Raw genomic sequence first — 67528 nt, forward strand, 5'->3', positions numbered from 1 at the left:
GTTTATTTTATGATATTATCTGATATATACTACTTTCTATTTTGAGTTGGCTGATGATATCTACTCAGTACCTGTGTTTTGTACTGACCCCTACTTGTATGTTTTTCTCTTTGTTATTTGTGGAGTACAGCAAATGTACCGTCGTCTTCAACTCAACCGCAACTCTAGCCAGTCTTCATTACACTGGATTTCAGGGTGAGCTAACGCTTCTAGCTTGGACTAGATCTTCTTCTTCGTGTCTTGATGCCTTGAGTTCCGGCATGGACTAGCTTTTTATTTATTCTAAGCTTTCTAGATACTTTTAGAATTAGTAATTTGAGGATAGATGTTCTTGTGATGATGACTTCCAAATTTTGGGAATAATAAGTAGTGAGTTTTTAGAAGTTATTAAATCGATTTTCATGAATGAGTTTAAGTCTTCCGCATTATATTATGTTATTTATGGTTGAAATGTTGGGGTTTAGATTTGTTGGTTCGCTCACATAGTAGGATAAGTGTGGGTGCCACTCGCGACCCGTTTTGGGTCATGACAAACTTGGTATCAGAGCATTAGGTTTGTTGGTCTCATCACACAAGAACGAGTCTAGTAGAGTCTTACGGAACGGTAGGGGTGACGCCTTTACTTTTCTTTGAGAGGCTATAAGACTTTAGAAAAATTCCATTCTTTCTTTCTTTCGTGCTATTACTTGGATCCAATTAATATCTAGGTGATACAAATTGATATCTGACCATCTTCACTCTATTTCGCAGATGGTTACAACTAGAGCAACAACTACGCCAACACCAGCACCGGCAGGACAAGGTGCGTCTGAGCCAGCCACTGGGGCTGTAGCTCGAAGAGGAGCAGTGACAAGGGGTCGTGGTAGAGGTCGTGGGAGGACGTCCTCTAGAGGAAGAGGACAAGCACCTGTCCCATCTAGTACTAGGGCGGTGACTCCTCCACCGACTGAGGAAGTAGTAAGAGAGGGTGAGGAAGGGGAAAGTGAGCAAGTGCAGAATGAGGAATTACCACCCCAACCTACCCCATCGATGATTAATCAGGTTCTTACTTATCTAAGCGAGTTAACTGATCAAGGTCAGACACCTCCAGTGTTTTCTGCACCAGAACCTCAGGTTCCGGAAGTACGACAGACCGCTGCTGAGGCTCCCCGCATGGATGCCTCATTGGAAATAGGCACGTTTCCTCGTTTGACTACAGGGCCTATAATGACAAGCGATCAGCATGAACTTTTCAGTAAGTTCTTGAAATTGAAACCTCCAGTCTTCAAGGGTGCTGAATCTGAGGATGCCTACGATTTTCTGGTTGATTGTCATGAGTTACTACATAAAATGGGCATAGTGGAATGATTTGGCGTTGAGTTTGTAACCTATCAGTTTCAGGGAAATGCCAAAATGTGGTGGCGGTCACATGTGGAGTGTCAACCCGCACAAGCACCACCTATGACTTGGACGTCATTCTCTAGATTATTTATGGAGAAGTATATCCCCCGGACCTTGAGGGATACGAGGAGAGATGAGTTCATGAGCCTAGAGCAAGGCAAGATGTTAGTGACTGCGTATGAGGCTAAGTTCCGTGCATTATCCAGGTATGCCACCCAGCTTTGCTTCAGTCCATAAGAGCGGATTCGCCATTTTATGAAGGGGTTGAGGTCATATTTGTGGATTTCAGCCTTACAGGTAGTGGCTACAGCGAAATCCTTTCAGGAAGTGGTAGACTTTGTGGTAGAGGTGGAGGGAGTGAAGCCAGATGACTTCACCATGGCATCGACATCTAAAAGGTTTCGTAAGGGATGTGAGTTTAATGGTTCTTACTCCAAAGGGCAAGGTTCAGGAGGTTATCCAGCCCGACCTACTCAGTCTTCACTACAGACTGTAGCTGGGGGTCCACGCAGACCGGTCAACACTTCTCTGAGTTTGGAAGTTATCCCCAGACTTCGTCGTTCTCACAGAGACCTATGCTTGAACCCAGAGAATGTTATGGATGTGGAGAGACTGGACATATTAGAAAGAATTGTCCAAAACCGAGTTACAGACCCCCAATAATCAGAGGTAGAGGTGGTCATGGAAGAGGTCGCTACTCTGGAGGACGTGGTGGCCGAGGTAATGGTGGTCACCAAAACGGCCGGGGTGACGGACAAACTGGAAATACTGCAGCGCAACATGGTAGGGGCAGCAGACAGACCAGTAATAGGGCCTATTGTTATGCTTTCCCTGGGAGATCTGAAGCGGAGACATCTGATGCTGTCATCACAGGTAATCTTTTGGTTTGTGATTGCATGGCTTTTGTATTATTTGATCCTGGATCCACATTTTCATATGTATCTTCCTCATTTGCTACTGGTCTTAATTTACATTGTGAATTGCTTGACATGCCTATTCGTGTTTCTACTCCGGTGGGTGAGTCTGTGATAGTTAAAAAGGTGTATAGGTCCTACCCTGTGACTTTTATGGGGAGCAATACTCATGTAGACTTGGTTATCTTAGAAATGGTTGACTTCGATGTAATTCTGGGTATGACTTGGCTGTCTCCAAATTTTGCAATCTTAGATTGTAATGCTAAAACTGTAACGTTGGCCAAGCCTGGGACAGATCCGTTAGTGTGGGAGGGTGACTACACTTCCACTCCAGTTCGTATCATCTCCTTCCTTCGTGCTAAAAGAATGGTTAGAAAGGGTTGTTTAGCATTCTTGTCACACCTCAGGGATAATACTACCCAAGTACCTTCAATTGAGTTGGTTCCGGTGGTCCGTGAGTTTCTGGATGTGTTTCCTGCAGACCTTCCTGGTATGCCACTAGATAGAGATATTGACTTTTGCATTGATCTGGAGCCGGGTACTCGCCCCATTTCCATACCTCCTTATAGAATGGCTCCAGCAGAGTTAAGGGAGTTAAAGGCCCAACTTCAAGAGTTGTTAAGTAAAGGTTTCATTAGACCAAGTGCATCCCCTTGGGGTGCTCCGGTGTTATTTGTAAAGAAGAAGGATGGGAGTTTTCAGATGTGCATAGACTACGGGCAGTTGAACAAGGTAACAATTAAGAACAAGTATCCCATTCCTCGCATTGATGACTTGTTCGATCATTTACAAGGTGCTGTGTCTTCTCTAAGATTGACTTGAGATCCGGGTATCATCAATTGAAAATACGGGCAACAGATGTGCCAAAGACTGCTTTTCAAACCAGGTATGGGCATTACGAATTTGTAGTAATGTCTTTTGGTCTTATGAATGCCCCTGCTGCTTTCATGAGCTTGATGAACGGGATTTTTAAGCCATATCTGGATCTCTTTGTGATCGTGTTTATTGATGACATACTGATATACTCCAAGAGTAAGAAGGAACATGAGGAGCATTTGAGAATTGTGTTGGAAGTGTTAAGGGAGAAAAAGCTTTATGCCAAATTCTCCAAGTGTGAGTTTTGGCTAGATTCAGTGTCCTTCTTGGGGCACGTGGTTTCTAAGGATGGGGTGATGGTGGATCCTTCTAAGATTGAAACAGTGAGAAATTGGGTAAGACCTACTAATGTGTCAGAAAGCAGGGAGCATGGGTAGTTTAGCCCACTTACAAGTTTCTAGATGCCCATTGTCTAGAGAGGTTCAGACTCTAGCTAACGACTTTATGAGGTTATAAGTAAATGAGAAGGGAGGATTTTTGGCCAGTGTGGAGGCGAGATCTTCTTTTCTTGACAAGATCAAGGGGAAACAGTTTGATGATGAGAAACTAATCCGAATTCGGGATATGGTGTTGCGAGGAGAGGCTAAAGAAGCAATAATGGATGAGGAAGGTGTTTTGAGAATTAAGGGAAGGGTATGTGTGCCCCGGGTGGATGATTTGATCCACACTATTCTTACAGAGGCTCATAGTTTCGGATATTCTATACATCCTGGTGCAACCAAGATGTACCGTGACCTAAAGCAACACTTTTGGTGGAGTAGAATGAAACGCGACATTGTTGATTTTGTCGCCAAATGTCCAAATTGTCAGCAAGTAAAATATGAACACCAGAGGCCCGGAGGAACACTTCAGAGAATGCCCATTCCTGAATGGAAGTGGGAGAGAATTGCAATGGACTTCGTGGTTGGTCTTCCAAAGACATTGGGGAAGTTTGACTCTATTTGGGTAATTGTGGACAGATTAACTAAGTCTTCTCACTTCATCCCGGTCAAGGTGACCTACAATGCAGAGAAGTTAGCCAGACTCTACATCTCAGAAATTGTTCGATTGCATGGAGTTCCACTTTCCATCATATCAAATAGAGGTACGCAGTTTACTTCTAAGTTTTGGAGAACATTACATGTTGAATTAGGTACTAGGTTGGACCTTAGTACTGCATTTCACCCTCAGACCGATGGTCAGTCTGAGCGAACAATTCAGGTATTGGAAGATATGCTTCGTGCATGTGTGATAGAAATTGGGGGTCATTGAGATAACTTCTTACCCTAGGCGGAGTTTTCATACAATAATAGCTATCACTCAAGTATTGATATGGCTCCTTTCGAAGCATTGTATGGGAGGAGATGTAGGTCTCCCATTGGTTGGTTTGATGCATTTGAGGTTAGACCATGGGGTACTAATCTTTTGAGGGATTCATTAGAGAAGGTGAAATCTATTCAAGAAAAGCTTTTAGCGGCTCAAAGCAGGCAAAAGGAATATGCAGATCAAAAGGTTAGAGACTTGAAGTTCATGGAGGGTGAGCAAGTCTTGCTGAAGGTTTCGCCCATGAAAGGGGTGATGCGGTTTGGAAAAAGAGGTAAGCTAAGCCCAAGGTATATTGGACCATTTGAAGTACTTAAGCGAGTAGGGGAGGTGGCTTATGAATTAGCCTTGCCCCCAAGACTGTCAGGAGTGCATCCGGTATTTCATGTGTCTATGTTGAAAAGATACCATGGGGATGGAAACTACATCATTTGTTGGGATTCGGTTCTTCTTGATAAGAATTTGACTTATGAGGACGAGCCTGTTGCCATTCTAGATAAAGAAATTCGCAAGTTGAGATCAAGGGAGATTGCATCGATCAAAGTTCAATGGAAGAATCGACCAGTTGAACAGTCCACTTGGGAGAAGGAGGCTGATATGCGAGAAAGATACCCACACCTGTTTACAGATTCAGGTACTCCTTTTCGCCCTTGTTTTTCTTCTTGTGATCGTTCGGGAACGAACGATGGGTAAATTGGTATCTATTGTAACGACCTGTTAGTCATTTTGAGCAGTAGAGTTTATTTCTGGTAATTGCAGTCTGAGTCGACGGATCCCACGACGGACCTTCATGGACACGACGGACCGTCGAGGGTGTGTCGTTCCAAAACACTTAGAATTCTGAAAAATTGGGTGCTGAGAATAACTCTCTGAACTTCGCGAGGACATGGCAGGACGGATCGTCGTGGGCACGACAGACCGTCACAGGCCCTTTAGTAAAATTCAGTATCTAAACTCTGTGATGACTCAGCAGGACGGACCGTCGTAGGCACGACGGCCCGTCACAGACTACGTAACTCTGATTGGGTCGGATTTCTGTTAAAAGTTTTAAGGGGCGTTTTGGACTATTCCTGCTTATAATTATAAAGTTAGGGGTCTAATGTTAATAATTCAATTACTTGGGGGTTAAAGGCGATAACCTTGGATTAATTAGTGGGTTACTTTTACCATCTTTTATACTTAATTATATGCTAATTAGGGTAAAAGAAAAAGGGTTGGAATAAGAAAAATAGAAAGAACAGAGAGAGGGAGAAACAATCGATCGAGAGAGAGAGGAACGAAGAGGACAACAGAGCTTTGGGAAATTAGCTTGTTTGATCGCAATTCTTCGGTGGAGGTAGGTTATGGTTTATGCTATCCGTAGTAAACTCTTAATAGCGAATGATATGTATTGGGTAGTGTTGTAAACCCTTCTATATGCTTAATTGTATGCTTGCATGAATGTGATTATATAATTGTGATAAAGTAAGCATGATGAAGCTATTGAATCCTAAATCTTGAAAAACCCTAATCTACTTTGTTAATGATGATGCCTTGGTATAAAAGAAGGCTTGATGAACGAAAGTAGTGAGTATATGGGGATCGGGTGTCACGAACCGACACGTAGTATTAATGGACCGAGTGTCACGAACCGACACGTAGTATTAGGGGATCAGGTGTCACGAACCGACACGCAGTATTAGGGGATCGGGTGTCACAAACCGACACTTAGTATTAATGGACCGGGTGTCACGAACCGACACGTAGTATTACGGGATCGGAGTGTCATGTTCTAACATAAGAGAAATAAAGAGAATGGATCTTGAATTATCTTAATATACTCAAATTTAATGAACCTAATTCCCAAATGAGTATGATGGGAGGCGCGAGTCCTCATTGATGTGCTTGGTGTTGTGACCAAGGGTTATGGTAATTGTAAATGCCGCATGTTGAGTATTGTAGTTTGTTTTATGATATTATCTGATATATACTGTTTTCTATTTTGAGTTGGCCGATGATATCTACTCAGTACCTGTGTTTTGTACTGACCCCTACTTGTATGTTTTTCGCTTTGTTATTTGTGGAGTACAGCAAACGTACCGTCGTCTTCAACTCAACCGCAACTCTAGCCAGTCTTCATTACACCGGATTTCAGGGTGAGCTAACGCTTGTAGCTTGGACTGGATCTTCTTCTTCATGTCTTGATGCCTTGAGTTCCGGCATGGACTAGCTTTTTATTTATTCTAAGCTTTCTAGATACTTTTAGAATTAGTAATTTGAGGATAGATGTTCTTGTGATGATGACTTCCAGATTTTGGGAATAATAAGTAGTGTGTTTTTAGAAGTTATTAAATCGATTTTCATGAATGAGTTTAAATCTTCCGCATTATATTATGTTATTTATGGTTGAAATGTTGGGGTTTAGATTTGTTGGTTCGCTCACATAGTAGGATAAGTGTGGGTGCCACTCGCAACCCATTTTGGGTCGTGACTTTTTTTGAAAAAACTTGATCTTTAAAAACTTCAACTTAACATGAAAAAATAATTATATACCTCTTCGTTTCCATCCTCTTCGACAATTACTCGGTCTTCAGTGTCTTTTTCAATATCTCCACAAGTAGACGAACATTCTACATTTTCGTTCTGAATTGAATTAGATGAAGATTTGACACACTGATTGGGTCCTGCAAATGTTTTGATTGTCTCTCTTCCCACTCTTTAGCAGCGGATCCTACATTATCCGCTATTTCTCGACTAACAAATAGATTAGAGGATGAAAAATCACCAAAAATTTGTTGATTAAGTAGGATACCTCTTGTAACCTCTTGATTCATCCATTATAGATGGAACCCTAACCGATATTGAAAAATACAAACAATAATTTTATAATTTTACACATGCAATAAAATCAGAAAAGCAATCTAAAAAATAGGATAAAGATTAGGGATACCTCAATCAAAGAATTTCTTGCTGATCAAATTTCTGAAAAAAATAATTAAAATTTACAAAAGAGAGATATGGGCAACTGAAATCTTGGGGAAAATCTGAAAAGATAAATATGAGAGAGATAAATTTTTTTAAGAAAAAAAACTTGAGAGAGAAATCTAAATAGATAAAGATGGGTGTGAGAATTCTTTTTTAAAAAAAAAAAATTGGATAAAGAATTAAGAATCTGAAAAGATAGGTAAGAGAGAGACAATTCTCTTTCAAAATAGGAGAAAACTAATGGGAAACATGTCAATAGGAGATAAAGTAGGGAAAAAATAGGATACACAAAGTTTTTAAAAATAATGATATTTTTGAAATTTTAACTAATATTTATAAAGTATGGATACTTTAACTAATTATGTTCTTTATTTTGACTAGTTCACTAATTTTTCCTTATTTATTTTTAAAAATATTGTATTTTGTTATTTTGAGCCTAAGCCCACGTCATTTTACTATTATTATATTGCTAGAGGTTTATGATTGGTACAACTCGTTATGGAGCGAAGACCTAAAACGAAATGGGTTCGAATACCGGTCCAGACGGACAAAAATCAAATTTGAATCCAACTCTCTCTCTTCTGTCTTACTTTATCGCTTCTTTGCATGTTATTAATTGTCTTTAGTCTTAGTGTTGAAAGTTCAAATCCCCACAAATGTCGTTATGTTTTAACTTTTGAAACTAATTAATTGACCCTAACTAGACTTGAAAGTAATAAAATTTTCCAAGTCAAAATTTTCACTCAGATAGTAGGGTGATGTTTCTAAATGTTTTCAAATAATTTTTTAATTTAAAATTAAGTTCAAATTATTTTAAGCCAAATAAATTATTTGTTGGATAATCACAATTAAGCGAGTATTTTAGGTGCCGTAAGAATCTTTCTAAAATATTAATGAGATCCCCGAATGCCTTAAAAATTTTCAATCGATTTTCTATTTTAATCTTTTGAAAACAAAGGTTTATTGATTTTTCCTAAAATTAAGTGACGACTCTAACAAGTCAAAAACTCAATATTTTTTCGAAATAAAACAATCCTAACCCTATCAATCACGATTTAGGTCAAACTAACCCAACGGATCTAACTCGTATTGACGGCTCTACACGAGAAACAAGACGTCCTGGAAGAAAATGGAGAGGCGTGGAGGTTCTATCATTGTCAATTTAGTATTGCAACTTGATAAAAAAAATTATTTCATGCTTATACAAAAAAAATTTATCACAATTTAGCTTCAAAAAAAAAAATACCAAATGAAGCAACAATACTATATTTCTTGTGGCAAAATAAGTTGAGGGGTCCAAATAAAAAATCGCACAAGTTTATCAAAAAGGGTGGAGCTTTAAAGGTAAGTTCATATATATTTATTTACTTATTTTCTTAGCATGCATACATGGGTAGGTCCAGATTTTCATCTTTAATTTTTTATATACGGGGCTAAGTCCTATGAATCTGCGAGGCGTAATTTCATGTATATTCCATTTTATAGTCTTATTACTAATAAAATAATTAAAGTAAACCTTTCAATGACTTATGATTTTTATTTAAGACAAGTATTAATAATCAGTAATAAAGAAAAAAATATTATAATTACTATTTGAGAAATATCATTACACCAATAGTAAAAATATGATTTAAAGCAAAAAACTTTTAAATGATAAACTAAAAGCGTCTGATGTACGTTTTTACACCTAGGACTTATTTTTATGCTTGAGACTTACGCCTCAAATTTTAGGACTTACGCCTTATGAATCTACATCTTTCATTTACGCCGTAAAATGTATTTGGTACGCTCCACCCTTATATTCACCCCAAAAATATTTTTCAAAATACTGTTTTAGAAGACGCATAAAAATGCTAGTTATCCGAGTTGTTGGTGAGGAATTTCATTTCTTAGGATATGCGGCCCCTTAAAGTTATCCGCATATTTCATTTAAATACCTCAATTAAGCTAGTACCTATTGAACACTTAAATCTTAACAAATCTATACCTATTTTACACAAAATCATAATTAATAAAAGCACAAACATGCGTGCATCTCAAACGCATATACATGAAAAATAGACCAATACAATATTGACACGTGGCAATTGAATCAAAAAAATTATAAACTCTATTCAAATAATTCCAAAAGAATTTTTAGAAAACAAAATATTATGTTAAAGTTGACCCACCCCCACCCCATCTTCCACCCTCCTTCTTTCTTTCTTTTTTTTTTCCGGCAAACATATTTTCTTTGTTACTACGCCTCAGCCACCAGTAAACATTGCCTCAACCCTTCTTCTTCTCCGTCGGATCTTGCTTTCCTTTCTACTGGGTTGCTGCACTTCAACCACATGTAAACCATTTCCTTTCTCGAATTTTATCCTTTTCATCGGTGTTGATATTATATCATTGATCCCTATCTAAGTTAACCCCTCATTCACCTATCATTCTAATAGTGTTAATTAAGATTTAAAATCTTTCGTCTATTGTCTAATAATCATTTATTACACTTACAAGAAAGAAAAAATCAGCCTCGCTGAAATATTTTTTCAACAAAAATAATAAAATTTCGTCGAGTTATTTGAAAAAAAAAAAGAAATCAATATCATAAAAGAATTGGAGAATTGGAGAGGTTAAGAGAGAAAGGTAGAGGGGGTGGGGGTGGGTAAAGAATGAATAGTTGCAGGGAAGATGGGGGAGAAGACAGAAATGTTCCTTTGTTTTTTAATTGATTAATTATTATTAGTATTTATTAATTAGGGTGTAAGTTAAAAAGAAAAAGAAAAAATATATTTTTAAATTCCTTCACGCGCTTTAAGAGTGTGAAATACACTCTTTTTGACATGTCAATTTTTTGTGTCGTAGATAACTTTAGTCTTTTTATAAAGTCTGATTCAAATACATTTTTTTAATGATGAGTAAATATTCAATAATATTCCAATGTATTATATAGTTTCAGATACATGCCAAAAAGTATAATTCATATACATCTTTTTAATATAATATCTTTAGATAAGTAACACTGAAATTTTGATCATATAAGTTATTTAAAAAAATCATTATATTTTAGTAAAATGGGTAACTCAAAAATAGTAAGTGATTAGACGCATAATTTACCCATAAAATTTAGCAATTTTATTTTAAGTACATAATTACATGTATTTGCTTTGAATGTATGTGAAATACATGTATCTGCTTTGAAAGTATATGAGATATATGTATCTGGATGCGCCAAATACATCTCTCTAGCTAACTGAATATGCTACGAACTGTAATTTTAAAAACACAAGAAAAGGCACATAAAGATAATAAACTAGTGAAATTAATAGTATTGCTCGTAATTTTTGGATACATATATTAACTATGAACTACACTAATGCTACTCTTCACCTAGAAACTACAAGATTCAAAGCTCTCGATTATTTAATTATATTCATCATAATCCAAGTTTTTCAAAATGATAAAATATATATATAGTGTAAAATTACATAATCTTATAGTTTTAATATGAAATTACAATTTATCCCTAATAAGTTTCTAATTATATTAATTCCTTAAAAATTTTAAAAACCAGATATACTCGGATACATTAATACTTGCTCAGATATATTATATTGATATACAACTCAGATACATTAAAAATATAAGAAATTTTGGAGATTTCTAAAAATAATAGGGAATAATGAAAATAAGTGAAATAAAAGGTGTGTAATTCTATATATATATATATATTAAGGAAATAAAGAAGACATTTCTTTGACAATTTTATTCTTAGGGGTCGTTTGATACAAAAATCAATAATGTAGGGATTAGTAATGTAGGAATTAGTAATGCAGAGATTGGTAATGCAATGATTATTTTTATCAAGTGTTTGATTCATTGTTTCTTACCTAATTTTGTGTGTGGTTTAAATGTTTACAAAAAAAATTCTTTCCAATTATACCCTAGAGTTATTATGAAATTTTTTATTTCATGTAATTGAGTCAAGGTAGATAATTAACGGAGAGTATTATTTTTTATAACATTTTTAACTAGCTAGAAGAATAAAAATTTTACTGTCATGTTCACTATTTTCTCAATTAAATTGTTTGAGAGTAAATAATTTTATCTTAATAAATTGGAGTTAATATCTCAAAAGGTCACACAACTATAATGATCTATAGAGAAAATTTATTGAACTTTGTTTTGTACCAATAATTTTTTTTTAAAAAAAACTCTTTATCATAAAATAAAGGGAAAAGAGTTTGATATACCCCTCTTTGCCATTTGGAGCTAATACACCTCTCGTTATGAAAGTGACTCATATATGCCCTTACCGTTATACAAAGGGCTCACATATACCCCTGCTGTTAAAAAATGAGCTCACATATACTCTTCATTTAAAGGAAGTTAAAAAGTTAGTTTTACATTTATATTTTTGTCTTTTAATTTATAAAAAAAATTATTTATAGGTATATATGATTATTCTAGCAAAGTTCAAGGTATATTTTAACTATATATATATATATATATGACCGAGTCTTTCTGGCACCTGTGAACATCTTTTCTTAATGTATTAAAGAGGGTCTCTCTAACTGGTGAAAAGTGGTGGGTGTCGGATGGACGATATGGATTTTTTCGAGATAGTTAACCACTTTTTTCACCGTGAGAGGATGGATGTAATTCAGCTCGAACGAAGTGAGAGGGATGAAAAGGAAGCTCGACCTACAGGGAGAGGGAGGTCATTCAGAACCCGCTGGCTCCAGAACGGTCTCTAGATAAGAAGCAGAACGCGCCATCACCTACAGCCCTTTCCTCTGCCGGGGACTTCCACGAAATGAAAACGGGCGGCATCGTCGTATGCTCCACTTTTGTTACCCTGGTTTATATCCCGGAGTACTCCTATGGCCGATCTGTCACCCAACCTACTTAAACAACCTAAAGGCTTGGCCTCGTCCCGTTTATATATATATATATATATATATATATATATATATATATACACACACACACACTCTTGTTTTAGATTACTTGTGTCATGTTTAATGAACTTTCGTTTAAGAGGCATTATTTAACTTATGAATAGTTTTTAAATTCATACATCAACATTAGCATATTAGTCGGATTATAATATTTTATATTAATAATAAATAGATTAAAAAACTCATATTTTAGAAACAAAAAATTATATCTAAATAATAAAATTTGTAAGCTAATTTATTTAAATAAATTTACTAGTATAAATATAAAATGTAAAATATAAAATAAAAAAAATAAATTCCTTTTCTTGAGCTCCCGAATCATCAATTGGACAAATTTTCTTTGACTTTTGAAGACTTGCCTACAGAAAACAGCGAATTACTTTCTGTTAGGCTCAGGAACTCTACTTTCTATTACTTTCTATTGATTTTTTTTCCTGAAAGTAGCGCAAGGCGAGCCGAGGCTGTTGGACCACCAGATTGTTGGACTGGCACCACAGACGAGAAGCTTTTACGTATTACGGAAGAGCAACTCAATCGAATCGCTGAGGAAAGAAATTGTCACGACCCAAATCCGGGCCGCGACTGGCACCCACACTTACCCTCCTATGTGAGTCTCTTTCTTTTACCCTAATTAGCATATAATTAAGAATAAAAGATGGCAATAATAACCGACTAATTAACTTAAGGTTACCTCTTTTAACCCCCAAGTAATTAGACTTATTAACATTAACCCACTAACTTTATAATTAAAGCAGGAATAGTCAAAAACGTCCCTTAAAACGTATCAAGAAATCCGACCCAGGCTGGGATTACGCAGGCTGTGACGGCCCGTCGCGCCTGCGACGGTCCGTCCTGCTGCCCCGTCACAGAGTTCAGAGACTCAATTTCTCTGAAGAGTCTGTGACGGTCCGTCCTGCCATTCCGTTACGAAGTTCAGAGAGTCGATTTTCAGTACCCAATTTCAGATTTTCTAAGTGTTTTGAAACGAGACCCTGCGACTGTCCGTCGTGCCCATGACGGTCCGTCGTGGGGTCCGTCGCCTCAGCCTGTTTTTCCAGAAATAAAATCTGCTGTTCAAAATGACTAAGCAGGTCGTTACAGAAACGCCCTAGCCGAAATTTGGAACGGATAATATTAAAAGAATTTGAGGGGGTATTTTGGTCTTTACCCAGAATAATCCCATGATATTGGAGCTAATACCACTAAATGGAAGGTATTAGTTATACACTCTCTAATACCATGTAGGATGCATAACTAATTCCTATATTGATAATATATAGACCCAAAATTCCTATCAAACATAGTATTAAATAATACCACACATAATACTTGGACTATTTCTCCTAATACTTCCTACCAAACGATAAGGGCTTTATGTGGTTATGTTCTTTTATGAATCCTTGAATTTATAGGATGACCATATGCACATATGATCAGTTTCTTCTTTCCCTCTACTTCAATGAACCTTCAACACATTATATATCTTTATTTCGTGTCCATCAAACTTCTCTAAAGTTTTCATATGAACTATGCTAATTGCTACCCATGTTGTTATCATAGTTGTTGGAAAAAATAACTTTTGGGTCTAGTACATTCATAAGGGGTGCTAGCTAATACTCCACATCCTTAGTTAATCCAACTATTAACTCTAATTATATCTATAACTACATGAGTGTTGAAATTAGAGCTGTCTAGAAAGAGAAAAATTGCAAGTCTTCTTCCAACTACAATTTACTTCAGTATAGTACTAGGATTTTTGAGAAAAAAATATATCGTTTTAAGCGCATCTTATAAAATATATACATCTTTCGTTATTTTTCATTTAATATTTGACATTCAAATTGAAGTTTTGATTAAATTTAATTTTGCAAGTGTAGAATTTATTTGAAGAAGAAATGTTTTTTAATATAGTATTTTTGTACTTAAATCTGAGACGTTTGATTATGAAACTGTTTGATTGAATATACATATTAATCCTTAATAATGAGTGGTACCCAATGGGATGTGAGTCCTTAACAATGAGTGGTAACAAATCAAAGGCATGCTAATTAGTTTATCTAAAATAGTTGAATTTTGGTACGAATATCAAACACTAACAAAAAAAAATTACTTATTTCATTTTCATTTTATGTGAAGTTCTTTTTTTATACGCTAAAAACATTGATGTTTATTATATTTGAAAATCATTAACTCTAAACAATTGTTTTATTACTTAATTGCAAGCTCATGAGAACAATATATCCGCACACAATTTTGTTTACATCAATCTAATGAATAAACATTATGATTGTCTTGCATAATGTTTATCACAATTGACATAGTTAATCAGTACACTTTTTACCTCACTTTTTATTCAGACTAGATGATGTAATTCATGTGTTAATAAATTTTTTTAATAATATAATTAACAAAATACTATGACATATTTAAGATTATATTAAAAAAAATTAATTTTATTCTCGATATTCAAATTTGAGACATTTGATTATGAAACTATTTAATAAAACATTACACATTAATCCTTAATAGTGAGTGATACCCAATATAGTGATGTGAGTCATTAATAATGAGTGGTACTAAATTAATGGCATTATGCCTTTGCCTCCCCCTTTAACTATCATGAGGGGACAATTTTCTCAAAGGCCTTGGAACAAATGAAGTTGGCCAATGGCTCTTGAGAATTTGGATAGATGCTAGTTTGGTGGATATGATTGGCATAATCAAAGCCATTTTCTAAAAACTATTTCTAGGTTGTTTTTAGTTTGATGTTTGTATCAAAGAAAATATATGGTTTTCTCACTCATGAATTGAAGTTATTTAAGAAATTTTAATAATTTAGTTGATTGATTATCTGAACTTTTATTTAGTTGGTGAGAGTTTGACTTCTTATCTTATACTATCTTCTCCCATTTTTCCTTCCCCTACCTTTTTTTAAAAAAAAAAATTAAGTTTTTTTCCTAATAAGTATTTTAAATTTAATTTTATATTATTCTCTAGCCATATAACAAATGATGTACCATCTTATTAATTTTCAGCATTCTAAATTTTCATCAAATTATTATATGTTTCTAAATTTTCGATATATTATTTCCTATGTTTTTATATGTTTGGCTTGATTTGGAATAGAGAAGTCAAACTAACTGTTATTTGATGTGAATTAGTAATAGAGTATTTATAAAATTTGTATTATAAGTTGCCATAGTTAATAATTAGAAAAGCATTGAAAATATTATAATAATAAGATTTTTTTAAAAATATTTTAAATAATATACTATTATTCTTCCTATCTTGATGGCAAGTGGTTGATGTCTTTCAATTGTCTAATAATTGACATGACCTTAGAAAATCCAAGCACCCCAAAGTTTAAACATTTTATCATGCAAATAGATTGGTGAAAATCAATGCTATAGATGTATGTATTGACCCTCCAATAATTTGAAGAAAGAATACTATTCTACCCCACATTGGACTTGTCAACAGTATTCAAAGATATTTTTTCTCAAAAATAGTCAATTTATAAAATTAAAATAGAATTAATTTATTTTCAAAAAATTAAATAATTTGAAAAATAAATAATATTAACTATATTGATTTTTTTTTAAAAGGGCAAGTAAAAGAAATATAACAACTAATTTCAAAACGGTGAGCATTAAAAAGTTTTCATTAGGAAAAGATATAAATGTTTCACTTTAATTAATCAAATAAAGAAAGGTTGAATCCTTGAATTTCTTGCCTTAAATATATACCTTGAAGCAGTGGGGACTTAAAAATAGTAACATACTTTAATTATTAATTGAATAAACATAATTCAAAATTTATAAAGACATAAAGATTGAACTCAAATATGTGATAGAAGCTGAATATATAAGAAAATCCACACACTGTCTTGTATTTTTTATTTATTTGCTTAATCATTTATTTTGTTTGTCGTCTTTAAAAAATGATTTATTGTGATTTTTTTTGAATTGATTAATCTAAATTGATAATATATATGTCATCAATATATAATAAACAACTTAATTACGTCTTGAATTAATACAACATAATTTACTTTACAATTAGTCTTATGTTTTGCAAAATAAATAACTATAAAAAAGAATATAATTATCATTACATAATATAGTAACATAGATGTGATGTCATCATACACATGCAAAAAAAGTTAAAAATCAAACATCAGTTAAATGAAACGTTAAAATCATGTATCAAAAACTTTATCCCTATTATCAATAGTTTATTCACTCCAAATTCTGAAATGTTTTCTATATTTCTTCCTAAATAAAAAATTATATACCAAAGTTTTTATATTATTTAATTCCGTGTTTCGTGTGCTGACAAAATCCGCAACCTAACAAGCCGTTGAGCTATTAATTTAAGGTTAAATATGTCTATAAATAATTGTATTTGTATTTGTTTTATTTAATATTTTGATTCCCTTGTTTTATGAGTATTTCTAATAGACAATTCACCTTGATTTAATTTAATTTTTTTTGTAAACGTTATTGTCAAGTATATTTATGTGAGTTTAATTATGTAGAGTTGGACGAAATACGTGAGAAATACACATATTTAAAATGTAATAAATGTGATGGTCTTTATTTTGAGAATATAATTTATTTGCAAAACAAACGACCCCTAACATATTGCACAAAATTGAAATACTATTTTTTAAAAAATTTATCATACAAAGGCAAATGTTCGTAATTGACTTTCTAAAAATTGAGAAAACCAGTCCAAAAATCTGTTTTCTAAAATGAATTACTCAAATATATATTTTTTAAAAAGATTACCTTCACCAAAAAAATTATTTTAATTAAAAAATAATAATTTTTATTTTAATTATAATAGAAATCACTCATTCTTGATCAATATATTTGAGTTTGAATTGAAGATAAGATATTCTTGAGCATTTTATTCTTACTATGTGATTTTCAATGAAAATTTAAATTTAATTAAATTTTGTCTTAAATATCTTATATCTAATCTGAGAAAAAAAAGTATACTCTATTAGCTATTTTGAAAAATATTTTATGCCACAGCTTATATATTTTATGAATAAGCACATGTGTTAATTCCTAATAATACATAAATACTTTTTTATAAAAAGTTAATATTGATACGATGTATATATATAGTGGGGGGGTTTTTCTCATGTATAATATTGTATTGTGTAGTATAATTATATTATTAATGAATAATATTATTTAATAATAGAGAGCTTTACTATTCTATTCATGTCTTGAGCCCCAAATAAGACTGGTGGGAGTCATACCAAATTTGTATTTATTTAATAAAACAACAGAATTGTTATCATTATATTATATTTAATTAAAAGGGAGCTAGCAACATCAGCAGATATTATGTTTTTCATATGAGAGTGATACCTAGCCTATAGGAAATATTATATTATTGTGCATAATTACTTGAGTTTCGTGACTTCCGAATGATTGAGTTCTATTCTGTGATGACTCAATACGTGCATAAATTTGTTCAATTCGAGTGTATTAAAATAATGTTATAAAATATATTAAGAGAGTGATATTTATATTAATTATGTTTATTATAATAATTATGTAAAAATTATTTCTTATATATGGTTTGATTTGATAGTTTTATTTTTTAAATAGATAATATATATATATATATATATATATATATATAGTGACCTGATTCTGTCATTAGGGAAAAATCAGTAAAGAATGAATTGGGGCCAAAAAACTTTTTGGTAGTAATTTGGAATTCTTAGTTTAGTCCAGATTTGGATGAGATCTGAGTCAATGAGGTCTAGGGAAATCTAATAAAGAATGAGATGTCTAATTATGAATTTGATTACATGAATGGATAGTCAAGACGATAAGGAACTCGTACCACTATACAGAATCGAATTTGATCGAGTAGAACTCCCAAAATGATCTTAGTGTGAACTGTTACATTCTTTCTCCCTTGAGGCCGCTGGAGCGAGATTTTGGGCGCTAGAGCAGGGCCGTTGTGGCGGGATGGATCCGCCGTGGCAGGCCATACGTGACTTAAAGTCATTAATAAATCCCTAAACGGTCTTATTTGGCACTTCTCGATTTTTAGAGCTAAGGAGGCGATTCCAGACGATTTCTTGACAAGCACTCTTAAGGCTAAAGGTAAGATTTTAACTCTCCGAATTTATTTTTCGATCCGTGGAACCTATTTTCTTGGCTTAGTATCAACGGAGAAGGGTTTTGATATGATAATTATGGTGAAAAGAACCCTAATATGGAAATGGGGACCAAGAGATTGGTTTAGAATTATAGGGTTTGTTATAATTTGGATAATTAGACCTTTGATTGTTGATCCTTGCGTATATTAATTGTTTGTAGACCTAGAACAAACGAAAAAAATTCAAAATAGGAAGATTCAAGTGCCTCGGGGGATTCAAGTTTGGATTCGAGGTATGTGATGGTTGTGTGATATATATATATATATATATATATATATATATATATATATATATATATATGTTCTTGCTTCATTATGATGCATCTATATGTATGCGAATGTTGCATTATTGATCACATTAATTGTAAAAGAGTATGAACAAATAACTATATATCATGAAATCATGATGTAAATGTCTGATCTTGATGATATACTTGTGATTGTGATTTTGGTATGTGTTTGGGGATCGAATTTCCATGTTTCGGCAAGCTAACTGGGATCGATTGTCACATTTTCGCATGAAAATGAGATTGTATTGACACATTTCTGGCAAGCTAATTGGCTTCGGTTGCCACGTTACGTCATAAAAATAGGATCAAATTATCAAATTCTGACAAACTAACTTTGGATTGGGTACCGTGTTCCAGTGCACTAACAGTTTCGGTTGTAGGTAATCTTGATTTTAATATCAATTTTACATTTACGGGATGTCCAGTCAAAATTTGTCCAGAAATTCAAAAAATCTATAATATTTTTTAAATTTTAAAATACATTAATTTTTTTCTCTTTTAATTAAGAGGAATCAAAGTTAAAATGGTAAAAATATTCATAAAGATAAAATGAAATAAGTAAAATATCATTCTGATCAAATTTTCTGACCAAAAGGTTTTTTTTCATATTTTAAATGTGTGAACCAAACAACCCTATCTAGTTGTACATTACAAGTAATTAATTGTACGAGAAAAATATTTTTTGCAAAATGCATTTTAACTTTAAATATTTGATTGATTAAACTATTTTAAAAGTATTTTCTCGCAAAAAATTAAATAAGTTTCTTACAAATGAGAAAATGATTTTCCTAATAAAAATAGGTCAAACAAATTACTTTAAATTACATTTTACTTAATTGTTATCTCTTTACGTACTCCATACTCCCCCTCCCCCACCTCCACCCGATCATCCCACTATTTAGGTAAAGGTAGAAGCACGACCAAGTATCTTTTACTCAAATAATAAGAAGTTCGACAACGTATCTTAAGACTCCGTTATTAGTACTTCAAGATGACATCCTAAATTTCAAAAATCCCATAAAGTTAAAATCTTGATTTTGCTTCTGTCATTACGTACTCTCCAGGATCCATAAAATTAAAATTTTAATTCAACTTACACACTAAATACTCTTCACATCATACTCCGTCCATCAACAATACTTATTTACTATACTAAAAATAGATGTCTAACAATATTTGTTCACTTTATGAAATAATGAATAATTTTACATTTAATTTCTAATTTGCCCTTATTATTAATTATAGTTATTTCCTTATTATCCCTTCCATTTTTTAAAAAAAAAAACTAGTTTCCTTTTTAGTGTGTTTTAAAAAGAATGACTCTATCCTTTTTTGACAACACTTTAATTTCAACTTTTCAGGTAATATGTTAAAGACCACAAGATTAAAGGACATTTTGGAACATTTGACGTAACTTTAATTTATAACCACAAGATCAAAAAATCTTCTTTCTTTTCTTAAACTTCGTTCGAAGTCAAACTAGGTTTTTTTTTAAACTGAGGGTGTACATTTTTCAAGACATTGTATTTCTTATATTCAAAGGGTGATATAGTAAAATTACTCTTCTATTTATAGTTTTTTAAAGGAGCGGGTCAAGTCAAGAGTGGATAATTATTGTTGGACAAAGTTACTTTTACCCCTCTCGTTAATAAACTTAACAAATATATCCCTCCTCGAATGAAAAGCCCCAAATCAATTAAAATTACCCGATTTTACTTAGATTACTCAATTTATTCCGACCCACCCACTTAATAATATAATCCATTTCTTTTACCCAAATCAACTTTGTTTTTCCACCACCACCACCAAAGCCACCACTCTCTACAAGATCTCTTTCACCCCTCTACAAGATTCTGGAGAGGGTGGTGGCTTTGTTGGGGGGGGGGGGGGAATAAAGTTGATTTAGGTATAAAAATGTGTTAAATTATTAAGTAGGTTGGGTCAGATTAAAATTGGATAATTTAAGTAAAATCGGGTAATTTTTAATGATTTGGGGCTTTTCATTCAATGAGGGGTATATTTATTAAGTTTATTGACGGTAGGAATAAATTTAACTTGCTTTCAACGACAAGAATAAAATTAATCAATAAAACAAAGTTGATTAGTAATATTTGAATTAATTATGCTTATTATTTTTCATAGTTTGATTTGATATATTCAAACTAGCTTGTATTAATTGTGTGTGTGTGTATATATATATATATATATATATATATATATATATATATATATATAAAATGAAAAAAGATGTATAAAAACATTTTGAAGGGCATGTGAGTCTTTGACCATTATAAGGTGCCGATTGAATTTTAGGGATGGGCATTCGGTATTTCGGTTCGGTTTCAGTTTTTATTATTATTTCGATTTTTTTAATGGGCCTGCTTAGTTGGGCTTTTAAAAATTTACAAATTTTTTTGTTTGATTTTCAATTTAATGGGCTAAAAATAGTTATATCAAAAAGTCTTTTACTTTATAAATTTTTATTTTAAATGATAATATTTATTATTTAATATTAATAATTAATATAATATAAATATATATAATAATATAATATATTTCGGTAAATCGAAATACCGAATTACACAAAATCACATACCGAAAATCGAACCAAAATACCGAAAAATACAAAAACATATACCGAATACCGAATCGAAAACCAAAAAACCGAAACCAAAACACCAAAAAAATTCAATTCGGTACGATGTTTCGATTTTCCGATGTTTATGCCCAGCCCTATTGAATTCCCTTGCAGTATCAATAAAACATGATTTTTTTTGTATTAATCATATATTCCTCAAAATACAATAATTATGCATAGGCTGAAAAAATAACCAAATAAAGTATTATTAATACAAAATACTTAAATATATCTATTTTTTTCTAATACACTCTATCAACTGGTTCATTAAATTGTATGTATGATATAATGATATAGATAGTATAAATATACTTATTACTTGCACAAAATAAGTCACCTGTAATTAATCTATACCTTTCTCCTTATTTGTTGTCACGTTTATTGAAAATAATTATTTTAAATTACTTAGTATTTAGAAATATTAAAAGAAAAATTATTTTTTCTTAGTGAATTGACATAAAAGTTAAATAGAATTAGTTACTTTTATTCCCTCAGAAATATTATTGAGTTCTTTTTACAATTCTTTTTAATCGATCTTTTAGTCAATTCTATTTGTGATCTCGTAACAATATACATCTTGAAACGTTATCCTAAAATTATTTAAGCTTAGTTGTCAAAATTCAAGGTGACAAATTTCTAAAAAATTTCATGAATATATATATATATATATATATAGATTCCAAATTTTAAGACGACATAAGAGAAAAAATAATGCATATGCTTCATTTCAAAAGAAAAAGAGAGTTTATATATATATATATATATATATATATATATATATATATTTAATTCTTTAATATAAGCTTGCGTTAGGTTTAAAAGAACCTTCCCATGTTTCAACCCAAACTATCCCACTAAGTCCAAAGAATATGAAATGAAGCTAACTAGAGCATCAAATCAACAATTATTGTACAAATATTCAAAACCAAAAATTTGGATTTTTACAAAGTAATGGCCTAAAATGAAGGAGAAAAGATAACAATAGTGATGGATGTTAGATATATCTAAAGGAAGGGAAGGAGAATGTTTGATCGAGTATAAAGAAGCTAGAGGAAATGTGATGTCGTGGAGGTAGGATCTCAAGAATTTTCGACGAAATCTAGAGATAAATGTCGTGACATAAAATTATCATTTTAGAACACGCTTGAATATTGATTCACGATTATCATTAATTTTGAGTTCAATGCCACATTTTCCCTGTAAGAATTTATTTTTTTTAATTATTAAACAGTAAAATCAAAATTATAGATTGTGTATCTAGGTATTTAGTTAAATAGTTTTAAGGAAAAATCTAAACATAAATGCAGTATATTTTCAAATGGATTTTGGGTTTGACTATTCAAATATAAGAGAGTAATGCATCTGGCCATAGATTCAACAATAAATAATATGATAAGTAAATAGGTCCTACTTCTTCCATTTTAGTTGATATAACGTAATTTAATTGTACACAAAATTATGGGAAAAAGGTATTTTGGGATAAATTATATAGGTTGTAGGTAATCCTGGTTTTAATATCAAGATTATATTTATGGGATATATTTGGAAAAATACACAAGTATCCCTTCAATCTATGCTCGAAATCTCAGAGACACACTTATGCTATACTAAGGTTCTATTACCCTCCTGAACTTACTTTATAAGTAATTTTCTACCGCTTTTCGGCCTACGTGGCACTGACTTGAAAGAAAAAGTCAATCAGCGTTGGGCCCTCAAGATAGTACCACGTTGGTCAAAAAGGGGTAGAAAATTATTAATAAAATAAGTTTAGAGGTAATAGAACCTTAGTATAGTATAAGTGTGTGTCTGAGATTTGGAGCATAGATTAACGGGAAACTTGTACATTATCCCAATATATTTTAAATGTGAATCAAATAACCCCTTATAGTAGTACATTACAAGTAATAAATATTTTATGTAAAATGTATTTGAATTTTTTATGTTTAATTGGTTATAATGTTTTTAAAATATTTTTCGCAAAAAATTAAACAAATTCCTTACAAATAAGAAAACGATTTTCCTAATAGAAGTAGATCAAACAAGTTATTCTTTTAAATTACATTTTACTTAATTGTTTTTTCTTCACGCGCCGCCCCACACACCCCTTCTTCACCCCCACCCGTCCATCCCACTATCTGGGTGGAGCTAGAAGCAAAACCAAGTATCTTTTGCTTAAATAATAAGAAATTCAATAAATATGTCCATATCTTAGGACTGTTATTAGCGCTTCAAGACGATATTCTAAATTTCAAAACCCCTCTAAAATGAAATCTTGATTTTGCTTCTGCTATTAAGTACTCTCTAAAATTCATAAAATTAAAATCTTAATTCAATTTAAATATAAATACGCTTAAAATTACACTATATTCGTGTAACCATACTTGTCCACTTTACTAAAAATACATTCCAATAATACTTGTCAACTTTATGAAATATATGAACAATTTTTAAGCTTAATTCTTAATTTAACCTTATCATTAATTATAGTCATTTCTCTATTATATTTTTCTTAGACATTGTATTTATTATATATTCAAAGAGTGATATAGTTTCTTAAGTGATAGTATGTCAAGTCAATAGTGGACAACTAATTTGTTGGACAAAGAAAGTACTCCCTTCGTCCATTTTATACTCCCTCCGTCCGGAATTGTTTGTCATGTTAAGCTTATCGAAAATCAATTTGACTAATTTTTAAAGGTAAATTGAATCACATTAATTCGATATTTTAAACAAAAAAAATGTTATATATTCTAAAACTATATGAAAAGTACTATAAATTACAATTTTTTGTATATTAATATGATGAAAAATACATCTTAAAATGTTAGTTAAAGTTTTATAGTTTAACTATAAAAATAGAAACTATGATAAACAATATCGGACGGAGGGAGTATGTCATTCCTTTCTATAAATAGTTGAATTACAATACTTGTCATTTTATAAAATTTATGCATAAATTATCATATTTGACCTATTATACCATTGATAGAATAGTTAATTAATCTTCAAAATGTATTCATCATTTATCATAAAATTGACTTAAGAAAACATTAAATAAGAATAGAAGGATAGATCTACAACATCTCTCGATGCAAGTACAAAATAAACAAAATAACATAAAATAAAACGGGGAAAATATTTTTTTTCTTATTTACCAAACACTAAAAAAATATTTTATAAAAATTCCACTTATTTTTATTTTCCTTAAGAGTACCAAACACACCATTAATTCCAACAACCTCATGAATGGACAAAAACATTTATATATATATATATATATATATATATATATATATATACCCTAAAAGAATCTAATTTTGTCTTGAAATGATTCTTTGAAAAACTCTCACCAAAGGCCACATTTCTTTTTCCTCTTTCTGTTCATACCATCCATGACTCAACCACCACCAAATTAGGCCAAATGCAATTTTATTTATTTTTTTAAATTTAATTTACTCAAAAATCTCTCATTTTAATTTCATCCAAAAACCTTGAAAAAGACAAACAATTACTTAATCTACAAGTGTTCTGAAGAAACTATGGATTTAAGTGCCATTAGAAAACATAAACACATTGTGAAGATTTGTCAATTGAGTTGTCTTCTCTTTACTTCTACTGTTTAAGAAAAAAAAAGAGTTGTTTTAGAGCGTTTATAAATTAGTTGATTTCTCGATTGTTTCATGGCGATGTTGAAATTGAATTGTGGATGGAATTTGGGAATGGGGAAAAAGTTCGATTTTGGTAATCGTGGATTTTTGAGATTTGGAGGTATGAGAATTCGAAGAGATGATGAGAAACAGGGGATTTGGTTGAATTGCTGCAGCAGTGTTGAAAAAGGTACAACAATCACTGTGAGTGGTACTGATTACTATTATAGTTCGATAGCATCAATGACTGATTCTACGACTAAAATTGATAACGACGATGGAGAGGAATTTGTGAGGATGATGAGGGAAGCTCAGCCTTATTTTCTTGCGCATAGGGATCGGACATTTGTTGTTCTTCTATCAGCTGAGATTATTGATAGCCCTTATTTGTCTTCCATAATCAAGGTATGTGCGTTTAAATTAATCGAATTGGTATGTTTTTGAGTATCGAGTCGATAGAAGAATGAAATTAAAAATACTTAGTTCGGATGTGTATTCACACTATATATTTATAAATAATAAATTTAGAATCGTTTTATGTTAAAACATGAAAAAAAAATCTTCTATTTTAACGAAGATTTCAAGTTCGAGCACTATAAAAATTACTTACTCTTTAACGTGTCTTTACTGTTGTAATAAGTAGAGGACTTGTATATTTTTGAACTATGATTGACTTGAATTTAATAATTCTATTTTTTTAAGTTTAATTTATTTGTCTTTTTTTGGTAAATAAAATCTTTGAATTTTATAGAATTATAAAAAGTAAAAGTATTGGTCAAAGTATTATTGAAGAATTGAAATTAAAAAGTCATTAATATTTGTTAAAAAATATGTCATGGGGGTAGGTGCATGTGTTTTACGTGTAAGACTACTAAATGGTGTGAACACAAAATAAGATTATAGGAGCTATAAATATTGCAATAAATTGAACTTGCCTTTTACGAGGAAGTTTGCTCAGTTACAAAAATAGAAAGGTTGTATTAAAAAGCATTAAAAAGTAAAAAAAAAGTATTATTTTTTAAAATAAAATAAAAGAAATCATGATAAGTGAAACGACAAATTATATTTTCTTTGACTAATTAATGATTGCATTTTGTTGGAAATAAACTTTAGGAAAAATCAATTGTAAAGTTTGTGGGCAAAATATTTTAAAAGTTTTGTAATAGTAGTTATAAATTGTTTAAATACGATAAATTTAAATTTTATTTTATCATATAATTTATATTCATGGTATATGACGATGATCATGTTATTATTTTAATAGTTATTTTATTTTTTACTTTGTCAATTATATAACAACAAATAATAATATAATTTAATTATTTATTCTAAATATTATATGTTATTTAATAATATAATATATAATAATAATAATAATATTCATGGTCGAGACTTTGAGAGTCATCATCAAATATCCTACCTAAATAAGAAAACCGGTCGAGCCGGACAGAGCGGGTCGACAGTTAACCAGTGGCACTACCGGTTCATGTCCATTCCCGTTGCCGGCGAACATTTCTTATTCAAAATTCTCCGATTCCGACTCCGACTCTGACTTCAGCAACTCCCTATAAATTTCCAATGTCAGCTTCACCGGCAACGCCTTGTGCTCCAGTTATTAAACAATGTAAGCTACCAATTTTCGCTCGCAGCGATGTTTGGACAACTCCAGTTGAAAATAGTTTCCAAGGGAGGCGAAAGTTGTTATCATTAAGGGTTAATTTTTCGAAGAGATTGTCAATTAGGTGCGGTGTTTATGGGGAAACGGAAAGTGCAGCTGGTTTTTCCGACGTGAGCAGTGCAATAAAAGATGACTTATTCATTGGGTTTTTTCGAGAAGCTTGGCCTTATTTTCTTGCGCATAGAGGAAGCACTTTTGTTGTTTTAATCTCAGCTGAAATTGTTGATAGTCCTCATTTGGATCATCTTCTTATGGCATGTTCCTATTTTAACTTTGTCTTCCAGTTATCTCGTTTGGCCATACATTTTGAAGCTAAAACTTGAAAATATGAGTTTGCGAAGTTGTGATTTTGGGAACTTCAAGTTTTGTTTGGACATGGATTTTAATTGAATTGTTTTGTCAAGTTTCGCGATTGAAAGTGAAATTTCTTTCAAAACGGCGAGTTTTTGGAAACTTGTAAATGTTCGAAGATCAGATTTCATGGCCAAATAGATATTTGAAGATAAATTTTCAGAAACTACTGGCAAGATCTATGGCCAAACGTTAGCTCAATGTGTTTGTTTTCTTTTTCCTTTTCTAGTAGTGACATTCCAAGTTTGGATTTTTTTAAATAAGATTTGGTTGGAGATTTTGTAACTCTGCTGTTTAATGTGTGATTTAGGGAAGTTATAAATTTTAAGAGAACTTTAACTGATAAAAAATTTAAGAAGATTCACGTAGTTGAACTGGGTTAGTTTGGGATTGAGTAGTGATTGATTGATTTTTGGTAATTGTAAGTTCATTAGTTTGTTGATTTATCCCACTTTTAGTAATGCATGACGGTTTGTTTTACGCACAAACTTTGCAGGATATCTCGCTCCTTCATGGCCTGGGAATCAAGTTTGTTCTTGTACCCGGAACTCATGTCCAAATTGATAGGTTTCTGGCTGAAAGAGGTCAGCAAAATGTTGTTGTTTTCTTTTCTTGTTCAGTTTGATAGTGCTAGTTTCTAGCAGCTCGTGTGTTTTCTTCACTATTTCTGATGCTGATAGCAAATAATTGTTATTCTCTTAATTTTATTATTCTTGATGATAGACAAAAAATTTCAGCTTAGGCTCCACTTAAATTAGGTCAATATTTACCAGGAGTCTTCGTACTTAGTGAAAGACTTGTATGTCCATGTTCTTTGAGATTTAGTTAACCTCTTGTTTTAGAGAACTCATAATATAATTTTAAAAACACTCTGGAGTACTTAGTATTGGAACGAAATGGAGCTGAATGTGAATTCAGTTGATTCGTATAGCTGGTGTTGGCTAGTTTGTGATTGATACAGAGTTAATCAATTAATAGTTATATCAGACGGAGTTTTGATGACTTTTGTCTTAGCTAAAATATTAATTTTCCTCGTCTTGATGTTGTCATCGTCTAGAAAGTGTCCCTGCGTTGGTACATGCATCATCCTATTAGATTAACAGAAACAATCTAAGCATGTTTTACTGACAAACTCTGAAGATATTAAGCTAATAAAGACTCAGTAAAGTCTAAAAGGTATTCTGCCTCTAATTTCGCTCGACAATTGCTTGGGTCTGCTCTAAACAGTGAAAACTTCAGGTTAAAGCTTGATCAACTTGCTAATGATGAGCTGGAGCTCATAACCTAGTAAATAGTTTAGATGCAAGATCCTTTTTCCTATTATATTGATTGTAATGCATTTCCAAAAATTGCTAAAATTAACATGGAGAAACCCAAAGCTTCGGCATCCATTTTCATTCATAGAAAGAGGAATCAATAGCATTAATGGCTTGATGATTATGCATTTTAGAATAACCAAATTTTGCATGGAAAGGAGTTTAACAGTCTTTACTATTCAAACTCCTGGATTTTTTCCTTTTTAATTAGCACCATTATATTATTTTTCTTTCTCTAAACTACAACTTTATCTCTATCTTAAGAAGAATATTCTCAGAAGCAAGTGATTTGAAACTCTTTCTTACAGGAAGTGAGCCCAAGTATGTAGGCCGCTACAGAGTAACAGACCCTGATTCACTGATGGCTGCAATGGATGCAGCTGGAAGAATTCGTCTTATGATAGAGGCAAAGTTGTCTCCGGGGCCATCATTGACTGGTGTCCGCCGGCATGGAGAAAATAGTCGCTGGCATGATGGTGTTAGTGTTGCTAGTGGTAATTTTCTAGCAATGAAGGTGAGAATATAATGTCATTGCACAATGTAAATATTATGAAATATATTTCATTCTTTTAAGGTTTTAAATTTTTTGCATCAAATGTCATTTCAATGACAATGAGGTTGACTTGGGATTTTCATTATAAATTTCGGCAGAGAAGAGGAGTTGTAGAAGGAACTGATTATGCAGCGACTGGTGAAGTAAAGAAGATAGACGTTTCTCGCATTCGTGAGAGACTTGATCAGGATAGCATTGTGTTATTAAGCAATCTTGGATATTCCAGCTCTGGAGAAGTTTTGAACTGCAAGTATGCTTTATGGTTTTTGATAGGTATCTTTGTTGTTGTTGAGCATCATTAGTCCTGCATCTTGTTCTAAGAAAATCGTCAAAATCAGCGAGCAAACAGAATTTCAGGAAGCTATATACTAGAGTATAGTGATACATAAGACTTCACCTTAGTAGTGATCAATTTTCCGGTTCTACCCTCTGTTTTAATAAAACTGGTAAGCTTCTATTATCAAGTTTCCTTTAACTTATGGGACATTCTCCTTTCTTTCTTCAACTGCTTGACAGGCATTAAGTGCTCCTTCTCTCTTCTTCTTCGCCTGCTTATTCTTCTTCATCTTTTTTTTTTTTGTGAAAACTCGTGCACTTGGAAGATTGCAATACTTAAATCTCAGTGATAGGATCAAAACTCATAAGCTAAATCAAAAGGAAGTCTTCTAGTGAAATTCTTAAAACGAAAAAAGGGGAAATAACTAACAAGAATGTGATTTATGCCTAGGGTGCATGTCAACTATTATCAGAAGTGTAAAATTAATTATTGTAAAAGAAATATTTCTTCAGGTTGATCTCATTTTGGTCACACTTTTGGGTTTATGTTTACTTGATTGAATAGGTTACACTCAATTTGGGTGGTTTCTTATGGTAACATTACCTATCAATTATTGTCTTCACGATTCATGTAGTTTTAGATATAATTCAGACACTATCAACACGGTGATAAGGAAGTACACTAACATTCTCTGCTCTTCTTTCATTACAAGATAGTACTAATAAAAAAATATTGTGCTCGTGCAGACACACATACATATTTGACATTATGACTCCCATCTATTGGGGGCGATATAGATGGACTTGTGGAGTTGAAGTTAGCTTAACATCGAACTTTGAACATATCTCTATCCCTCACCATGAGTAGAAGCCAATAATTTCATGATTTTATGTGTGTCAGTGCCCTCTGCGGGAATGCTATTTTTTTAATATCAATCTGCTTTTCTTGGGAACTTAGCTTGTTTTAATCAGTGGTCATGTGTTTGCAGATATTACTTCATTTCTTAATGTGTACTAGTTTTTCATGTTTTTACAAAACTATTTCTAGAGGCTCTAGAGGAAAAAGTCTTTCTACTTACAAAAGGTAGGGTAAGGCTGCGTAACAAAACCCTCCCCAGACCCCACTTGTAGGATTACACTGGTTATGTTGTTGTACAAAACTATATCTAATTAACTGGGCTAGATGTTCAGTACACCACATTTTTCTGAAACTACCATTGTAAGTCAGCTTTTTGTGAATATGTTTAAGTGTGTCACAGCCCTCGATGTGAATGCTTATCTTTTAAATCAATCTACTATCTTGGGAACTCAACTTGTATTACACAGTCGTCATCTGTTCATGATCCCATGTTGACTTATGTTAGAATAGGAATAAGTATTTCTTACTTAATATAGGGATTAGAATAGGAACAAGAATAGGAATTCTAGTTGGAAAAGGTTTCCAATGTAGTGTCTATAAATAGGGTCTTCATGTAACAATAGATACGCAATTCAAAAGTATTTTCTCCAATATTTCTCACAAGTTATGTTGAGTTAATTCATTTTACAATTCCTAATGTGTAACATGTTTTACTTTTTCCTATAAGCATTTTCTGATTGATTAAGCTATAGATGCTCAGCACACGACATTCCCGACTCTTCAATCATGAGTCGGTGTTTCGTGGATATGTTTTTTCTTTCCGTCTTTATTTTGCCTTGAGTTTAAGATTGATAGTGTGTTTTATTTTATTGAAGCACATATGAAGTTGCTACAGCTTGTGCCTTGGCTCTAGGAGCAGAGAAACTGATTTGTATTATAGATGGTCCAATTCTGGATGAGTCTGGCCGTCTTATTCGTTTCTTGACTCTTCAAGATGCTGACATGCTGGTTCGCAAACGAGCAGAACAAAGTGAGGCAGCAGCTAATTATGTAAAAGCTGTCAGTCAAGAGGACTTCAATTGTTTAGGTCACAATGGTTCTAATGGATCAATCTCTTCCTACAATATGAATGGGTTTAGCCAAAAATACAGTGTTTTTCAGAATGGTGTTGGTTTTGACAATGGGAATGGGCTTTGGTCTAGTGAGCAGGGTTTTGCCATTGGAGGACAAGAGAGGTTAAGTCGACTAAATGGTTATCTTTCAGAGTTAGCTGCAGCTGCTTTCGTGTGCAGAGTAAGATCCTGGCTGTCTAATCACTATATCTGCAGATTTTTCGAAGTGTCCAAACTAGAGAATAATTGTCTATGTTATTTACCCGAACCCTAAACATACAACAGAAAATTGCATGTTTTCTAAACTTGACCGTTGATGGCTAAAGGGGTAGAATTTGGAAGTTGTCACTCTTTGCTGTTAAAACTTCTTTTATAATAGCTTGTGCATTAGAGATATGTATATTTACAGAATAGTAACTAGTTTCATGTTCTCACTACATATTATGGCTATATATGGTTTGCTGTGTCTAGTAACTATCAACTTTTACAGTGATCTATCATCTGATCAAATTTTCATGTCTCTACTAAATTGACTCCTCATTTATCAATATGATATCTCTATTGGCTTATTGGTTAAAAATTTTGCCAATTCTGTACTCCATTTGCCATCAGGGAGGTGTTCAACGAGTTCACCTGCTGGATGGTACTATTGGTGGAGTTTTACTAAAGGAATTGTTCCAAAGAGATGGAGTTGGGACAATGGTAGCTAGGTATGCAAATCTTGATGAAATATTGCTTGTAATTTAGTCAAGACATGTTGATATTCATTTCTCCACATTTACATCATTTCCTCTTTAAGTTGATCAATGATATTCACTTTTCCTTGTGTTTTTGAACCGTCAAATCCATGGTACAAATAGTTCACTGTCAAAGCAAGTCATGAATGAGACGACAAAAATATAATCTACAATTAACGAGCTCAGTTGGTTAAGAGTAACAAACTGGGCTAATGTGAGCCACCTTTCACCATTATGATTAAAACACCACCAATGTGGAGAAGAACAGCTGAAATTACTGTGCTATTATTTCATTCCAAATTTGACATTTTGTTTCTTTGTGGAGAAATCCATGGCGCAACTTACAAGATTCAATCCCCTAGGACACAATTTGGTATATGACTAATTGAAGTAATATCCAGAATTTCCTAAGATGTTAAACGAGCTACTTACATTGCCAAAATAAACTTAGCTTTACTTTTACAATATTGATATATAGAACTCCCTGAGCAGTGAGAATCTACATGTCTCTGGTTGTCTGATCGTCTCCCTATATGACATTATGTTTCTCACCACAAAAGTTCATGGTTTCGCGGTCTCTAGGATTAACAGTTGTACTCTCAGTCGTATAATTACGTTAGGACATGGCTAATTGATATTTGCTATCTTTTTTATGACTATCTTTCGACTAAGATGTGCATGAATCTCTTTTTCTCAGTGATCTTTATGAAGGAACACGAATGGCTCGGCTGTCAGATATTCCCGAGATCAAACAATTATTACAACCTCTAGAAGAGTCTGGAACATTGATCAGAAGGAGCGAGGAAGAGGTTAATCTTGATGCTTTTTATTATGGAAAAATACTTGCTAAATCAGCTTCTATTTGGTTAATGTTTGTATCACTTTTCTTTTTTCATAATTATGTGTTTTTTACTTATTCTAGCTTGTGGAGGCACTGCATTCATTCATTGTTGTGGAGAGAGAAGGCCATGTTATAGCTTGTGCTGCTCTCTTTCCTTACTTTGAAGAAAAATGTGGAGAGGTTGCTGCTATTGCCGTTTCTCCTGATTGTCGTGGCCAAGGACAAGGAGACAAATTACTAGGTAACTCTTTCTCATAGTAAAACTAATTACTTCTTCGATTATAATGCATGTAAGCAGTTTCAGGATGTTGTGATTATTTGCATTTGTCCGATGAAGTTGCAAACACGTTAACAAAGGAACAACCTTAGGTTTAAAATATTTCGTAAAGCCTTTAATCACTTGGATTAGCAAACAGTGCAAAGCATAAAATAAAGACATGATGAATCTACTTACCATGAATGACATGTTATATATCAGAACATTGTCACAAATGATAATATGCCACCAACATAAGTTGTAAGACTAAGTTCAGTACCTCCAGTAATACCTTAAGATTTTTTAGGAAGCTCAAGCATTAAAATGAGCCAATTATACATACTGTATATAGCAATGGAATGTGATCATTTAGTATTTCCCCATGTGATTATCCATTCCTCCAAACTTTCCTTGTACGTGTGGAAGAAATTTTTGAAAGCAAACACTTAGATATAAAAGCTCCTCAACTACACCCTTACGTGCTTTCCCTCTAAGATGTCCCTCAACTTTTGTGTTTCTCTCATTACAACCTCTACTCTCTCTAATAATCAGACACAGTCTAGCCTTTTTCCGTTCTATGAAAATCCATAGTTCGAAATCAACTCACCGAAATCATTGACATTTGTTGAATTTCTTGAGGTTATTTTCTAGAATGGAATTGATGTGAAGAGTAAGGGATGATAAAAGCTAACAGACTAAAATCAACGAAATAAATGAGAAAGCACAAATGAAATATTGGATCAATATTAAGAACATTTTACTGCAAACTAGCACTAGATTGTTCTCAACCAGAATCCAATTTTTTGCCCACCAATGGATTTTGTCTAGCCATAAAATCAAAGAAAATTCTTTCTCCTGTTTTTTTCCCCCTAATATTCTTCTTGAATATAAACAATAACAACAATGAAAACAACCGTCGTTTTTACTTTTTATTAATAAACAAGAACTAAGACATAAAGGTTTATAGGAATAAGTCCAAGCCAAAGCTGTGATTTTAGATCATTGTTTTTTTTTTTTTTTTGAGGAAGTAACTTGTATTACCAATAGAGGAGTACTCCAGAAGTAGTCCAGTAATACTTACAAAACAAAGATCACAGATTTGGAATACCTTTAAACCAGAACTTGACAATTAGATGTTACTTGGGTAGCAAATGCAACTTATTGACTCGTATTTTGTAACAATGTTCTCTTCAACTTGTTTGTAAAAATTCCCAAGCTCCAAACGAGGTATTCCTTGAACGCCTTGGTCTTGACACGAGTTAACGGTCCACTAAACATCTCAGAATTGTACACAATAGGCTGCTTAGTGTCTGTCTATCCAGGATCGTATCAACTTATTTCTCATAGTTATGCTTTGTTGGTCTTACACTTTATTAAAGAATGTTGTGTCCTTAAAAGTTGAGACAAATTGTTATGTGTTTACTTCTTTTCTATCTACCTAAACACAGTTGGTGTCCTTGAACATTTTGGTCTGATCAAAATTCTGCACTTATTATTGCAATAGCCAATAACTTTCTATTCCAAAAATGAATTGTAGATTACATCGAGAAGAAGGCATCATCCCTTGGATTGCAAATGTTGTTTCTGCTTACAACTCGCACAGCTGATTGGTACGCTCTTTCCACTTTCCTGCTCCCTGGCTAATATATACATTGTTCTTCCAATTGGCAAACGAACATTGATTGCCAAACTAAAGTGCAATGGACAATGGCAGATTACTGAGTGTCATTAAATTTATTGCAATATTTATACTGAATTTGAGAATACAAGTCCTTTAGTCATTTCAACGGGGAGATAAAGCTAAGATGCTATGTCAAGGTACAGAGAATCATAAAGGAAAAGAAGAAAAGAGTTCCTCTTGATTATTATTACTACTTGTTTTTTGGGTATGCATGTTGCACGTGTAATTCATATCAATGAGTATAAAATTTTAAAAATAGCATAAATATTTAAAACTGCGTTTGAGTTATAAAATTAATTCAAAAGTATAAGCTCTTTGAGAAGATGGATGTTGATCCTATTTAACTAACCCAATAAAAAAAGCTGTCCCGTAAAAGTATTCAGATGCTTTGTTATAATTTTGACATGTTAGTTCTGCATTTGCTTTACAGCACAGACAGTAGCACAATGTGCTTACTTGTACATCATTAAATCATGAAGTTCATGTGATTTACTTTGTTAAACTCAAAATGGAGCACTAATGAATCTAACATTTTCTCTTAAGATAAAGCTGCCCTGCAAGAGTATTCAGACACAAGAAACCTCATAATCAAGCATTTTTGTCATAGTTGCATTCATATAATGTTCAAAGTTGAGACTGGATTTTGTCCTTGAACAAGAAAAATATCATTAACAGATGGTTTCTTGATTTGATATTCATGTATGCATTTCTCTCCTTTACAGGTTTGTGAGGCGCGGTTTTTCTGAATGTTCTATCGACCGTATACCAGCTCAAAAAAGGAAAAAGATCAATCTCTCTCGTAGGTCAAAGTACTACATGAAGAAGCTGCTACCTGATAGAAGTGGTATACGCTTTGACAACCCCTTTTCATAAGAACAAAAACGGGTTTCTGCGTAGTGTCTCTGCAATAAAGCTTGGATTAAATGGTTAATCCTTGTTAATCTGTGTCCATTAGGTGTAATCATAGCAAAGAATGTATAAAGCTATGCACCTGTAAAATCTCAGGCATGGTACATTGTCTGCTCTATAATGTAGCTTATGCTTGATTTGGTCGCTAACATTCATCTGTCTTTTACCTTTTTGGGTCAAATTTTTAGAGTTAAGAAAAGCTGGAGCTAAGGTTCCTTCTTGTGCTCCATAGATGTTCATTTGATTCCTGTAGATTGGAGTGTGTTAACTGAGCCTCTTGCTTATGGTAACAGTACATAACATGGTCTAGGGATGGTCGATTCATCGGTTCAGTAACTTTAACTTGCAAAATGTGGACTTATTGTTACGCAACAATGAGACTATGACTTAACCCTTTAATGTGTTGTATACAGAAGTAAAATAAGGGCTTGCATCTAGTGAAAATATGCAACTACTTTTTTCAATGGCTTCAATTTGTTCTCATCTCATTTCAAAGTGGAAACAAATAAAAGTTCGAGTTAAACCCAGATAACCAGTTTTAGGACTAGTTGCTGAAAGATTAATCAACGTTCGAAATGTAATTGAGAAATAATCTTTTTTTTAAAAAAAATTATAATGTAAAACTTGACTCATTGTTTGTGTTTTGTAAAAAGAAAAATGACCCATCATTTTAAATTGTGTAAATAAGACTCGTGTTCAGTGTGAAGAGATTGTTTGTATCGTATGAAAAGGATTATATTGAAGAATAACTAAGGTACCATTGCTGATTAGTGTATCTTTGAGATATGCCTTTTTGAGGTGTCATATGATATTTCAATATTCTGTTTATGAACTACGGTTTGCTGATTTGGTAAGATTGTATAAAGAATTGGAGAAATTTTTAATCATCCTCACAACTAGCGGATGGTGACGAGAAAAAATATAACTTAAAAATTCAAATTGCATTTCCATACAAAACTACAAAATCGAATCTGATTTCAAAAAATGGGCAACACCATATCACATACCCAAATGGACCATTAGCGTACGAGTTGAAACTTCAACACAATATTTTAGTATTCAAACTTGAAATACTCTAGATGACGTTCTAAAAGTTTCAAGGCATGACACTGTCCTTGATCAAAAATTCAAACTGAGGAAAATTCACAAGTAGCCTCATTATGGATTGTCAATTAAGCTTTAGCCAAGATTTCATAATTATTCAAAGTCACATAAAATTTGGATAATAATATAACTTAACTAAAACACAAAAAAACTCATTAGTGTTGAGTTGGAAAAAAATGCAAAATAAGATTTGGATCGTACCAAACACACTCATATAAGTCATAATTTGGTGTCAACAACTCAAACAAGAGAGATTATAATAAGTTTTTTTCAAATAAGTCAATGAAGTTGTCCTTCCCCCAAAAAACACATTGGAACACAATTTGCAGGCTGGGATAATATATGTATCAATTCTTTCAATTGGGAAAAGAATTTACATACAAGAAAACTCTGGAAAAACCAACAAAAGGAACTTGTAGATCTGGAGAAAGGGCTCAACTCTTTGATTTTGAGTGCTTAACAAGCCAATCAATGACTGAGTCAATATTGGTGGAATTTTTGCATGATATCATATAGCAACATACCTCCCTATCTGTTATAGATTTCAAGTCCCTGCAAAATCATTCGAAAATGAATCAAAACATGTTAATGCAGTTGGGCATCATGAAAGAAGGAAATGGAAGAGAATTTGTTTCCTATCACTCAAATTTTCGACCAATTAGCCAAAATGAAAGAAGTAAACACCATCCCATACCCCTAATCAACCATAGCACAAACTACGAAGAGAAGAGACAGCAGTGAAGTTCAATTTTATCTGCTTACATCTGATCAGTCAAAGCTTGCTTGGAAAGGGCTCCAGGCTTGTCAATCTTGTTACCCAATACCAACAATGGAATACCATTCAATGATGGCTTGCTCAGCAGGTCATGGATTTCACTTCTTGAAATGCTAACATTGTCATGATCAGCAGCATCAACAACATAACTGCAAGGAAAGAGAACTCAAAAACAAGATACTACTATGGCTACCAGGATCATTAGTAAAAACTTCTTTATGATTTGAATAAAAAGAACGGCTAAAAGAAAGGAATTCTACCACCCCTAAGGTGTTTTAGAAATGAATCTGTCAAAAGCCTGATCAGGTAATTTGAACTAGCATCTACTCTTTAATATCTCATGGTTGGTGAAAATTAAATGCAACCAAACAACAAGAAGACCACTGATCTACTATGTGCTCTCTTCCATCACTTCTGAAATTATTATGACTAGGCATAATGATGAAGCACTCAAAAAACAATGAGGAAGGAATAGTAGCATCCGCACAATGTAATCAAGTAAGCTGAAGAAGGAGCATACACTATTGCAGAAACTGCACGACAGTATCTTTCCCACATACTGCGGAATCTGGGTTGACCTCCAAGGTCCCACAACTTTATAGTCACATTTCCTTTAGTCACTTTCCGCATGTTAAATCCCACCTGAGCATCCAATAGATTCGTATTATTATCACAGATCAAAACGATGTAGTGAAAACAGGAATTAGCTTACGACTAAGAGCTAGAAAGATGAAAACTTACTGTCGGTATCATATCTTCACTGTATCCACCAGTCTAAGAATGACAGATTGAACAAATATTATTAGGTCATCAGAGACAATCAGACTACATAGAAGCAAAAGGATACGAAAAAAAATAGCATAGAGGAATTATCTACTTACAGCAATCACATTTACAAGTGATGTTTTTCCTGCATTCTGCAGTCCTATCAAAGAAAGCTCCATTTCCTGCTGAAAGAAGAGGCTGAAGGGAAAACAAACTTAATAAGCTGATATGAGGAATCTTTTCATAAGAGGAGCCAAAGCAGTCAAAGTTTGATGTGTGTCATAAGCCCTTTGAAAACAAAGATACAAATAACTTCCAGTTCTATTTTAAGCTATTAAGCATGAGTAACAATTAGCAAGAGGTCCAAGTTGCACAACATGGCATGAAACTACTAAACTGGATGAATAAAATAATCATAGATCTGCCAATGGAAGTTCAGGCATAAGATGGAAGCACATATCATATCACACCCTCAACAGCCAAAAATGTACAATGGAGAGATTTGATTTCACATTTTCACCTTTTATCATCTAGTCCTTCGGAATTCTAGGATAGGTGTCCAATCATAGGGATCAGTTACACTAAAGATCATTCATCACACACAGATAAATTATGATTCTTGTGAAGAGAAGAAGCCTTTGGGACAAGGCAATCAATCTGTCTAGAAATAAACCTCCAAAAAGACACATAAATTTTGTAAAGAAAGCCTAAAGTTACAAGAAGACGAGAACTTAGGCAGAAGAAATGCTACTGGCAACTTATGCAAAATCTTTGGTCTGTGGAAGATGTGGAAGATGTGGAAGTCCCAAGATTGATAAGAAGAAACAAATTTTCAATAGTCCACTATGAGAAATCGGAATGAATATTGCAACTACTGTACATGTATGCTTTAGTCCCGACATACTCAGTGAAATCCCACGAAGTTGAACCACAAATCAGAATTTTCTTGTCAATAGAATTAAATGACACTTCTTCTATATTCTTTGCATGTAATGGAGGAGACTAGATAATGAGTGAAGTTGATGGCGGAGCAAGGATTTTCACTAAGGAGATTCAAAATATAAAATGTGAACACATGAAAAAGCCAATAGGATTCAACATTTATTGTATACATACAAAATAATATCGATCTTGTATATATAGTTAACATTTTCAGCAAAAAAAACCCTGCACCCCCCTAGTTTTGGTACCGTTTAGTGCACCGGGGAAATCAACCAAGAATGTTGCTCTTGGTTTCCTTTTCCACAGGTTTGGCTCTATCTCAATGGATTGAATATCATTAAACTCAGCAAAATAAAATTTTAAAAAATGAGGCGAAGTGATTACCATTGTAATCCAAGTTTCATTAAAAAGCATCAAGCAGAAGCAGAATTACATAATAGACAAAAGGGCTTACAGAGAGCATAAACAAAAGTTGTTAGCTCCTTTACAATCTTCAAACTAGTACTAGAGAGCTAACAAAGTCAAGAAATTGTTCAGTGTTAAATTAATCCCACTGAACAACATAAGTAAACATCTAGCTTTTAAGAGAGTTGCTTGGAGTTGAGATCCCAACAAAACATCTGTGGTTCCTTTCAATCCATAGACACCAAAAAATAACTCAGGGATCATAACCCAAACTTTCTTGATGCACATATCAGAACTCCATATATTACAGCCTGGGTAGGCTTCGTTCACATTTTGTAGTCTCTTTTAAGTGTGGTCAATTTCAAATTAAAAGCTTAAGTTGGTATAGAGAACACACATTCAATTATGTAAGTCTCAGTAGAGTCAACAAACTATTAATGGTAGTCTCGTTGAGTTACATCTATCATCTCATTTACATTCCAAAAACAAATGGGAAAATACAAGTAGCAGCAAATCATAAATCATTATTCAACTCACAAAAATTAAAAACACGAAAGCATTCCTTCAAAGGAACTTTGTTATAATGATAAAAATTTAAACTAGAGATACCATGGTATAAGGGCCAATTTGCGAACACCTTACTAATTTCACAGGTACCAAATAAGGAAACCCCCTATTTTTATTTTTTTTGCCTTCACTAAAATCTAAGCCTAAGTTCTCATAATACTCAACATAGGTACCAAATGAGTTTCTTTAAGTTTGGTCAATCTCACGTTAAAAGCTTAAGTTGGTAGAGTGAACACACATTTAATTATTTAGATCTCAGTAGAGTCAACAAACTACTAATGGTAGCCGTGCTGAGTTACATCTATCATCTCATATACATTCCCAAAACAATGGGAAAACACAAGTAGCAGCAAATCATAAAATTATTAATCAACTTACAAAATCCAAAACGCGGAAGAATTCCTTCAAAGGAAATTTTTATAATGTAGAAATTTAACACTAGATACCATGGTATAAGGGTCAATTTGTGAGCACCTTACTAATTCCCAAGGTACCAAATAAGGAAATCCCCTAATTTTTTGCCTCTACTAAAATTTGAAACTAAGATCTCATAATTCTCAATAGAGGTACCAAATGAGTCTCTTTAAGTGTGATCAATCTCATGTAAAAGTTTAAACTGGTAAACAAAACAAACGTCTAATTATTTTGGTCTCAGTAGAGTCAATAAATTATTAATGGTAACCGCAAATTATAGATATTATCTCATTTACATTCCTAAAACAAAATGGGAAAATACAACTATACAAGTGCACCATATCATAAATCAATATTCAACTCAAAAATTCCAAAACGTGAAAGGATTCCTTCGAAAGAATTTTTTTCATAATGATAAAAATTAACACTAGATACATCATAGTATAAGGGGCAATTTATTATCACTTTACTAATTAATTTATTTTGATAACCGAGAAATCCGTCTGTGACCCGCCCTTTGGACCAATCACAACCTTCTAAACTTGATGGATAATGGGCCAACCCCTTTACCCTTCTCCACTTATATATCAGGCTTCGCTTGTGGGACTTGAACTTGTGACCAAAACCACAAACCCTCTACCTTTTGACACTCGAACTAGGCCTTGGGGGCATGAGCACCTTACTAATTTCACAACCCACAGGTACCAAATAAGGAAATCCCCTAATTATTTTGCCTCTGCTAAAATTTGAAACTAACTCCTCAGAATTCTCTACAAGTGTGATTGATCTCACCTAAAAGCTTAAACTGATAAAGAGAACACACATTTTATTATTTAGGTCTCAATAGAGTCAATAAACTATTATGTAATCATGTTGAGTTATATATATCATCTAATTTACATTCCCAAAACAAATGGGAAAATACAAGTACCAACAAATCATAAATCGATATTCAACTCATAAAAATACAAAAAGCGTAAGAATTCCTTCAAAGGATTTGTTCATAATGATAAAAATTAAGACTAGAGATACCATGGTATAAGGGCCAATCTGCGAACACCTTACTAATTCCATAGGTACCACATAAGGAAACCCCCTTAACTTTTTTGCCTCCGCTAAAATTTGAACCTAAGACCTCATAATTCTCAACATAGATACCAAATGAGTCTTTTAAGTGTGATCAATCTCATGTAAAAGCTTAAGATGATAGAGAGAACCTAAGTTGCTCAGACTCGGGTGCGAGTGTTTAATATGGGTGCGGATCTTGAGGTCGGATCTTCTTTGATCTAAATTTTAAGATACATATCCATGTATGGATACACGTGCGGGGACTCGGCTATAAATAATTCAAATATCTAAAAATAGAGTTGTAAAACCTAAATTATGAGATATTATGTGGAATATTGAGGAGAAATTATAGATCAGGAGAACATTCCTAAAAGGGAAAAAAATAAAGGGAGTGACCATAGAAAGTTATATACACAAGTTATTCCATTTTCTTCAACTTCACCGTAGTTTTTCTTTTGATTACAGAAACCATTAAATCTATCTAGAATTTCTCCCTCGAATCTGGTCAAAGTATCCAAAACCGATTGACCAGATCGGGTACGGATCTCACAATCATGTCATGCCAATATGGGTGCGGCACCGAAAATGAAGAGTCCGAGCAACTTATGAGAGAACACACATTTAATTATTTAGGTCACAGAAAAATCAATAAAATATTAATGTGTTGAGTTACATATATCATCTCATTTACATTTCCTAAACAAATAGGGAAATACAAGTACCAACAATTCATAAATTAACATTCAACTCACAAAAATCCAAAACGCGAAAGAATTCCTTCGAAAGATTTTTTTCATAATGATAAAAATTAACCCTGGAGATACCATGGTACAAGAGCTGATTTGCAAACACCATACTAATTCCAGAGGGTACGTCCTCCTACCAGCACAGATACCAAACAACGAATTGACCTAATTTGTTCGCCTCTGCTAAAATTTGTACCTAATACATCATAATTCTGAACATAGATAGCAAATGAGTCTCTTACAACTGATCAATCTCACGTAAAAGCTTAAGTTAATAGAGAGAACCTAAGTTGCTCAAACTCGGGTGCGGGTGTTCAATACGGGTGCGAATCTAGAGGTTGAAACTTATATTATCTAATTTTATGATACGGATCCATGTATGGATACGGGTGCAGGGATTTGGCTAAAAATAATTCAAATATCTAAAAATAGAGTTATAAAACCTAAATTATGAGGAGTGACAACAGAAATTCATATATACAAGTTATTTCATTTTCTTCAACTTCACCTTGGTTTTTGTTTTGACTACAGAAATAATTAAACTATCTAGAATTTCTCCCTCAAATCTGGTCAAAGTACCCAAAACTGATTGACCAGATCAGGTACGGATCTCACACCCACACCCATGTCGTGCCGATATGGTGCGATACCGACAGTGAAGAGGCCGAGCAACTTAGAAGAGAACACATGTTAAATTATTTAGGTCACATTAGAATCAATAAACTATTAATGTGCGTTGAGTTACATATATCCTCTCATTTACATTTCCGAAACAAATGGGAAAATACAAGTACCAACAATTCATAAATTGATTTTCAACTCACAAAAATCCAAAACGCGAAAGAATTTCTTCGAAAGATTTTTTGCATAATGATAAAAATTAACCCTAGAGATACCATGGTATAAGAGCTGATTTGCTAACACCATACTAATTCCACAGGGTACGTCCTCCTGCCAGCACAGACACCAAACAAAGAAATGACCTAATTTGTTTGCCTCCACTAAGATTTGTACCTAATACCTCATAATTCTGAACATAGATACCAAATGAGGTCTCTTTTAAGTGTGAGAAATCTTAAACAATGAGTGGAATTCTCTGCTCCCCAGGGAAAACTCCATTGCTTTGACCATCCTCAATTACCGAAGGATGCTTCTAGCCTTCAAAAGAACACATGTTTGACTATTTACATCCCAGAAAGGTCAATAAATTATAGCTTAAGCTACCATAGAGAACACACGTTTAAATATTGACGTCTCAAGAGAGTCAATAAACTATAAATGTAATCTCGTTGAGTTAACATATATCATCTCATTTACATTCCCAAAACAAATGGAAATAAACAAGTACCTCACTAACTCCACCTGATACCTGCAAAGGTTTTTCATTTTAACACCATGGTGTCACAGTCCGTTTGCACACACCTCGCAAATTCCACCTGAAACATACTACCTCCTACCAATACAAATACCAAACAAAGAAACAGCCTAAATTCTTTTTGATCCCGCAAGAATTTAAACCTAACACCTCATAATTTTCAATCTATGTGCTAAAGTATTTACATCACATCAATCAATTAATAATGTTGAATCCCAATCTAATCGAGATTAACATAGTACCATTGGAAAAAAAAAGTGAATTAGATCGGAAAAATATACCTTCGAAGCCAATTGAGCAAAGCATCCCAAAGACCCATAGCTAACGAGAGCGAGAGATCCGAAAATGTGAGTTTATCGCAGATTTTTGTATATATGTATGTAAATCTCTCTCGCTCTCACTCACAAATGAAAAAATGTGTTTGTGTTCGGTTCAAATTTGAACCTTTTTGAGAAATTTCGTTGCGTCGCAGCTATTTATCGCATTTGCGAAAAGTATGAGAATCGTACAAAACCAATGGAATCACATGATTATTTATTACAGAAGATGAAAAGAAAATGACGGATTTGCCCTTCGAATTATATGCATTTACTGAATAGCCATTGGGATAGTGTCGGATAATACAAGGGGCTATTGGATAATTGGACTCTATTGGTGAATTTAGGTGCGGCACATTGGTAAGATATTTTCGGTGTCCGAGACTCGAATAAATACGAATTATGCACTATAGAATTTACTCAAAGATAGCGGTTACAATAAAAAAAAATTATATCTTAGGTTCAATTATAACACTTTTGATTAAAGCGAACATGGTAAGATAAGATATTAGAAAATTACAGTTTCAATTTTTTAAAATATTAAAATAATATCATGTCAAATTAATTTAGTTTTTTTTAAGTTTAATTTTGATATTGAATCATAATTTATTTAAAAATAAAAAAAAACATAATTTATTTTATTTATATTTATATTATATGATTAAAAAATTAAAACTTTTTGACCTTTTCATAATAAGTCTCAATTATGTTAGACTTAACACCTTAAAGGTTCAAATACTTTCCTTCATTTAATCGATTACAAAAATATATTTTAATCATTCAAAATTTTGAAGTCTAAACAACATTATCCAAAATGAAGGGCAATCGTATTGTATAATTATATATATAAAAAAATTAGGGGCATATAAAAATCGAATTGAAAAAATATTATTGGGTTATTGGATTTTTAATGGGTTTATTAAAAGAAGTTATTCGGTTATTGGTTAGGTTTCGATTTTTACAATTGGGTTATTGGGTAAACCAAACCCAATAAGACAGTAATAATTTACTATTTTACATTTCCTAATTATTGAATATTAATAATTTAATATATAACTAAACACTATAACTATATCAAACTATTAGTACTCTACTCACTTCTCACTAGATCGTTTTACTACTCTTTACTGTTTACTCAAAACCTAAAGACTTAATTAGTAAGGGTTTACAATTGTAGTTATTTGATTTTAGTTTTAGTTTTAATCTTGTTGGACTATTTAATTTGATTTTGATTTTAATTTGTAATTGTAGGTTGTAGCATTTGCAAGTTTGTAAAGGTCCATAATATGATTAACATATAAATAATTTCATACTGTGTTTTGACGGTGACATGTAATTATCGCCTTCGAACTATACTTTCTCTTATTTATGCAATTTTTTATTATTTTTCATGTCTCACTAAATCAAAGAATTTAGAGAAGTGAGAAGTCATAATATTTTATGGATATTTTCATATTGGATAAATCAAAAATCGAACCGATAACGATCAAAAATCAATTACCGATACAAAATATCTTATTGATTTGTTATTGAATTACCATATTAAAAAATCAAAAATTAATAAATCAAACTGATAATATGTAAAATCGTATCGATCAATGCACACCCCTACATAAAATGATGTGATGGGTAGATGTTGCTTGGAAATCAAAATTAGATCCAAAATGGATTATATACGAAGCGATGTGTAGTTTTATATTAATGCTAATTTATATATTTGTATACAATTAATATATTGATACAATATTCAATAACATTAAATATTTTTAGAAATATTGTATTAAATATATCATACTATTAATCATTTTGTTTTAATATAATAATTTAATATTACTGCAAAGTATTTAATCATCGAATAGCTGAATTAGCCTCAATTATTGGTGAAAAATAAAAAGAAATACTACAATAATTGGGGTGTCCCACTATGGTCTGTTTTTAGTTGGACATTTGTTCCAATATTCTCATTGGTCCCTTAAATAGAAAAGATTCCCAACATTGCTTGGGTTTATTTATTTTAGGGAAATACATAACTATCCTCAATTTATATTCGAAATTTTATAAACATATTTATAATATATAAGGTTTTATTATCGTTGAATTTATTTCATAAATAATTTTCTACCTCTTTTTAATCTATGCGGCACTATCTTCTGGCTCAACGCGTCTTGACAATTTTTTCAAGTTATCTGATTGATAGTGTCACATAGTGCCACGTAGGCCGAAAAATAGTAAAAAATTATTTATAAAATAGGTTGGGAAAATTATATATAATGACCAACTAATAAATCAAATCAAATGCTATAACCACACTTTGATTTAGTTATGCCCTATAGCAAATTGTTTGTGAGTCACCTCTCTCCCTCAAACTCTCGCTTGTCACTCTCCCTCTCTCGCTCGCTCCCTCTAACTTTTATACAAAACACAAGTGTATAAAATGTGTTTTTGTTTGTATAAAGCGAGAAAAAAATCGTATATATACATATATTTTCGTTTCCCTCTCTCCCCTTTCCCAGATCTCGCTCGCTACTCTCACATCTATCGTTTAAACAAACAGAAACGAAATGTATAAATTACATTTTTGTTTGTATATAGCGAGAGAAAATTGTATATACACTTGTAAATACATATATCTTCATCATATACACTTATGATTATAAAATACAAATATTTCACTGCTCAATTTTTTTTTGTCTTCCTCTCTTTCTCGTTTTATTTACACAAAATTATACAATTGATTTGTATACAACTCCTTTCTTTTGTACATGTATAGTGAATTATATGATTGGTTTCTTTATGTACGTATATACATATTTATATTTGTTATGGAGCGCAAGTATATAAACTTTGTTATAGCATACAAATATGAATTTCGTGTTTGTCATATGTGAAAGTTGCTCTTATAAGTAAACCATTTTAAATATTTAAATAATACTTTGAATCCAAATTTACCCCTGTCATTAACAGAAAACCATTTTAAATATTTAAATAATACTTTTATTTACATGGCACTCAACCATTTATTGTAATTTAATTATTTAATATAATTTTAAATCCATCCGTTACCCACCCATTTTTAACTAAGTCCGCTAACCCAATATACAAGAACCCATCTAGTAGCTCTAATTTTTTTCGTTTGTGCAGAGGATTAGGACCAAAAGGGACTAATCTTTTCTCCGCACCAAATCTTGGGTCAATTTCATCCACTGATGAAGACGATGACAATGATGTTGCCAATCTGTGTTAAGAAAATCAGAAATTACTGGTTGTGATAAATCATTCAGAAACACGAAGTAACTGAGATTTTTAGAACCACTAAATAAGATGAACAGAAATTTATTTGTAAAAAATAATTTAATCTGTAAAACTTACCAGAATCTTGAATACTCTTTTTGATAATTTAGGAAGAAAATCAAGTCCATTGAATTCACAGTGTCCCCTTAAGGAAATTATTCCCCTCTAGTATCCGAGGTTTGATTTGGAATATAACCTCCCAGGGTAAAATGATCTTAATCAGTAGAGTATAGATACCAAAAACTCTACTGTCACCGAATCAATCCACAGCAGGAAAGTACACGAAGAAAAATGTGTTTTTTAAGAAGAAGGAAGATCAGAAAATTCGTTGGGAAATATTTTGAAGACTGAATGGTATTTATAGGCAAGAATAATATATTCTGAAAGGTTGCAACCCTTTCAGAATTGACAAGACCATTAATGAAAGGTTGCAAACTTTCAAATGGTATTGACTGTTCCTGAAAGTTGCAACCTTTTAGAACAGTGGCGGAAATTTTTAAATATAACGGAATTTAAAATGGGTCACGCGCGCGGATCCGAGTCGGGTAGGATTAACTAAAAAGTTGAAAACATTTCGGTTAATTTCTGTTATCAACTAATTAATTGAAAATAATTTTTGGCCATTTAATTAATTAATTAAAAGCCGAAGCCGAAGCCGAAGCCGTAGCCGAAGCGAGCGACGACGACGGCGCGAGGGGGTCCCTCTTTCCAACCCTTTTAATAATTAATAGGAGTGTTTATTTATTTAAACTCTCCTATTTTCATTTCCATTACCGATGAGGGACTATTGCCTTTTTTATTAAAGCATTGGAGGACTTTTCAAGTTCCCAACCTTCAAGTTCTAAACTTTTTAAATTCTTCTTCTTCCCTCTATTTCCCATCAATTCTTGCTACATACCCAACAAATGATAGTGATGAAAGCGGTGGAAGAAATGGTGGGCTGTGGTGACTTCTTGAAATTGATAGCACATTACAGAAGCTGATTGAAGATGATCTTCTTGATTATATCTTTTCGTTGAATTGGAAATTGAAGTCATTACAAAGAAGGACAAAAAGATCAAATAAGCAAGAAATATACATTTATGCACCATTCTTGGACTCGAAGAAGATGAAAAAGATGTGATTTAAATATCAGGCTTATGCATCTATTTAGGAACATAATCGCAATATTTACATTTGCAAATGTCATAGTCTAGATGATAAAATTATCATCAAGAGCTTACTCTTTTTATTGATCTTGTTATTGCATACCAATTAAGTAATATTACCATCAACAACTTCACTTAAAATGACCAACAGCAACTTAACTTATTGGACAAGTGGTAGTGTTGGATATTCTTCTTGCAATTTTTAAGTTACCAATTAATACTCTTGAGAAAAAGTGGATGTGGTAGCTAACTTAATGAAGGCAACTGTTGAGGCTGATACATTGAGAATCAAAATGAAGTGTTTATTTGGAAATAAGGTTTTAGGGTTGTTTAACTAGATGGATTCTTTTGGATTGGGTTAGTGGAGTGGATTTAGATAAAAATGGGTGAATAATGGGTGGATTTAAAATTATATTAAATAATTAAATTATAATTAATGGTTGAGCGCCACGTAATTAAAAATATATTTAAATATTTAAAATGATTTTCTGTTATTGAAAGGGGTAAATTTGGATCCAAAGGTGGATTAGAAGAGTATTTGGGGGCCAATAGGTGGATGAGTGTAATTGTGTACCATTTTCAATACTTCAAAGGTATTTAGACCCTTTTCCAATAAAATTATCACAAATATCATGTTATCGCAAGTTACTTTGAAAGCAATCTTGGTCGGAATTCTCGCATTTATGAGATGATCATTTGCACACATGGTCATTTTTTTCTTTCTCTTCACTTTGATGGACCTTCAACACAATATATATCTATATTTGGTGTCCATCAAGCTTCTAAAGCTTTATATGAGCTATGATATCTGTGTCGTTATCACCCAAGCCAACTAACAGTATCACGTTCCAAGTGTGAAATATGAGCCAACTGATAGTATTTACTAGACATGGTGCCTGAGTCAACCAAAAGTTATCCTGTGTTGGGTGTGGTACTCGAGCCAATTGATAATATTTACAATTTATGGTACCAGAACCAACCAAATAATATCTTGTACTAGTTATGATGCCCAAGGCAACCAAGAGTCACACAAATCTATATATCTATATAAAGCTGAATTTAAAATTGTTGATGTGGCACTCTTCAAATGCCAGTATTATTTTTAATTTTTTTCTCAATTTTTTAGTTTTTAATCATAATATTGTACTAATTAAACAGTTTAAGAAAAATCTAACTAAATAAATGTTTACTTACGGTAATGTTACATTAATGCCTAACAGTTATGTTATTAAAGCCTTTTAACATTTTTTTTTAAAAAAAAGAAAGTAAGCCCACGTAATAATAATTTTCAATAAAGTCCAAGTAACTGTTTTACCCACTTAATGTCAATAAGTAGACAGACTTTTGACTTTTCGATTTCTACAGTTTTAATATCCATTCTCATGTCAAAACTAGGCTATAAAAAGACAAAAGCTTTAACTCACCACAACAATTCGTATTGCTATTTAATGTGAATTATATTAAGTTGTGCTTATTTGTGTGTGTCATCTTCTTAGCATATCTAAATATATTCATTTCTAACTGACAAAATTGTCTGTGAATAGATTTCACTTTTGATCCCATGTATGAATGCTTTTTACTTGACATTTGCTAAATTTTTCAGGTTATGGCATTTGTATCAAGGAGCGTGTGGTGTTGAATATAATTTTTAAAAGGTCATTATATTTACCTTTTAAATTGAAAAAAAATATTTTTCTGTGTTTATTTATTTTATTATGCTCATTTATTTTATTAGATCATCTGATTTGTGAGCTTATGATATTCAATTATTTAAAAGTCTAAGACACAATCTAACTTATATTTCTTTGTTTGATTCAGATGGATTTAAGCTTTTTACTTCAATTACTATTTTCTATTAGTAAAGTGATGGAATTTGACCTTTCCTCAAAAGAGAAGTTGAAGTTTTAGTTTTAATTAATTGAAGCGTAAGTGGACTTATGCGTAAAAACAAAAATATTGATTTTAAGAAAATTTTAAATTTGTGGAAGATCAAAAGAACTGATTGCTTTTTACGATAAGAAAATAGTTATCTACTAGCGCTCGTTCATCCCTTTTGCTTTTTTCGTTCAAAAAAAAAGATAAGTCTTTTCTTGATAAATAGCGTCTTGAAGTGAAGCGAAGACATTATTGAAGGAAAGAAATGGCGGATCGTGTGTTACTAATTAAGAAATCAAAAAGAAAAAAACTTTTTTTTATATAGTAGCTATTTACCCAATTGTGTTTCTTATTAATCCAACTAACCTTTTGAAATAATTAATGTGTATAATATCTATACCTTTTCATATTCTATAATTTATTTTATGTGCTAATTTAATATTTTGTTTTATTTTTTTAGGGAAAATGCACAAGTACCCCTTCAATCTATGCCCGAAATCCCAAAGACACACTCATACTATACTAAGGTCCTATTACCCCCTAAACTTATTTTATAAGTAATTTTTCACCCATTTTTAGCCTACGTGGCACTAGTTTGAAAAAAAAAGTCAATCATCGTTAGGCCCACAAGATAGTGCCATGTAGGCTAAAAAGGGGTAAAAAATTATTATAAAATAAGTTTAGGGGATAATAGGACCTTAGTATAGTATAAGTGTGTCTCTGAGATTTCGGGCATAGGTTGAGGGGGTACTTGGGCATTATCCCTTTTTTTATGTTGAAACTATATAATATTATCTTTTGATTACTTATCTTTATTATTAAGAAGTTGAAAAAGAAGTAAGCACATATACTTAACAATTTTTTAAAGAAAAGGAACGGATAGAAGAAAAAAATGAAAAAGGTGTGGAGAAAAAAAAGGCAAAAAGTATTTAAAAAATGTATATGCAATTAGATTTATCAAAGCTATACAAAGAAACATCATAGCTTTTAGAAATATATACAGAAAGAATTAAATTTTTCTTGAATTGTTATGTTTTTTCGTTACTTTTTTAAAAGAAAAATTTAAGTATAGAAAAATCAAGTACTTTAAAAGATTTAAACTCCTAAGTGGTGAAAATTTATATATGAATGTATGAACCTAAATTAGATGTGAATAATTAGAACTTGAAATATTTGAATTTGATTAATAAATTGGGAAGACTTTATACATTCCATTAAGTGTTTTTTACTTATTTTAAATAATAATGAATTTCCTTCATAAATGAAATTTTGTTTGAAATGATGTTAATTAGGAGAGAGCATAATGCTTTATTAAAACCATTGATATGCTAATTTCGATTATTATTGTTTTAAAAAATATATTACACCATTAGGATTTTTAAAAATTATTGATTTCTTTTGGTGTCAATTTAAAGTTAAGGTTTTTTTTCCTTAATTATTTTGCTTCGCAGAAAATTAACAAGTCTCAACTCTAAGTAATATAATATATCGCGTGAAGCGCGATTCAGTTTACTAGTACAATCATAATCATAATGGAATACAATCACACTTGTAGTACAAGTAAACAAAAATACTTTCATTGCAAGAGATTGTCAACAATCATCATTTCACATTCAACTTTTATGTTTTCCCCGACATTCATTGCACATGTTTCACTATTCAGACAGTTAGCATGCGTACATAACGTAACTTGAAAAACAATAACCATCAACTACTCTCGGACGATCGATTCTTCTGGATAGTTCTTCCATCTTATAACTAATAACCCACTAGTTACACCCATATAATAACAAATGACAATATTTGTAAGGTCAACATCAACAAATTAAGTACCTAAACAACATAAACAATTGTGATTCATACATTCGATCGTCCAAACTTTGTACCCAAAGGTCTATACGTGCAATCTCCTGATAATTCAAAAAGTATTTAAGCAGGTAAAGACAAATTTAACTACTTAGCTAAGCCTAACCTACTAGGACGCCAAACAATTGTTGAAGAACTCTGAACCCAAAATTCTGGCTCCATGGGGTCGAATTTTGATTGATATAGATAAAAAATTCATGGATTTAACCCTCCTTGTGTTAGAATCCCTCCTCTTCCTTGTCCCCGATTTGAAGCATCCGTTGGACGATTTTTTGAGTAACCCTCATTTGTTTGTCTGAAATTAATTGTTGTAACGATATGAAACTTTTAAAGGGCCTTTTACTCCCTGCACTATTTAATAGTATATTTGAAACGTATATATACGCCCACGTGGACATTAAAAATATTACATAATTATAAATAATTATGTGTCCATGTGGACACATATATATTTTTAAAATACACTATTAGATAGTGCAGGGATGTAAAAGGTCCTCCAAAAATTTTAGTAATGCAACAGTAAAATTTCAATCAAAGTTGAAATATTTTTTAGACCCTTTTCTCTTATTTTTATACGAAAGAGGAGGTTCAAGTCTCTGCCCAAATGACTCCGCAATATTGGATGATGCACCGCTATATCGCCACCTCCGTAGAAAAAGTATTCTCGTTATAGCCAGATGAAGTCAACCCATGTCAATTTCAAAATCCATGTTGTATCACCCCAATTTTAAATTTGTGGTATAATTCAAAAATTTTTGAAATTTAACACAAGGTGTCTTTGAATAACGACACAACAAATCATTATAGTAAAAAGCTTAATTTGGATTCAATTATAATCTCATTTTTTTCTGACCTTTTAAAAATACTAATTATTACTTATTTTTCTAAAAAAAAATTAAAAAAATATTTTGATTTACAATAATAATATCATCAAATATTTATATTAAAGTACTCGTTCTGGTCTTAATTACTTGTCTATTTTTAAATTGACACATCTATTAAGAAAATAATTATTGACATATTGAGTTTACTATTTTATCCCTATTAATTAAGAAGTTGATGAACTAGAAATTTAAGACTTTTAAGATGTTATAGCTTTTCAAAATGAGATTAACTTATATCCACTAATGGTGGAAAAAAAGAATTACATCATCAGCTCATTTTTAGAAATACTTATTTTTTTAAATTTAATTATCATATTTTCATATTTAAATATTAATAATTTTTTTAACTTTTTTTTATATATTCTCTATAAATTTAAGAATTTTTTGTTCACTGTCAATGGATATAAGTTAATCTCTTTCAAAATAATTAAGTGAGGATATAATTAGATAAAAATAACATCATTTCTTAATTGAGTTAAAATAGACAAGTAATTAACATAATTAAAAAATAAAAGTGGTTATGTAATTAAGAACAAGTAGAGTGAATTTGAAGTGGACTAGTGAAAGCTACAAAGATATTTCCGAAAATCAATCTGCCATTAGACATTGTTCATTTCGGGAAGCTGTTTTTTCGGTGACAGTAAAGTTTTGTTGGGACTGCAGAAAAGGGACCGACAAGAGGAACTTTGTTATGAAGTTTCTTGTTCATCATCGTTATTAATTCAAGATCCAACAACAAACTTTTACCCAAATCTCCTTTTCTCTTATTCCCTTTTCTGAAAAATGGTTTCTTTTCAACTTCTATAGCTGATTTACTGAAATTCATATACATAAATGAAAAAGGGTTGTTGAGAACTTGTATTGTAATGTGGCTGATTTTGTATCAAAATTTGATAATTAGTTGTTTAACTATTGCTTGGCTTTGCTTTTTGAGCTGACACGAACAAAATTATGTCGAGAGATTTTGTTCAATCCGCTTCATAGCTGTGTTCTGGTAAACTGTTTTGTTGTTGTTGTTGTTGTTGGTTTGATTGTAGAATTTTACTTTTTTCCTTCACCCCTTTTATTGAGAGACCAAATAATTTGTTGGACCCTACTCATTTTGTTGGAGTTTGTTTGGCTCATATATTTAGAGGTTGGTTTCCCAATGGTGTTTATTGCGGATCTTGAGCTAAGCCATTTGGATTTTGGGTTGGTCTCTGCTGAAAGATTTTGTTTTCAGATTAAGGATAGTTGGTATAGTTATTCCCTATGTTGAGGGTCTATTGGTAACAGTCTCTTTATCTCTTCGACTTAGGGTAAGGTCTTCGTACAATCTATACTCTCTAGATTTCATTTGTGTGATTACTGATATACCGTGGTTTCACGGTATAATTAATACTTTTTCCTTAAGTTTAGTGTGTCCGAAAGCCTTTTTGTGCTAATTTTGATATAAGTTTCTCTTTGTTTTGCAGGAAATCTGTCCAAAGCTGAATGTGGAGATTTTGAGCGAAAAAATACAGAAGAGACCACCTACAGAGCTTATGACGGTCCGTCGCGCCTGTGACGGTCCGTAGGTGGCAGCGTAGTGCAGCTGCTGAAGGAAGATGGAGAAGTCTGACCAAGTGTGGGATTACAAAGCTTGTGATGGTCTGTCATGTCTATGACGGTCCGTCCTGCAGGTTCGTCGTGAAGATCAGAGAAGTGATCCCAGTACCCAGATTCCAAGAGTTGAAGTATTTTGAAACAAAGACCCTCAACGGACCGTTGTGCCTATGACGGTCCGTCACACTTGCCGTCGAGGGGAATGAAGAAAGCAGCAGAAGAAATTGCACCAAGTATGGGACGACGAAGTCCACGACGGTCCGTTGTGACAACGACGGTTCGTCGATCCAGCCGCGTTTTGACAGATTTCTAGTAATTAGAATCTTTGTTTAATCAGGTTTTTATTTTTTATAAATAGTTCGAAAAATCTCGTTGTTGAGGTTAGACTCTGCTAGATTAGACACATATTATTAGACTTTGTGTATTAGTGTTTGATTTTTGGAGATTCTTACAAGTGATTTTTGGTGATTAATCAAGCAAATTTTTGGACTTTATTCTTTCTCATTGAAGTAAGTACATGAATTCTTATTTAATATATTTGAATATTGTGTTTATGGCTATGAGTAACTAAACTCCATAACTAGCGTTGTGGGAACCATAGGCAAATAATGAGATAAACCCTAGCTAAAATAACAATTCTAGAATAGTGTCTTGCATGTATTAATAATTCTTTCGCTTAGAAGTCTTTTTAACGGATGATCAACGTTAGAACTCGCCTTAATGCTACTTGCCGGACCAAGGAGGTAAATAATAGGAAAAGAATTATTAACATAGATTTAGTGTATACTATCTAATAGGCTAGTATTGATTGGTACGAGGTAATAACTTAGTCAAATATCGAATACGATGTTTAATATGAGTTAAAGATAAGGGTTAGGAAAGCAACACACGCAGCCGGACCAAAGTGCGGAGTGAGATTTTCTAGATGCCGGACCAAGGATTTAGAAATACATAACTTATCACTTTGCATGAAAGATACTAGGAAAGAATTGTTATAGTTAGAATTATCAAGTTATTAACCTGTGGGGAACACGTAAACCCTAGTTACTTTGATTAATTGATTAAAATTCAACTTTCAAAACTGTTAAGTGTCTCTTTCAATTTCGTTAGTTATTTTTACTCATTAGGAAATACAAACCCCCCTTTTTATGTTCTTACTTTCTAAGGAAGTCATCAACTAAACAATAGTAATAACAAATTGAAGTTAAGTCTAGACTATTTTCCTCGTGGGAACGATCCCAACCTCACTAGTTGGGTTATTTACTTGACGCGACCGCTTTACTTCTCCTTTGAGAAGTAAGTTTGAGCGTATCAAATTTTGGCGCCGCTGCCGGGGAATTTAGCTTTTAGATTAACTTGAACTTATTACTAAAGTTTAGTTGATATTTTCTTGATTTTACTTTGTTTTATTGTTTTTGATTTCCTTTCAGAACTATCCTCCTTGTATGCCAAATACACGGAGAGGAAGAGAACCCTTGTTTCCCTACGATCACGAGCTAGAGCGTACACTGCGCAATATGAATCGAAACTTGGGAATAAATGATGAGGATCCAAACCAGAACATCCCAGATCCAGTGGATGTTCATGGTCAGATGTTACCCGATGCTCCGGGTGAACATCAGTAGAGGGGACAAAATCCCGTTCCACGGCCCCAAGCATACTACAGAGGGTATGATAACATAGCAGACTCGGATGGGCCACTTGCCTTGCCCCCTCTACCCACAGGCCAGACTTTTGTGGTAACTAGTAGCCTGATGCAAATGCTCACTACCAGAGGCTTGTTTTCAGGGCTATCTTCTAAGGATCCACATGCGCATATAGCTAAGGTAAGGGCAGTATGTAAAAGTTATGTGGGGAGGCCTGATTTGGATCTAGATGTAATAGGTCTTAGAGTGTTTCCTCTCTCACTGACGGGAGAGGCTGCTATGTGGTTTACTGAGCTCCCATACAACTCCATCTTCACTTGGAACCAACTACGGGATGTCTTCTTAGCACGCTACTATCTGGTCTCCAAGAAATTAAACCACAAAGACAGGGTGAATAACTTTGTGGCACTACCAGGAGAGTTAGTAGTTCTTGGGATAGATTCACCTCATTCTTGAGAAGTGTTCCAAATCACCGTATTGATGATGAGTCACTGAAGGAATACTTCTATCGGGGACAGGATGATAACAATAAAGCGGTGTTGGACACTATAGCAGGTGGATCTTATGGAGAATACCCTTATGCTGAGATTGCTGAGAAATTAGAGAAAATCTCCCGTAACAACAAAGCTTGGAGTACTAGGAAGTCCAATACAGGGAGAAACACCTTCGCAGTGCAGTCCACTCACAACCCAGCCACAGATGATATTCATGAAAGAAATGGCTCAGATGAGAACTGAGCTTGGGTTGGTACTAAAACATGTCATTGGGGGTGCAGAAAAGATTAATGCAATCAACTACTTGGCTAAACCACCACCTCTAAACGATGAGTGTTATTATGAGGAGGATCCCTATGCAGTAAATGAACAGATGGGGGGTTTCCGACCAAGTGCCCAAGGCTCTAATCAGGAGAATTGGCGCCAAGGTCAAGGGAACCAAGGTCAGAACTATGGTAACTACAATCGTGAGGGTCATTATGTCCGAGATGGAAACTACAATCGCGACAACAACTTCAACAGGGGTAACTATGGTAATCAAAACGAAAGGAATGGACCCTATGTTCCTCCTCAAAATCGTAAAGTTACTCCTAGGGATGGTGGAGGTAGTATGTCGCGAGTTGAGGATATGTTGCATAAAATGATGAGGAGGTTCGATGCTAGTGATGAGCACAATAAAGAGTTGAGGAATGATTTAGCGGGTATTGGGCAAAAAGTTGATACACATGCAATATCGATTAAGCAACTTGAGTTACAATTGGCCCAATTATCTGCAACTGTGAACACACGGCAACCGGGCACTCTTCCTAGCAACACTGTCCAAAATCTGAAAAATGATGGACATTGTATGACAATTACTACTCGCGGTGGCAAGCAAACCATTGACCCACCTATGCCATCTAATGAGAATAAGGTGACAAAAGATACTGATAAAGTGGTAAATGTTAATGCTGATTTAGAGGATAACATTGCAAAAGATGTTGAAGTGCCTAAAAAGGTAAATCCTATGCCTAGGCCACCACCCCCATTTCCTCAAAGATTAGTGAAAAAGACCGAGGATGGCAAATATCGGCGTTTTATAATAATGTTGAAGCAACTTTCTATCAATGTCCCTTTGGTAGAAGCTTTAGAACAAATGCCCGGTTACGCCAAGTTTATGAAAAATTTGGTCACAAAGAAAAGATCGGTTAGTTTTGAGGATAATGATAGAATGCAGCATTGTAGTGCTATTGCTACAAGATCTCTGGTCCAAAAGAAAGAAGATCCGGGTGCGTTCACTATTCCTTGTACAATCGGGCTATTACATTTTGTGAAAGCATTATGTGATCTGGGGGCAAGCATAAATCTCATGCCCCTCTCGATTTACAAGAAGTTGGGTTTGGGTGACCCAAAGCCCACTGCGATGCGGCTACTGATGACTGATCGAACAGTAAAACGGCCCATAGGGATACTTCATGATGTGCTAGTAAAAGTGGAGTCATTCATCTTTCCGGCTGATTTTGTTATTCTTGATTGTGAGGTTGATTTTGAAGTGCCTATTATCCATGGGAGGCCATTCCTAGCTACAGGAAGAGCCTTAGTAGACATGGAAAAGGGGCAGATGAAATTTCGATTGAACAATGAGGAAGTGACCTTTAATATTTGTAGGTCCATGAGGCAGAGTGGTGAGCTCCAATCGGCATCTGCTATATCCTACAACATGGGTGAGACATTTGAGACACAAATAGAAGAACGTCTAGGTGTCGAAGTATTAGCGGCAGTAATAATGAACTTTGATAACGATTGCATTGAAGAGTATAAGTCATTAGTCGCGGCTCTTGACCGAGGTGATGTTCGGTTTAAACCGAAGAAATTTGAGCTTGATATGAAGAATCGCGAGTCCCCACCCGCTAAACCATCTATAGAGGAAGCTCCAAAATTAGAACTAAAAGCTCTCTCACCTCATCTCAGGTATGAATTCTTAGAAAAGGGTGGCACTTTGCCGGTAATCATTGCATCAGACCTGGATGAACAACAGGTTTAGAGTTTGGTGAAGGTACTAAAAAGGTTCAAAAGAGCTATTGGGTGGACCATTGCGGACATTATTGGGATCCCTCCTGGTATTTGCTCTCATAAAATCCAACTCATGCCTGATCGTAAGCCGAGTATTGAGCACCGGAGACGCTTGAATCCTCCTATGCAAGAGGTTGTGAAGAAGGAAATCATCAAGTGGTTGGATGCCGGAGTAATCTATCCAATCACCGATAGTAGTTGGGTATGCCCGGTTCAGTGTGTACCTAAGAAAGGGGGAATGACTATGGTCCCCAACGAGAAGAATGAACTTGTTCCAATGAGACCGGTTACTGGATGGAGGGTGTGTATGGATTATCATAAACTGAACTCATGGACTGAAAAAGACCATTTTACTATGCCCTTCATGGATCAGATGTTGGATAGACTTGTCGGAAAAGGGTGGTATTGTTTTCTTGATGGGTATTCGGGGTATAATCAGATTTCTATTGCACCAGAAGATTAAGAGAAAACCACTTTCACTTGTCCATATGGAACTTTTGCGTTCAGAAGAATGTTGTTTGGGTTGTGCAATGCACCCGCAACCTTTCAGAGATGTATGATGTCAATATTTTTTGACATGGTGGAGGATACTATAGAAGTTTCTATGGATGATTTTTCTGTGGTTGGTGATTCATTTGAGCGGTGTTTGACCAATTTATCTGAGGTTCTTAAGAGATGTGAAGACTGCAATTTGGTACTAAACTGGGAAAAGTGTCATTTCCTGGTGAAAGAGGGTATTGTGTTGGGTCATCGCATTTCAGAAAAGGGCATAGAGGTTGATCGAGCTAAAGTTGAGGTCATAGAGAGACTTCCCCTGCCGATCTCCGTGAAAGGTGTGAGAAGCTTTCTTGGGCATGCAGGTTTTTACCAGAGATTCATCAAAGACTTTTCAAAGATTACACACCCATTGTGCAAATTGCTGGAGAAAGAGAAGTTAGTGTCTGCGCCTATCATTATTTCTCCGGATTGGAACAGTCCATTTAAGGTAATGCGCGATGCTAGTGGGGTGGCTCTTGGTGTAGTATTGGGACAGAGAAGAAACAAAATCCTTCACCCAATTTACTATGCTAGTAAAGCCCTAAATGAAGCTCAGAAGAACTACACAATGACTGAGTAAGAACTCCTTGCAGTAGTCTTTGATTTTGAGAAATTTCGCTCCTATTTGCTAGGTACTAGAGTTATAGTGCATACTGACCATTCAGCATTGAGATATTTGATGGCGAAGAAGGATGCGAAACCTAGGCTGATTCGTTGGGTATTACTACTGCAAGAATTTGACTTTGTAGTGCTGGATTGAAAAGGGACTGAAAATCAAGTTGCTGATCATTTGTCTCGTCTAGAGGATGAAGCTATGAGAGAGTTAGGGGATAAGACTGACATTGATGATACTTTCCCCGATGAACATGTATTGGGTGCTTCACAAGACTTGATTCCATGGTTCGTAGATTTTGCGAACTATCTGGCTAGTGACATTGTTCCATCAGACTTGTCCTTTCATCAAAGGAAAAATTTCATGTACGATGTGAAGAAGTTCTTTTGGGATGAACCATACTTGTATAGGATTTGCGCCGACGGGCTTATTCGGCGTTGTGTGCCAAAATGTGAAATGTTGAGTGTGTTGGAGGCATGCCATTCTTCACCTGTTGGCAGACATCACAGTGGTATCCGAACCGCTCACAAGATATTACAATGTGGTTACTATTGGCCAACTCTTCATCAAGATGCTCATGGGTTTGCTAAAGCCCGTGACAAATGTCAATGAGATGGTGGTATTTCAAGAAAGCAAGAGCTCCCTCTAAACCCCATTCTTGTGATTGAGTTATTTGATGTTTGGGGTATTGACTTTATGGGCCCTTTCGTGAGTTCTCATGGAATGAAGTACATTCTAGTAGTTGATTATGTATCTAAATGGGTCAAAGCCATAGCCCTCGCAAACAATGAAGGGAAGAGTGTCACTGCATTCTTGAAAAAGAATATATTCTCCCGTTTTGGCACCCCAAGGGCCATTATTAGTGATGGGGGCTCCCACTTCTGCAACAGATTGTTCAAGGGGATATTGGAGAAATACGGGGTTCACCATAATGTGGCCACTCCTTACCACCCTCAAACTAGTGGGCAAGTTGAAGTATCGAATCGGGAGATCAAACAGATATTGTCCAAACAGTGAATGCTAGTAGAACGGATTGGTCAAGGAGGCTTGATGATGCTCTTTGGGCCTACCGGACAGCATATAAGACTCCCATAGGTATGTCTCCATACCAACTTGTATATGGGAAAGCTTGTCATCTTCCGGTTGAGTTAGAGCATTAAGCCGTGTGGGCTATGAAGAAGTTAAAAATGGATTGGAGCGAAGCTGCAGAGCAACGGTTAAATGGGTTAAATGAACTTGATGAATTTCACTTGAAAGCCTATGAAAGCTCAGCCCTATACAAAGAAAAGATGAAGAAGTATCATGACAACAAAATTTAAAAATGAGAGTTTATGGTCGGGGATTTGGTGCTTTTATTCAATTCCAGATTGCGCTTGTTTCCAGGCAAACTCAAGTCCAAATGGACTGGTCCTTACACGGTTACCCAACTATTCCCTCATGGAGCAGTTGAGTTGGAAACTTAGGAGGGTGTGCGGTTCAAGGTGAATGGACAGCGCATAAAAATCTATCTCGGGCATGCTGGATCGGTGAATGAAGTGATCGAGGCATACCATCTTGATGAAGTCTGAGTAATCAAGTGGCCCTAGTCGTGCCGCGACATTAAATAAGGCGCTTGTTGGGAGGCAACCCAATTCTTGTCGTTTTTTTAGTAAGGATAACATTTTTCTACTAATGGGTTTTTAAATTTGCAGGTACATCACCAGGAAATTCTGCAGAAAACTACTCCGCAGCAGCCACTGACGGATACATCGACGGACCGTTGCGCATGCGACGGACCGTCGTATGCATCCGTCGTCCAGGTATGTTTTTCTGCTACATTGAAATTAGGGCACACACGACGGAACCAACGACGGTTCGTCACAACTGCGACGAACCGTCATCGGGGAACCGTCACGTGATTAATGAATTATACCTGACCCGACCCGGCTGGACCCCTTTTCAAAATCTGACCATTTAAACCCCCCAACCCCTCATTTTCACCCCATTAATGCCTTATTCCTCTCATCTCCCCTCTCTTTTCAACTTCCACATTTCCCCCTCACTGATCATTACCCCCACAATTCTCCAAGGCCTTAAAACTATCATATACTAGTCGAAGTTGCTGCTGTAGGTGTCTACCCTGCCAACTGAGTCATTTTCCATTTGCTTTTTCTCCATTTCTAAGGTATGTGTCTCTAAATTTATACTCATTGATCTTTTATTTTTGTGTATTAGTTAGTATTAGCTTAGTTCTTAGTCGTATATTGTTTTCTTTATATGATTATGTCTAAACCCAGGCTCAAAATGTTCGAATTTGCCATGTTGACAACCCTAGACATAGGTGATTTTGCATTAATAGTTTCCTAGGTAGTTGGGATAGACACATATAGGTCCACAACACTACAAGACCATGTGGGTTCATCGGGGTTTCTTAGGGTATCTACAGTTCTGTCTCTGTCATTCAGAACGAGACCCCGATGATGGACCGTCGTAGGGTCCGTTGCACAAGCCCTAGCACCCCTGTCCTACTGGACACATGTGATGGATCGTCGTCCTCGCGACGGTCCATCCTGCATAACCGTCATACTAGACAGAGACCCTTTTTCCAGGGGTCTCTCATTTTTTTTCCAAGTGTCCTTCAACGGACACACGTGACGGACCGTCGTACCCACGACGGTCCGTCCTGCATGACCGTCATACCGTTCAGAGACCCCTCTCCTAAGGGTCTCCATTTTTTTCCCAAGTGTCCTTCAACGGACACTTGTGACGGACAGTCGTACCCACGACGGTCCGTCCTGTATGACCGTCGTAGCAGTCAGAGACCCCTCTCTTAAGGGTCTCCATTTTTTTTCCCAAGTGTCCTACGATGGACATCTATAACGGACCGTCGTAACTGTGACGGTCCGTCCTTCACACACCGTCATGCTAGTCTGAGACCCTCTTTCAGGGTTCTTTATTTATACAGAGTCCAAGTACACCACGACGGACCTCACGACGGACCTCACGACGGACCTCACGACGGACCTCACGACGGTCCATCATAGTCACGACGAGCCGTCACTAGGCCCGTCGTGTGTCACTGTTTATACAACATTTACATATTATTTTCACTGTTTTATATCGTATGGTTTCGCTTGTCTTGTTTGTCACTACTCGTACTAATAGTGATCCTTTGTAGGTACTATCTACTATGGCACCCAAGCAAGACCGAACCTACGCACGCGGGCGATCAAAGTCTGTTGTCCCGTCTGCACGCTTGATCATCGGCTCTGATGATGAGCGGAACCCTGAGTATATGCCCCCAGGCACCTCCGCCCCTTCCCGTGCTGCATGTGCTCCCAGAGCCACACCCAAAAAGGTGGCGTCCGACGTAGTCACTGCCTCCCAGCCTGATGAGGAGCGCACACTGACCGGCACACCCCTGGGTCATCCACAAATGAGGAAGGAGCGTCTGGCTCCTTAGGAGTATCATGGTCCGAGGAAGCTTCAGGCTCTGCTGAGGTTCCCGCACCCGCCACTGCTGCAGCATCGGCCTCGTCTGATGAGGCTGACAGTTCAGACTCTACATCCGATGCACCATCTCAGGTCCCCACCCCAGCCTCTGACCAGCCAAACCGGTGGTGTGTCGATGGCCAGTTTCAAGTTTACTCCGACGCCAAGTTCCTGACTGATAAAGGAGTAATGACTCGGACACTAACCTTGGAGCGACGGGTACTTACAGGGAGTCTCCCAACGATGCCGGAGATCCATAACCTCTTCACTAGGCATCGCTTAGAGTGGACAGCACGTCTGTTGGGACGATACAACAAGGAAATGGTTCGAGAGTTCTACGCATCCTACGTAGCGACTCTCCGATCACAGATCGATAGGCGAGCTGCTCCCGCTAAACAGGCCCCACTGGAGCAAGTTCGAGTCCGGGGCGTGCAGGTTGACATTTCCCTGCCAGCTATCCGCCGGTTCCTATATGGCGAGAGTTCAGATGCTATATGGACCCCCATCACTACCGAGTTTGACTACCGCTGGCAGATAGTAAAGGATGGACAGTTTTTGCGTGAGCCAGCACTGAGAGAAACCACCAAGAGGTGGATGGCCCTGCACCTGTCAGTAGATGGAGAGGGTGCCGATTGGGTCACTGAGCCGAAGGGGTCCATCAAGAAGGCCAACCTCACGTTCGTCGCAAAGTTCTTGTGGCTGCTTGTCCGTCACTGCCTTTCCCCCACAGCTGCTGATAACATCGTCACCTGGGATCGAGCAGTGTTGATGGCGGCGATGATAGCCGGATTCGAGGTGGACTTCGCATGGCTTCTCCAGGCAGTCATGCACGAGAGGGCATTCAAGGTCATTACTACCTACCCCTTCCCGTGTATGATCTTTGCCCTTTGCAGGTCAGCAGGTGTGCCCATATGGCACATAGATCAGTTGAAGACCCCGCAGGGCACCGTTGACGTCGGCCTTATCAGAGACGAGGCCAATGAGTTGGCCCCAGGTAGAGGGACCCGTCCAAAGCTACCACCACTTGCTGATGATCTTGCGGATACGGTAGCCCAGACCTGCGCAGCTACACAGGCATCCACTGACACTACCCCGATCGAGTCTATCTCGGGTAGTAGCCCAGCCCCGAGCTCCTCTTGCACAGCCCCTCTACCGGTACTGGTCCCGCTTGCTAGGTTCCAAAAACTAGAGGTACAGATGGCCACTCTTCTGCATCATATCCAGCCGTGGATGTAGAAGTCGACTACTGAGTCTGAAGCGCGTCTAGAGAGGAAGATGCAACAGTTTACAGAGAGGAAGATTGCTGAGGTCAACCAGCATCTGGACGCCTTTGATTTGCGAGTGTTAGCCCGTCCAGCCCCTCCGGTGGATGTGTTGACTCTTCAGGCTGCAGTCGACAGTCTTCGTGCCAACATCGACACGATCCTAGAGGCGAGGGTGCCGGAGTCTGAGGCCCCTTCTGTCGAGCCTGTTGAGGACACCGTGCTAGCAGCCCTGTTTACTACTTTAGACATTCCACCACCTCCCCCTCGAGAGACTGCTAAGAGGCGTACGGGTCGAGCAGAGGATGAGGCGCGAGCAAGGAAGAAGGAGCGCCGAAAGATGGAGGCTGCGAGGAGAGCCTCACTTGCTGAGGAGGAGGCGCACCAGATCAGAGCATCACAGTTAGCGGCTGGGGCGTCTAGATCCCGCATTATAGAGACAGCAGGAGGCACTACTGATGGTGCGGGTGTTGCTGAGGATACAATTGAGGGTGTCCAGATTGCAGAGGACGTGGGTTCCGGGGAACTGGACCCACCATCTTGCTGATCGACGGCGCTTTGCGCCACAGGTTTGCTTCACCTACCACTCTAATATTTAGATTTTTTTATGCATTGGGGACAATTGCATGCTTTTTTTGTTGGGGGTGGGGTAAAGGGAAAGTGAGTGTAGGGTGAAGTCTGAGTAGCCCAACTCACTATTCTCTTTTGGGGTTTTCTTGCCTGTGTTCTTTTTCCCCAAAAGACTGATTACTTTTTTTGTTGAACCGGCATGTTTATATCTGTTGTACATATTTTAACTCTGAAGCATGATGGCTAAAATGATATCCTGAGAAAACTGGAAAATGTTGCATGACTAGGCATAGTAATTGATAATTGTATGGCTCTAAGCATGAAATAGAATTACACCATTGCATTACCCTAAGTCTTCAATTCGATCTAGGTATCTAAGAATCTGGTATAGGATGAGATGTCAAGTGAGTGTGAGGAAATTTGAATAGTCCACTATTGGTACTGAGCTGGAACTTGCCTATTTAGTCCTGCTAGAAGTAAGCTGTATCAGACAATTAGGAAAGGATTATAGGCCCTTATTCAAGATAGCCCATTTCTAGCCTAAATAAAAGAAACCAAATGAAAGTTATCCTTCTTTGATCCAAATAACCTGAGCTTAAAATTAGACCTTTCTTTTTCACCCCAACTGATCTTTTCTGGGAACATTATGTTGGCCCTGGTCCCTCCTTGGACATGTGCACCTCAGCTTATGCCAAAAGCATAAGTTGATGGTGGCTAATGCATAAACAACCTTCGTTATGGCCCTGAACCGACTTTGGGTATTATGTACCTTGACTCATGGCAAAGCCATGAGTTGAGGGTGGTGGGGTTGAAAGAACAAAGAGAGAGAAAGAACAAAAGCAAAGTGACTCAAGAACTCGTTGAAAAAAGAGAGGAAAAGAGTCACCTACACAAATGAAAAAAGAAGGGATAATAGCAAGGTGAAAGAATGGGAGAAATTGGGCGAGATAAAGTGATAGAAAGTGGAAGGTTTAGCCGATATGTCAAGGAGGGAAAAAAGTCACTAAAGTATACCTAAATATACCCTACCTGACCCTGAGCCTATGTTACAAGCTAAGAAAGTCCTATCGTGATCCTAAGGGTTGTATAGTGAACTTCAGGCAGTGAAAATAAGGGCAAGCTTATGACAATAGGTATGAATGAGTGTGACTTTGTTCTGAGAGCGAGTGTTGAAAAGTAATCCTTATACTCAAACTGAAATCATTGTGTGAAAAATGAACATTTTGTTTTAAAGTGAGGACACTAGTTGCAATCCCGGAATTGTTAGCACCTCGGTGAGAAATTGAAGAGGATAGGTGTAAGTGCATGGTGAGTCTGTGTCATGCTCGAATCCCACAAAATTCAGGCCTAATAGTGATATCATGCATAGATTTGATGAGATTAATCGGGATTGATAGCCAAATGATTGCAAAGGATAAAATATGAATACTATTGTACAAAGATTGTGTAGTGAGTCATAGTGCGTCGCTTGAGGACAAACAACGAATTTAAGTTGAGGGTGTTGATATACCGTGGTTTCACGGTATAATTAATACTTTTCCCTTAAGTTTAGTGTGTCCAAAAGCCTTTTTGTGCTAATTTTGATATAAGTTTCTCTTTGTTTTGCAGAAAATCTGTCCAAAGCTGAATGCGGAGATTTTGAGCGAAAAAATGCAGAAGAGACCACCTACGGAGCTTATGACGGTCCGTCGTGCCTGTGATGGTCCGTAGGTGGCAGCGTAGTGCAGCTGCTGAAGGAATATGGGGAAGTCTGACCAAGTGTGGGATTACGAAGCTTGTGAAGGTCCGTCATGGCTATGACGGTCCGTCCTGCAGGTTCATCGTGAAGATCAGAGAAGTGATCCCAGTACCCAGATTCTAAGAGTTGAAGTATTTTGAAACGAAGACCCTCGACGGACCGTTGTGCCTATGACGGTCTGTCACACTTGCCGTCGAGGGGAATAAAGAAAGCAGCAGAAGAAATTGCACCAAGTATGGGACGACGGAGTCCACGACGGTCCGTCGCGTGGTCCGTCAACCCAGCCGCATTTTGGCAGATTTCCAAT

General features: G+C 34.6%; 2 protein-coding genes across 3 annotated transcripts; one reads left to right on the plus strand and one right to left on the minus strand.

Annotated features, from left to right (window-relative positions):
• The first annotated feature begins 24640 nt into the window (after positions 1 to 24640).
• Positions 24641 to 35939, plus strand: LOC100301981 (N-acetyl-glutamate synthase). 2 transcript variants are annotated; one of them, XM_010319456.4, is made up of 10 exons: positions 24641 to 25548; positions 27669 to 27756; positions 28797 to 29002; positions 29140 to 29291; positions 31052 to 31469; positions 31901 to 31998; positions 32723 to 32834; positions 32948 to 33107; positions 34660 to 34732; positions 35526 to 35939. In XM_010319456.4, exons 1-10 carry the CDS (start codon positions 25177 to 25179, stop codon positions 35674 to 35676), a joined length of 1830 nt encoding a protein of 609 aa, XP_010317758.1. In that variant the 5' UTR covers positions 24641 to 25176; the 3' UTR covers positions 35677 to 35939.
• A 1066-nt stretch (positions 35940 to 37005) lies between these two features.
• On the minus strand, positions 37006 to 44524 carry LOC101266697 (ADP-ribosylation factor-like protein 8b). Its single transcript, XM_004234599.5, has 6 exons — positions 44155 to 44524; positions 38473 to 38554; positions 38333 to 38365; positions 38112 to 38233; positions 37579 to 37740; positions 37006 to 37368 (listed from the first exon to the last, which is right to left on the minus strand). Exons 1-6 carry the CDS (start codon positions 44190 to 44192, stop codon positions 37251 to 37253), a joined length of 555 nt encoding a protein of 184 aa, XP_004234647.1. The 5' UTR covers positions 44193 to 44524; the 3' UTR covers positions 37006 to 37250.
• Positions 44525 to 67528: the final 23004 nt, after the last annotated feature.

Source organism: Solanum lycopersicum, chromosome 3 (assembly GCF_036512215.1).
Source record: "Solanum lycopersicum chromosome 3, SLM_r2.1".
NCBI classification, from domain to species: domain Eukaryota; kingdom Viridiplantae; phylum Streptophyta; class Magnoliopsida; order Solanales; family Solanaceae; genus Solanum; species Solanum lycopersicum.

What these genes read in the sequence shown, in the direction of transcription:
- LOC100301981 (XM_010319456.4), top strand. Translation starts at nt 25,177, where the DNA reads ATGGCGATGTTGAAATTGAATTGTGGATGGAATTTGGGAATGGGGAAA. An exon ending in GGAGAAGTTTTGAACTGCAA is followed by an intron (nt 29,292 to 31,051) that starts GTATGCTTTATG and finishes ATTTTATTGAAG; the next exon opens with CACATATGAAGTTGCTACAG. An exon ending in TCAGAAGGAGCGAGGAAGAG is followed by an intron (nt 32,835 to 32,947) that starts GTTAATCTTGAT and finishes TACTTATTCTAG; the next exon opens with CTTGTGGAGGCACTGCATTC.
- LOC101266697 (XM_004234599.5), bottom strand. Translation starts at nt 44,192, where the DNA reads ATGGGTCTTTGGGATGCTTTGCTCAATTGGCTTCGAAG. An exon ending in CACTTGTAAATGTGATTGCT is followed by an intron (nt 38,366 to 38,472) that starts GTAAGTAGATAA and finishes TGTCATTCTTAG; the next exon opens with ACTGGTGGATACAGTGAAGA. An exon ending in CAAGCTTTGACTGATCAGAT is followed by an intron (nt 37,369 to 37,578) that starts GTAAGCAGATAA and finishes ATGATTTTGCAG; the next exon opens with GGACTTGAAATCTATAACAG.